Source organism: Macaca thibetana, chromosome 8, assembly GCF_024542745.1.
Source record: "Macaca thibetana thibetana isolate TM-01 chromosome 8, ASM2454274v1, whole genome shotgun sequence".
In the NCBI taxonomy this organism is placed as follows: Eukaryota; Metazoa; Chordata; class Mammalia; order Primates; family Cercopithecidae; genus Macaca; species Macaca thibetana.
The window spans coordinates 63,098,068-63,170,156 of NC_065585.1; the positions used below are offsets into that span (position 1 = coordinate 63,098,068).

Consider the following 72,089-nt stretch of genomic DNA (forward strand, 5'->3'; position numbering starts at 1 on the left):
ACCACATACGGCTTACACTCATTCTGGGGATATTTGCCGGGTTCCCAGTGTTAAGACATACCCTAAATATTGGACCCATTGGAAGGTAATCTGAGCCTTCTTTTTGGATACTTCATATCCTCTGTCAGTCAGGAAATTCAAGATTTTTACAGTATTTTGGTCAGAAGCCTCCTGGGTTGGGCTACACACAGTAAGTTCATCCACATACTGGAATATACTCCTGTTCTCCAATTGCAGATCCCTCAGATCCCTCTCCACAGATCAGGCTAAGAAATCAGGGCTAAGCCGAAAGCCCTGAGGGAACACTGTCCAAGTGCATTATTTTTTTCTGGTATTAAGATTTTCCCATTCAAAGGCAAAAAGGTATTCGGATTCTGGGGCCAGAGGAATAGAGATGAAAGCATCTTTTAGGTCTAGGAGAAACATTTTGCATCCCCTGGCACCTGAGCCAGGAGGGTATATGGATCTACCACCAATGGGTGGACAGGGATAACAGTCTCACAAACTATTCCGAAATCCTGTACTAGCAGGTATTCCCTCAAGGGCTTTAGAATGGTTAGGATGCGGCTTTTTAAGAGAGAATTGCAGGGTTTTTAGAGCCCATGGATAAGTAATATCTCAACTATGAATGTCAGGCCTTTTCTTGCTTCCAGCTTAATTGGGCATTGTTTTCAATTGGGGAAATAGCTGAGGTCTTTAAATGGGTATTTTGACTGGCACTACTGTTTTAGCTTTCCCTGGTGATATGGTTTGGCTGTGTCTCCACCCAAATCTCATCTTGAATTCCCACATGTTATAGGAGACACCCAGTGGGAGGTAATTGAATCATAGGGGCAGGTTTTTCCCGTGCTGTTTTCATGATTATGAACAAGTCTCACAAGATCTGAAAGTTTTATAAGGGGGAGTTTCCCTGCACAACTTCTCTCTTTGCCTGCTACCATCCACGTAGGATGTGACTTGCTCCTCCTTGCCTTCCACCATGATTGGAGGCCTTCCCAGCTATGTGGAACTGCAAGTTCATTAAATGTATTTCTTTTGTAAATTGTCCAGTCTCAGGTTTGTCCTTATCAGCAGTGTGAAAATGGACTAATACACCTGGTTTCCCAGCATACCATGCTAGCAGGTTAACCTGTTTATTAATGTGGTCTGGGATATTGCCTGTATTTTTGACTATTAGCAATTTTACTGGGTGATGCTTAAATTGTATTAGTACCCCTATTTTAATGATAATATCTCTTCCCAACAGATGGATGGGACAGCTTGGAACTACTAAAGATTTCTGTTGGAAGATTTGTTTCTCAAATTGACAAAGGAGGAGTAAAGAATCTCATTTGTGGCTTTCCTTCCGTTCCCATAACACTCTTGGACTGGGAGGAAAGTTTTCCTGCATAAGCAGTAAGGAAAGAGTAATTCTCCCCTGTATGGGGGAAAAACAATACTGAATTTAGGTGCCCATGACATCTAGTTACCCAGAGCTCTGCAATAGTAATTATGATATTCCCGGACCAGTGAGGAAGACTCTAGGCCCCTTCAGTCTTCATCTAATTCCTCCTTTCACACTGCTAGAGTTTTGCCTGACTGAGCCCCTTGGTGGGAGCGGGAGCAGTCAATCCTCTAGTGCCAGGGACCCCTCTTAGTCCATCAGACGTCTCTGACCTTAGATGGGTGCCAGGGACCCATTCCGATCACCACTGATGACCCACTATGAGCTTTCCCTCTTGCCCCTGGATGTAGGTCTCTACTTCTAGAATTAACTTTCAGACAAACCTTTGGATTTTTTTCCTATCCCACTTAAAACAATTCTTTAACCTTCTAAATTTGGACAAGATTAAATTGTACATAGATTCCCTTTCATGAATCCCCTCCATGAGTTACACAGACCACAAATACGCCCAAACCCTGTGACTTATCCTTAGCCAGTCGAGTAGAGGAAGGGAAGAATTTAACATAAGGAAAGAAGGCTTAAGTCATCTGAAACGTGTGTGAATTTTCCCTGGACAGGCTGCCACTGCCAGTTGGATCACTCACAGGCATCAGGGACTGTAACTGGAAAAGACGGAAAAGAGTCCTTCCACCTTCTGGGCAAGGCAGCTATCCCCATTCACTCCTGGGCCTTCAGTTAACACCAGAGAGTGGCCCCGGTTGCCTTCAATTACCAAGGGGCTACTAGGAAACACCCACTGAAAGACAAAAATAAAAGGACTCAGGTTCCTCATCTGAACCAGGTGGTGGTAGTCAGGTGCTTCCACATAGACCTTTTAGTTTCACCAGAGAGTGGCCCCAGTCAGAAACCTGCAGTTGCCTCCATGCTTAGGCACTGCCCATCAAGTGTCCCAACTTGGAAAGGAAAAGAGAGAGAGAAAGAGGAAAAAGAAAAAAACAAATCCCAAACTTTGGGCTTACCTCCTGGCTGGCTCGCCAAAATATGTTACCAGTTGAGGGTAGTTGTCCAGGTTCTTGGTGTTTTGAACAAAGAATTGGACAGAACACACAAACAAGGCAAGGAAAGCAGAGATTTATTTTAAAGGAAAGTATATTCCACAGAGGGAGAACAGGCTTAAGCAAGTGATTCAAGAGCATCAACTACAGAATTTTCTGGGGCTTAAATACCCTCTAGAGATGTCCCATTGGCCCATGCCCAATCGGATTGGTTGTGGAAGGAGACCAATGAGAGTGAAAAGTAGGCCCTCGACCAGTCTGATTGGTTGTGGGAGGGGACCTATCAGAGGTACTTTCATTTTTCAACTGCCGCCCGAAGAAAGGAGGGTTGCAACTGCCATGCAGCGACTGCCACGCAGGAAAAGGAGGGGTTGAAAATGGAGTCGCCTCTGATATCCAGTCAGCATGAATCAGCCTTAGGTCCCCTGCCTCCAGACCCTATTCTCCTACCTAACATTGTTTCTATAGAATTCTATTTTTATTTCATTCACACTGAAAGGGCAGAATCTCTCAAACCAAAACCATCATCATGTCACAAACCAGACTATTTTCCAACCTTCATTTCAAAATGACCACTATCATATTTTCCTACTCTTAGTTGGGCAGTAGAATAGGGTCTGGAGGCAGGGAACCTAAGGCCCATTCATGCTGACTTTCTAAAAGTAAATCAAAAGGAAAACTCCAACTTTCCAAGCTCAAGTAACAAAAGGACCAGAGGCAATTCCCTTTGCAACCCCCTGCCCAACCTTCTAGGCCCCTGGTATCTGGGCCTAGTCTTCATTTGCATAGGAGAATAACTTTGTAACTTTTGCCTCTGATTGGTTGCAGGCTACTCCTTAATTTACAGAGGGTGGGAACCAAGTAACCAATGGGAAATCTCTAGAGGATATTTAAACTCCAGAAAATCCTGTAACCAGGGCTCTTGAGCCACTTCCTGGAGGCCACTTCCACTCTGTAGAGTGTATGTACTGTCATTTCAATAAATCTCTGCTTTCCTTGCTTCATTCTTTCCTTGCTTTCTTTGTGCGTTTTGTCCAATTCTTTGTTCAGAACACCAAGAACCTGGACGACGTGTAGTCAAGACCCTCCATGAGTAACACTGGGACTACACCAAAGCCTCAGAAATCATGGAATGATTTTTCAACCACATTATCTGATTCTAAGGATGAAATGACCTGTAGACCGGTCTGAATCTTGGAATTTGCCTATCAAAAAGCTCGGCTTTCCCGACTTCATAGGTCTTCAGAAGCGCATGTCTAACAAGGCTAATATTCCATCATCGGATCAAATTGCTCACCAGGTAGTAAAAAGACACTACAGAATTTCAGGGGTTCTCTGCCAGTGAGGACTTTTGAATTATGTAGAATGGAGCAGCTACTAAGCAGTGTTCTATCTTCCTACTCTTCTAATCGATTGTTATCCCTTAAAGCGCTGCTAATTCTAGAAAACAATCTATAACCTGTTAGAACCAGCGCAAGCTGGTGATAACTACAAGTCCCATGATGCAAAGTATGAGCGCGGACCAATGTTGCTCGTAGTTCCTTCTGGGAATTGTAGTCTTCTAATCTCCTGTTTTGCAAACTAGGTATTGTAGCCTCCATTTCTCAGAAGTTCGGTTGGAAAAGTAAAGATAGTGCAGAGAATGTCGACTTCCTGCCACAGGTTTACGTTTATCTTCGCTATCTGAGGGCCCGGCCGGACAACTCCAGTCGCGCCTCTGGTGGGCGGGCACCCTTGGCGTGACATCACTTCCGGCAGAGCTGTCCCAAGTTCGGCCCCTCCTTCCACACGGCAGGGATCTCGGGCCCGGCAGCCGGGCAGAGACAGGCTGAGGCGGGGAGCAGCTGCTTTTGGGGCGGGGGTGTCACGTGAGGCTTCTCGCTGCTGAGGGAGGAGGTGAAAAGCTGCGGTTAAGGAGAGTCCGGTTTAACCGTCACCGGGAAGCGCGCTCGTTCGGGATCGCGGAGTGGGCTGAGGTAAGGACTGGGTCGTTACCTCAGGACAGGCGGTCGCTGTCCCGGGTTCTCGTACGGGTGACACCTGCAACCTCGATGTCTGGCGGGCGGCGAGAGGCTCCGCGGGAGAGTGGAGAGGCGCCGCAGGAAGCCCAGCCACCTTCAGGCCACCGCCGACCCCACTGTGCGTCTGGGAGGCGCTGGGCGCGCACCGGGCAGCGGAGGCGGGAGAGTCTGGGAGCCCGGGGAGCGGCGGGTCTCGCCGCCTGCAGTGTGGAAGACCCGTGGCCGGCGCGGAGCCCGGCCTTACCTTCCGAGGGTCGAACTATGCCGGGTATTTGCCTCTTTCCTCCAGCCCACGGGGTTGCTCAGAGTCGGGCCATCTCACCTGAGGTTTTCCAGAGTGAGACTGAACTGGTCGTCCTGGGAGCAACTCCGCACCAGGGCAGAGGCGAAGACGCCCCTAATGAGCGCAGCACGTGTTTTGCTTTGTTTTGTTTTGTTTTGTTTTGTTTTTAACGCTTGGGTAGCGCTCATATCTTCGGACCTCAGTGGTTGTATTGATATGCGACCTCCCCCAGCCAGGCGGCCTCAGGTAGAAGAGTGGCAAAGGCCAGGTGGATCCCTCGGACCTTGAGAAGGTTGAGATTTCAGACTTAACTTATTTTGGGGGAGGCCGTCAGGCGGAACTGAGGAGCGGTGAATCAGCAGCTAAAGTTTCATAAATCTTTGATAATGGGGAAAGGTTACCGAGTCACTTGAGTTAAAAATCTTTTTTTTTTTTTTTTTTTTGAGATGGAGTTTCGCTCTTGTAGCCCAGGCTGGAGTGCAATGGCACGGTCTCGGCTCACCGCAACCTCCACCTCCAGGGTTCAAGCCATTCTCCTGCCTCAGCCTCCCGAGTAGCTGGGGTTACAGGTGCGCGCCACCACGCCCGGCTAATTTTTGTATTTTTAGTAGAGCCGGGGTTTCACCATGTTGTCCAGGCTAGCCAAGAACTCCTGACCTCAGGTGATCCACCCGCCTCGGCCTCCCAAAGTGCTGGGATTACAGGCGTTGAGCCACCGCGCCCAGCCCAGAGTTAAAAATCTTATTTCAGCATCTTTCCAAGTCCAGACGACTCATTTCTTGCCTCTCCCACTAGCAGAGTTTCGTATGAAAAGTTGGGCAGTTATTGTGTGTAGTCTTGTCATTTTGTTGGTCTGTAGTTATTACAGTTTCTTATGAGTTTATTTAACAACGTAATAGCAAACCGTTTCTTCTTTGTGTTATGATACTATTTTGACACAAGATATACTAGTCCTTTTGATAACAGATCCTTGAGTGTAAGTTATAAAGATTTAAATACCCTCAGTTTATCGCAGAGCAGAATTAGTGATGACCTGTAGGCTGTGAAGAACGGTTACACTTTTCGCTATTTAATTTTGATGCGTATAAGTTTAATGTTTACTGGGTTTTATTTTAGTAACTTGACTAAGTGTATTTTTAATCCTGGGTTCTATAAAATTATACTATGTAGCATGTAAGCATCTGGTTCATTGTTACTACTCTGTGTAAGTTTTCGTAGTTTCACTAATTAAATTGAAAGATAATGTGAATAGATTTCCCCTCTTTCTGATTAAATCCAGAGGTAATGTAAATAGTTTTCCTCCTTCTCTTTTTCTCTCTTGTACTGAAATGTAATACTGTCAGGATGATAAGCGTGGAATAAAGCTTCAGAAGGGTCTTTACCAATCTTTCTCCTACCAATTTTACATAGATGAAATCAGGTTAAAATGAACATTACAGAAATACTTCACAAGGGAATAAAGTAGGGGAAAAGGGATAACATGTAACATGGGGTCAAGGAAAAAGAGTGTGAAGCAGTTTTGCTCTCTCTACCTTGCAAATAGGAGTCCTTAAAGACAACTGGGATTAAAAAAAGGGGTTTGAGGTATGTTTTCATTCCAAATAAAATAATAGAGTGTCATAAAATTGAAAAGAACATTGTTCTTTTGGATCCTGCTGCAGATTAAAGACTAATCTTTTAATATGTCCTTTTCATTTTTAGATAGTGAATTCCTAAGAAGAAAATAATGGATTGCATATTAGTTATTCTCTAAGTGGACTCAACAGTGTGCAAGCTTGTTGCAAAAGCCAAGAGAAGATGGCAACTCCTTATGTCCCAGTTCCTATGCCCATAGGAAACTCTGCTTCCAGTTTTACGACCAACAGAAATCAAAGAAGTTCTTCTTTTGGCAGTGTCTCAACAAGCTCAAACTCTTCTAAAGGCCAGTTAGAAGACGCAAATATGGGTAATTTTAAACAGACAAGTGTTCCTGATCAAATGGATAATACTTCACCTGTCTGTAGCAGTCCCCTCATTAGGACTAAATTTACAGGTGCAGCTTCTTCCATTGAGTATTCTACTAGACCAAGAGAAACTGAAGAGCAAAATCCGGAAACAGTGATTTGGGAAGATAGACCATCTACACCTACTATACTGGGTTATGAAGTGATGGAAGAAAGAGCTAAATTTACTGTAAGTATTGACTTCTGCTGTATACCAGTACAAAGTGAAAGATTGGCTAATCTGTGTGTTTAAACCAGTGTTAAATTAATGTAAACCTGTACTTATAATTTCTTGAATATGAAATTCTAATGGTTTTTACACCACGGAATTCTATCATATTGTTGTAAACTTTTGCTTTACCTTAATAAATTTTCACAAACCAGACACACCTATGTAACTATTAATAGCACATAAATCAAGGAAAAGGACGTTACTAGAATCTTAAATGCTCTGGGTTTTCTGCCAGTCAGGACCCATTCACCCGATACTTTTGTATAGCCTAGATTAATTTTGCCTATTTTTGTACTTTATCTAAATGGAGTTACATACTCTTTTTGCATCTGGTCTCTTTTCTTTAGCATTGCCAAATTACATGCCCAGCTTTAAAAGATATTGATGAACAGTGTTTCAGAATGGTTGTACTGATTTATACTCCTAAAAGCAGTATATAAGAGTTTAAGTTGATCCATAGCTTCCTCACATGTGATATTTTAACATTTTTATCATTTCAGCTATTCTCATGGGTATAGAGTAATTGGTTGTGGTTTTTGAATTTTCTTAATGACTAATTAAATTGGATTAAAAAAATTTTTTTGGCTGTTTGGATATTCTCTTGTGAAATATCTGTGCATGATTTTTGTTGATTTTTCTTTTGCGAAGTCTCCCTTTTGATTTGTAGTTTTCTACGCATTTTGGATATGTTTTTTTCAGATAATGTATTACGACTATCCTCCTCACTCTGCTTTGCCTTTCCAATTCCTTGATGATACCTTTGATAAACAAAAGTTCTTAATTTTAATTTGGTTTGATTTGTTAATTTTTTGAATGGCTATCACTTTTTGAAATCTTTGCCTACTCCAAGGTTACAGAGATATTGTCCTTTGTTTTCTTCTAAAATCTTTACTGTTGGGCCTTTCACATTTGTAAACCACTGGAATTGATTTTTGTCCATGGTGTGAGATGAGGGTCAAGTATTCTTTTTTTTTCCCAGATAGGATCAATTAATCAGACTTATTTAAAATACCTCTTTCTCATCTTCATTTTCAGTGTTGTCTGTGTCATAAATCATGTGACCATAAATGCATGGGTCTGCTTCTGTGTTCTGTTTTTCCATCCTTTACTAATTTCACACTGTCTTAATTAGTAAAATCTTGTAATAGGTCTTGATATCTAGCAGTGTAAGTACTCTAGCTTTTTTCTTCAGGATGGCCTTCGCTATTCTTGGCCCTTTGCATTGAGATTTTGTTAGATCTATAGATTAATCTGGGGAGAACTGACATCTTTACAATACTGAGTCTTTAAATCTATGAACCTCATCATTGACTTAAGGCTTTAATTTTTTCTAGTAATGTTTTGTTGTTTCTGGTGCAGGATTCTTACATCTTTCGGTTAGATTTGTTTCAGGTTATGGATGTTGTTTGATGTTCTTGTGAGAGACATCTATTTTTGTTTTCTATTTACTGCTATTTTATATATTTTGACCTTTTATGTTTATGTATCCAGCAACCTTGCTTAACTCACTTATTAACTCAAGAGGTTTACTTTTTTGGTAAGAGTTTGTTCTTTTAATAAAGTTTAATGTTTACTTCAGTGTTTCCTGCTGCAAATTTATGACACGATAGGATGACCTCCAAGGAAAAATTGTTGACATAGTTTATGAAGAGACGGTCTTTAAAATTATCATAAGACTGTGATATAGGAAATCTGCAGAGAACTCTCTCTCTTTTTTTTAGAAAATTTTTAGAAATTATAATAAACTGATGGCCAATTTCCTGAATTAAGGAATAGGCATTTATTGAGTTGATACTATGGTCTGAATGTGTGTTCCTTCAAAATTCAAATGTTGAAACCTAACCTTCAAGGTGATAGTATTAAGAGATGGAGCTTTTGGAAGCCAGTAGGTCATGGGAGCAGGGCCCCCATAAATAGGATTAGGACCCTTAAAAAGACGCCCCAGAGAGCTTTCTTGTCCTTTCCACATGTGAGGACATAGCTATAAGGCACCATCTATAAACCAGAAAGCAGGCCCTCTCCAGATATCAAATCTGTTACTGTCTTGATCTTGGACTTCTCAGACTCTAGAACTTTGAGAAATAAATTTCTGTTGTTTACAGGCTACCGAATTTGTCGTATTTTGTTATAACAGACCTAACAGACTAAGACAGATGATATGTGTGAAGATGCAGGTATGTGGCCAAATACAAGGTGGTGTTACATAAAGCATTTCAAGAGACTGGAGAGGAGGAAGTAAATGACAGACAGACATGAAATTAGTCATATTCATTTATTAACTCAACTTTTTTTTTAATTACCTATTATGCCTCAGGCACTGTTCTGGGTAGTAGTGGTACAGCAATTTGAATGAAAGCATGATAAGTAAGTAAATAACAAGACGCCTGATATGTCACATGGTGATAAGCACTATTGAGAGAAATAAGATAGAGAAGAAAGAAAGGGAATTTCCTCAAATCTGGGGTTGGGATTTAAATAGCACTGTCAGTCGTGGCCTCACAAAAAAGATGTTAGTACTAACAGGGAATGAGCCATGAGAATGTGTTTTCAGCACAGATGGGACAACTGCAAAGATCCTTGTGGCTGACAGCAGAGTAAGCTGTGGGAGGTGTAGGGAATGAGATGACAGGCAGGGAAGTGTGGCACACAGATCACATAGGGAAGGAGGCACTGTAAAGTCTTTGGATTTTACTCTGCATGAGATGGGAATCTTTGAAAAGGTTTTTAAAACAAGAGTCATGTGATCTGACTTAATGTTTTAGAAAGTTCCTTCTGGCTACTGAATTGAGACTGGTTTGGTCAAGATGGAGATCAGTCAAAGCAGGAAGCAGTTAGTAGGTTCTTGTAGCAATCCAAGAGAGACGTGATGGTATTGTGAACTGGGATGGTGGAGGAGGTCCTGAGAAGTAATCAGTTTCTAGATCTATTTTAAATGTAGAACCAGCAATATTTCCTAATGATTTGGAAGTGGAGTGTGGAAGAAAGAGAAGTCAAAGATGACTTCAAAAGTTTTGGCCTAAGCAATGGGAAGAATATGGCTGCCATTTAATTAAATGACAGGTTTTGAGGGGATGATCAAGATTTGTTTTTAGATATGCTAAATTTGATATGTCTGTTTGACATTGAAATGGAGACGTTACATGTGTTAATGTGTACACATATATGTATTGTGTGTGTGTATACACATAAGCTGAGTTTAAGGGAGTGGTATGAGCTGGAGATACAAGCTTGATAATGTTAGGTTTGTAAAATAATTTTTTCTAGATGTAGTCTTTTGAATTGATCTCGTAACTAAAAAAGTATTAGGACTCATTGTTGATCTGATAATATATAAAGTGTCTAGTCTTTAAAAAGGATGTTTAAAGACAAAAATTGACTAGGATGGGTAGTGAGTAGGATTGGGAAGGAAGCATGCTGTAGACCTCTTTGGTAATGTTTTGTTTCTTGCTCACTGATATGGTTTGACTGTGTCCCCACCTAAATCTCATCTTTAATTCCCACGTGTTGTGGGAGGGACCTGGTGGGAGGTAATTAGGAAGTATAGCTAACTTGCTTTTGATTTTACAAGCTGATGGGCAGAAAGGACTTACCTTGTCTCAGATGAGGGGCACGGGGCAGTCATTGGGGCAGGTCTTTCCCATACTGTTCTTATGATAGTGAATAAGTCTCATGAGATCTGATGGTTTTAAAAATGGGAGTCTCCCTGCACAAGCTGTCTTCTCTTGTCTGCCACCATGTGAGACTTGCCTTTCACCTTCCATCGTGATTATGAGGCCTCCCAGCCATGTGGAACTATAAGTCCAATAAACCTCTTTCTTTTGTAAATTGCCCAGTCTCATGTATGTCTTTATCAGCAGTGTGAAAACGGACTAATACAGTAAGTTGGTACCAGTAGAGTGGGGTGCTGCTAAAAAGATACCCGAAAATATGGAAGCGACTTTGGAACTTGGAAGAGTTTGGAGGGCTCAGAAGAAGATAGGAAAATGTGGGAAAGTTTGGAGCTTCCTAGAGACTTGTTGAATGGCTTTTCCCAAAATGCTGATAGTAATATGAACAATAAAGTCCAGGCTGAGGTAGTCTCAGTTACAGATGAGGAACTTGTTGGGAAATGGAGCAAAGGTAACTCTTGTTATGTTTTAGCAAAGAAACTGGCGACATTTTACCCCTGCCCAAGAGTTTTGTGGAACTTTGAACTTGAGAGGGATTATTTAGGGTATCTGGTGGAAGAAATTTCTAAGCAGCAAAGCATTCAAGAGGTGACTTGGGTGCTACTAAAGGCATTCAGTTTTATAAGGGAAGCAGAGCATAAAAGTTTAGAAAATGTACAGCCTGACAGTGCAATAGAAAGTAAAATCCCATTTTCTGAGGAGGAATTCAAGCTGGCTATAAATATTTGCATAAGTAATAAGGAGCCCAATGTTAACCCCCAAGACAATGGGAAAAATGTCTCCAGGGTATATGAGAGGTCTTCATGGCAGCCCCTCCCATCACAGGCCCAAAGGCCTAGGAAGAAAATGTGGTTTTGTGGACTGGGCCCAGGGTCCCTGTGCTGAGTGCAGCCTAGAAGGCTTGGTGCCCTGCATCCCAGCTGCTCCAGCCGTGGCTGAAAGGGGCCAAGATAGAGCTCAGGCCATGGCTTCAGAGGGTGCAATCCCCAAGCCTTGGCAGCTGCCACATAGTGTTGAGCCTGCAAGTACACAGAAGTCAAGAATTGAGGTTTGAGAACCTCTGCCTAGATTTCAGACGATGTATGGAAATACCTGGATGCCCAGATAGAAGTTTGCTGTAGGGGTGGGACCCTCATGAAGAACCTCTGCTAGGGCTGTGTGGAAGGAAAATGTGGGGTCAGAGCCCCCATACAGAGTCCATACTGGGGCACTGCCTAGTGGAGCTGTGAGAAGAGGGCCATCGTCCTCCAGATCCTAGAATGGTAGATCCACCAACAGCTTGCACCATGCACCTGGAAAAGCCACAGCTTATAAAAGCAGTCAGGAGGAGGGCTATACCCTGCAAAGCCACAGGGGTGGAACTGCCCAAGGCCATGGGAGCCCACTTCTTGCATCAGCATGACCTGGACATGAATGAGACATGGAGTCAAAGGAGGGTATTTTGGAGCTTTCAGATTGACTGACCCACTGAATTTCAGACTTGCATTGGGCCTGTAGCCCCTTTGTTTTGGCCAGTTTCTCCCACTCAGAATGCCTGTATTTACCCAATGCCTGTATCGCCATTGTATCTAGGAAGTAACTAGCTTGCTTTTGATTTTACGGACTCATAGACAGAAGGGACTTCTTGTCTCGTATGAGACTTTGGACTGTGGACCTTTGAGTTAATGCTGAAATGAGTTAAGAATTTGGGGGACTGTCAGGAAGGCATGATTGGTTTTGAAATGTGAGGATATGAGATTTGAGAGGGGCCAGGGGCAGAATAATATGGTTTGGCTATGTCCCCACCCAAACCACATCTTGAGTTCCCACATGTTGTGGGAGGGACCCAGTGGGAGGTAATTGAACAATGGGGGCAGGTCTTTCCCATGCTGTTCTTGTGACAGTCTCATGAGATCTGATGGTTTTAAAAATGGGAATCTCCCTTCACAAACTCTCTTCTTTCGTCTGATGTGCCTTCTTCTTTCGAAAGAGGTGTGCCTTCACTTTCTGCCATGATTATAAGGCCTCCCCAGCCACATGGAACTGTAAGTCCAGTAAACCTCTTTCTTTTGTAAATTGCCCCGTCTCAGGTATGTCTTTATCAGCAACATGAAATGGATTAATACGCTCATGGTACTAGTTACATAGGTGTGTTCATTTTGTGAAAACTTGTCAAGTTGTATGCTTATGAATTGCATACTTTTTTGTATATATTTTGTAATTCAAAAACAACTACATTAAAATAAAAACAGTAAAAGAATACATAGGAAGCTTCAAGTAAAAAGTAGAAACAACAGTTATTGGAATATAGAGAAGGGAATGATCAGTACTGTTCATAAAGTTTTCATTGAAAGCACTACTCAAACAAGCAGAAAGAGCACTTTCTGGAAGAGATAAAACACAAAAGTCTGTACTTTATCTTGCCTAGAGAAACAGGGGTATTCAGTGGCCACAGTGGAGAGTAACTTATTTAGAAGAGGGAGTTCATTTTCTAAGACAAGTAAATAAAGTCAGTATGTATTATTTGTAGATAAACCTAATTATTATATGAAATGCACTTTTATGCTGTATCAGTCATTCATACTGAAAAGTTTTAAAGTCGACTTCTCTCTTCTTTTAATGAGTGACTACTAAAAAGAATTTCTTTTGTATCCCGATTGCAACTTTTTTAGATCAGAACCTTCTGCTGACTTTAAAGAGTATCCAAATAACCTTGTTTCCCACCCTTATATGTTACAAAGATAAATTGCTTATTTTTTTTACTTCAAAGCTAAATGATTAATCCTTAACTCCTCCTTATTCTCCCCTTAAAAGCTGAAAGAGAAGTTTGTATGGGAGAAAAATCAAAGGATAAGGATAATCTGTAGTCCCTAACTAATGAGTTATCTTTAGGGCAGCACTGTCCAATAGAAGTATAATGTGAGCCATAATTGTGAATCACATCTGTAATTTTAAATTTCTTAGGAGCCACATTAAAAACAAAAGAAATAGGTGAAATTATTTTATTAATATATCTTATTCAACCAAATATGTCCAAAATATTATTTTAACATGTAGTTAGTATTAGACCATTTTAATAAATGCCATTTACATCTTTTTTCACATTAAATCTTTGAAATTCAATGTATATGTTGCACTCTTAGCACATCTTAGTTTTGACTAGTGACACATTGAATGCTGAATTGCCATGTGTGACCAAAAGTGCAGCCCTAGAGCTACACTTGGAAATTATTGGACAGCAAATGTCCAGGAAAGAAGTTACTTTTTTAAAGAGATTTTCTTATCCAGCAGATAGTTATTGAATATCTCGTATGTGCCTATATCTAGTTTAGTGCAAAATACCTTATCAAAAACTACTAGATGTTTCTCTGAGATTCTATCATAAATAACACTTTCTCATAATACGTTCTAAAATTATGCTTTTAAAAAATAGAATCCACTTTTTTCTTAAGCGCTTTTAAAAATATATTGACTTGCTTCAGGTTTTTCTATTCAGTAGCCTACATAATAGTACATAATTACAAAAATGTAAATTTTATTCAATTGGGGTTTTTTGGTATTTCAAGCTTATATTTTGCCCTTTTTCACAATAATTTCAACTTTCATTTTAGATTCAAGGATTACATGCACAGATTTATTACATAGGTATATTGCGTGATGCTGAGGTTTGAAATACTAGTGAACCCATCACCCAAGTAGTGAGCATAGTACCCAACAGTTTTTCAACTCATTCTCCTCTCATCCTCCCGACTAAGAGTCCCCAGTGTCTATTGTTGCTATCTTTATGTCCATGAGTACCCAATATTTACCTCCCACTTATAAGTGAGAACATTATTTATTTGGTTTTCTGTTCCTGCATTAATTCGCTTAGGATAATGGCCTGTACCTCCATACATGTTCCTGCAAAGGACATGATTTCATTCTTTTTTATGGCTGCATAGTATTCCATGGTGTATATGTACCATATTTTCTTTTTCAAATCCATTAGTATTCCATGGTGTGTATGTACCATATTTTCTTTATCAAATCCATCTTTGATGGACAGCTAGAATGATTCCATGTCTTTGCTATTGTGAGTAGTTCCTGCAGTGAACATGCAAGTGCATGTATCTTTTTGGTAGAACAATTTATTTTCTTTTTGGTATATACCCAGGAATGGGACTGCTTTGTCAAATGGGAGTTCTGTTTTAAGTTCTTTGAGAAATCTCCAAACTGCTTTCCACAGTGGCTGAATTAAGTTACAATTCCACCGGCAGTGTATAAGTGTCCTCTTTTCTCCATAACATCATCAACATCTGTTGTGATAATGACTGATAGCCATTCTGACTTCTGTGAAATGGTATCTCATTGTGGTTTTGATTTACATTTTTCTGATGAGTAGTATTGTTGAACATTTTTTAATGTTTCTTGGCTGTTTGTGTATCTTTTAAGAAGTGTCTGTTCATGTCTTTTGCCTACTTTTAATGAGGTTATTTGTTGAATTTTTTAAGTTATTTTTATTTTTATTTTTATTATTTTTTTTTTTTGATAGAATCTCACTCTGTCACTCACTTGAGTGCAGTAGTGTGATCTTGGCTCACTGCAACCTCTGCCTCCCAGGTTCAAGCAGTTCTCCCGTCTCAGCCTTCCGAGCAGCTGGGATTACAGGCACCCACCACATCTGACTAATTTTTGTATTTTTAGTAGAGGCAGAGTTTCACCATACCATGTTGGCCAGTCTGGTCTCAAACCCCTGACCTCAAGTGACCCACCTTCCCTGGCATCCCAAAGAACTGAGATTACAGGTGTGAGCCACTGTGCCCAGCCTTGAATTGTTTATGTTCCTTATGGATTCTGGATATTAGACCTTTCTCAGATACATAGTGTACAAATATTTTCTCCCATTCTGTAGGTTATCTCTTTACTCCATTGATAGTTTTTTTGCTGTGTAGAAACTCTTTATTTTAATTAGATCAATTTTTGTTTTTGTTGCAATTGCTTTTGAGAACTTAGTCATAAATTCTTTCCCAAGGCCAATGTCCAGAATGGTGTTTCCTAGGTTTTCTTCTGGGATTCTTACAGTTTGTGACCTTACCTTTAAATCTTTAATCCATACTGAGTTAGTTTTTATATATAGTGAAAGATAGAGCTCTGCTTTCATTTTTCTGCATAGAGCTAGCCAGTTATCCAAGCCCTATTTATTGAACAGGGGATCCTTTCCCTGTTTCTTTCTTTTGTCAACTTTATCAGAGATCAGATGGCTGTAGGTGTGCAGTTTTATTTCTGGGTTCTCTATTCTCTTCCATTGGTTTAGATGTCTGTATTTGTACCAGTACCATGCTGTTTTGGTTATTGTAGCCTTATAGTATAATTTGAAATCAGGTAATGTGATGCCGCTGGCTTTGTTCTTTTCACTTAGGATTGCTTTGGCTATTTCAGCTCTTTTTTGGTGCCATGTGGATTTTAGAGTAGTTTTTTTCTAATTCTGTGGAGAATGATGTTGGTAGTTTGATAGGAATACTGTTGAATCTGTAGACTGCTCTGGGCAGTGTGGCCATTTTAACAATATTGATTCTTCCAATTCATGAGCATGGGATGTTCTTCTGTTTCTTTGTGTTGTCTGTGATTTCTTTCAGCAATGTTTTGTAGTTCTCCTTGTAGAGATCTTTCCCCTTCATGATTAGATGTATTCCTAGGTGTTTGTGTGTGTGTGTGCGGCTACTGTAAATGGGACTGCATTCTTGATTTGGCTCTCAGCTTGAATGTTATGGGTGTATGGAAATGCTGTTCATTTTTAAACATTGATTTTATAGCCTGAAACTTTACTGAAGTCCTTTATCAGTTCCGGGAGACTTTTGGCAGAGTCTTTAGGATTTTCTAGGCATAGAATCACATAGTTTGACCTCTTTTTTCCCTATTTGGATGCCTTTTATTTATATATTTTGCCTGATTGCTGTGGCTAGGACTTCCATATTTTATTCTTGACAATAAAAACATTACACTTATTTGAAAACTTTGCTTGAAGTTATTAAGTTTAAACATTGTGTAGAACAAAAGTGGCTATTTTTCATAGCTTCTTCAAGTGTAATTCCTTTATCAATTTTAGAATATGTTGACATAAATCATGTTTTGGAAGCTGATGAGTTTATTTTTATTGTGCACAGAAAAAGCATTTTGTCTCAAATCTGTTATATTTATATACTTAAGGAAAAAATCTGGCTTTTGGTGCCTGCATTGATTATTTGTACTTTTGATGATTTAAATGATTTTTGATATTTTTTACATAATAATTGTTATAGACTGGGTTATCAAGTAAAAGTTTTTAAAATATTTGGCTTGAATTTTTAAATATCTTTACTTTTATATTTCTCTCTGTCTCTTTTTCTTCCTGTGCATAGGTGTACAAAATACTAGTAAAGAAAACCCCAGAAGAAAGCTGGGTAGTTTTCAGAAGATACACTGACTTCTCTAGGCTTAATGACAAAGTAAGTACTATAATAAATCCAAACTAACATTTCAGTTTTGAATTCTTTTCTATTTCCTATACTTCTGTTATATTTTTTCTTTCTTTTTAATTGAGTCAATCAAATCCTTTCTAGTTCATAAGAAAATTAAATTTTTAAATTAAAAATTTAAAAAATAAAAATTTTTTATAAAAAATTTTTAGTATAAAAATATGAAACTTTAAAATTGCCAACAGAAATATAAATAATTGTGAGTTTGAAAAAGACGTGTATAAGATCTTTTGAATTATTATAAAATTATATATGTCTATAAGATAATGAACAAAAACATATTTAACATATTATATTATTTTCTTATTACTGCATAATAAATTACCATAAACTTTGTTGCTTAAAATGACACCTGTTGATTATTTAGTTTTTTGGGTGGGTTCAGCTGTGTTTATTGCTTAGCATCAAGCACGGTCAAAATCAAGCTGTTAGCTGTGCTAGGCACTTACATGGAGGCTCCTTCCAAGCTTATTCAGGTTGTTGGCAGAATTTAGTTTCTTGAAGTTGTAGGGCCAAAGTTTCTGTTTCCTGGCTGATTGTCAGCCAAAAATCATTCATAGTTTATCATAGAGAGTGCCCTCCAGTCCTTGCACATAGCCCCTCCGTCTTCAAAGCCAGCAACAGTGAGCCAAGTTCTTCCTGTGCTTTGAAGCTCTCCAGCTTTCTTCTCTGCCACCAACTAGAGAAAACAGTCTAAAGGAGTCATGTGGTAAGATAAAGCTCACCCAGGTAATCTTCCTATCTTAAAGTCAATTGATTAGTAACCTTAATTACAGCTGCAAAATCCCTTTTTCTATGTAACATAATAAAATCACAGAAGTAATACCAGAGGCAAAGGTCATGGAACATCTAGAATTCTGTCTACTGTGCTTACGAAACAGAATAAGAAACCTCAGTGTATTAAGAACCCTTAAAACTAAATTAGGAAAGTGAACCCCAGAGTAAAAAATGCAACAAACAGTATGAGCAGGATAATTCACAGAAGAAATATAAATGACCAATAAACCTGGAAAACACTTAATATCACAGATACTCCAAGAAAAGGAAATTAAGACACTGTTTTTCACCTGTCAAGCTGACTGATATTTAAATGATAATACCAAGTGTTAGAAGTATGAATCTTCCTAGAGGACACCCAAAAGTTTTGCATAATTTACCATTATAATCACATTTCTAGAATTTATCCTATATAAGTAGTCATAAACATGGGAAATATTTAGCTTTAAGGACACTTACCTCATTGTTTTGTATATTGTTTCGTTTATCTATGTTTTACTTTGTTTTTAGTAGTTAAAAGTTGGAAGCAACCTAATTTCTCAAAGTGAAGAATTAAGTAAATTATTATTAGAATTTAATAGCAAAAGAAGAGCTGCCTTGTCCCCAGAGCTAGAGAAAATTTAGATGGGGCAATAGGCAGAGAGTGTGATATTTTGGAAGCCAAGTGAAAAATCATTTATCTAAAAGAAGCAAGCCATTTATTATGCTTTTGAGAGGCCAAGTAAGATGATCTTAGAACATGCAGAAATTACTCTCCAATTTTGACAGGTGTTTACTAAGAAAGTTTTACTGGTCCTGTTCTCTCCCATTTGCCACTTTTCCTTTCCTCCTTCTTTGGACTCCTTGAAACTTTAAAGTTAGTATATTTTTATAGTGTTTGGTGATGGGAAACCCATGTAACTTTGTAGTTATTTAGCTGCCAAATTTTTCTGCCACTCTAAAAACCTCAGTTTAAATGAAAAGGTAAAATATAGAATGCTAAAATATTTTATCCATTTTAAGTTTTGGTTAAGATGCTTTCTTGTAATATGCCAAAATAAAGTGTTATTTCTAATGCATACCTACCATTATGTATGTATTTTATTTACTGTTCCTGAGCTTCATATATTATACTGATGAATTTAAAATTTATAATTCTGTACTTCTGTTAATTTTTTGAAATGACTAAATAAATAGAAAGATAAAAGCAATTCATGAAGTTACCTGATAGTTAAGTGGAATACTTAGCATTTAATGAAATTATTACAATTTTTATCATGCAGACTGATTTCAAACAGTTTCATTGTAGACCTATTTAACCCTATATGACATTATTTTTCTTTTCAGACTCCACTGTTATTTAGTGTTTACTTCCTATTATCTCTTTAGTTTTCATCTTTATTGCTGAAATATTTTCTTAGGCAAGCTGAAATTTAGATAAATCTTTTTGAAAAGAGATGATAGCAGTTTAATTTAAATTTAGTAAATATCTCCTTGATCCTCCAAGATGGGCATTTAAAATTAACAAATGTTTATGTCGGTGTTATAGGTATCAGAAAGAGCTCTACCTGTCACTTGCTTTTAGTGGCAATATTTTTTAAAAGTATGTCAAACACCAAGAGGCACACAGTTTAAATTGTAGTTGTTATTGACATAATTGTAAAAAATAAAAGCTTAGGATCTTTCATTTTATAAAATCAATCATGAAGTATTTATGAAATGAGTAGATTGAGTTCAGCATTGTGCTAGGAATTTGGAGTTACTGTTATGTAGAAACTATATAGATATGACTAACTTTAAGGAATTTACATTTCACAGTTATATAGTTATGAAGTAAAAATAGCTAATTGGTGATACAAACATTATTGAACATAACTAAAATAACACTGCTTAGAAAAAGAACATTTATATAGAACATTAATATTTTCTTTTTGTTTTATTTTTATTTCCTGGGTTATGGTCTGACTTCAGCTTCTCTGGGAGTGATAAAAGCCTCTGCTGAGGAAGTCAGAGGACAAAGTCATGAGCAAATTCTGGAATGCACAGGGCTTATCAGAGTTGGGGCAACCAGGCAGGGTTTTAGGTTGGGCTGGGAGATGTATTGATTGTAGAAATATGGCCATAAGAAGTGAGTTTTTCTCTAAATTCTATTTAAAATTTAAGCTCAATATTTCTACTTCCAGGTTACAGCAGTAGGACAAAGCTGAACATTTCTGTGAGGTAAAATTACTGTTCTCAGTTGCTTCCAGGCAGCAGAGCTTAGGGAGGAGAGAGCAGGACCTTACCAACTTATTGTCAAGACATTCCAGGTTCATATAAAAAGTCCATGGCAGATTCAACCAGGCATTCAGTCCTCACATTAAAAACAAGTTCAGTGATATTCTTCCACATGTCTGTCTCTTGAGTCACGCTGCTCTCTCTTAAACTGATCTGCCCACCATATGAGCTTCATAAGTGGCATCCTGAGATTGCCTTGAAAAAATCACCGTCTTTCTGGTGATTTTTTTTCATTTGTCTCCTTTGTTGGATCTTATTTTCTCTATCCCTTATCTTCCTCTTCTTGAATTACCCAATTGTGGGACAACTCCTTTTCTGCGGATAATTTTTTAAGGGGCGAAAAAAATCTAACCATTTAAATTATAAAGCTTAAAATTAATAAAAAGACTATTTTCATTTCCCTTATGACTTTTGTCATTTTATTTTCTTTCCAGATACATTAAATAACAAAGCTCCAAGGCCATAAATATCTAGTTACATCTTGAAATCAAATTAAGGTTTTTAGTTATCTAAGTTACTCTGTAGTTTTTGCCCTATTTGTTTTATCTTCACATGTGTATAGAAATATAGACAGAATATTATAATTTTTCCATTTTTCCACTATTTTATCCAGTGCATTTTTCCTTTTTAGTTATGATATTCATTTTATATTTAAGTATAGAAATGCAAATGTACACGGATTCATTTCAGCATTCATTTATTGAACATATATTGTTGACTGCTTGTTATGTCACAGTCAGTATACTAGACATAAAAGATGCAACTATGACAAAGGCATGCGTAATAATTGTAGTGTAGTAAAAGGGTTCTCAATCTTAATTACACTTTGGATTCCCCTGGAAAGCTTTTTAAAATTACAATGCCCAGGCCTCATTTCAACTAAATAAATCCTAATCTATCAGAGATGGGAAACAATCATTAATATCTTTTAAAACTCCTTGGGTGATTCTAATGTGCAGTCAAAGTTTAGAATCACTGGTCTAATAAGAGAGCCTAAATTAAATGTGCTGTTTACATTGTGAATGATGTCATTAAAGAAATAAATTTATGATTTGACAATGTGTATCAAATTGTCTTTTCTAAAAGTTACCACAGCAGTATCTTCAGTCCCATATGCTCTTCCTGAATCTTGCCACGGTCCATCAAGAGGTAGAATACATTTCCCCTCCCCTTGAACCTGGATGGTCTTGCGACTACTCAACCCAATAGAGGTCAGTGGAAATAATGCTGTGTGACTTTTAAGCCTGGATTACAAGAAGTACACAGTTTCATTCTGGCTTGCTTTCTTGGAATGCTTCCTTTTGAAGCCAGCCTCCATGCTGCAAGAAAAGTCCAGGATACCTGGAGAGGCCAGTGTTAGGCTTATGGCTGACAACCTTGGCAAAGTTCTCAGCCAGCAGCCAGCATCATCCACTATAGATGTAAGTGAGTGAACTTCAGACAATTCCAGCACCCAGCTTTCAAGTCTTTCAGCTGAGGCCTGAATTCATTGAATGATAGAGATATATTGTTCTCACTGTACCTCATATGAATTATTGGCCTAAAAAAATCTGTGAGCTTAATATTAATAAGTGGTTATCTTATATCACTGAGATTTCAGGTAATTTGTTACACATTGTGGTAACTTGAGCAGAATGTAGAAGGGAAGACTTAACCTAGTTTACAGGGTTGGGAAAGTCTTCCCTAAGAAAGTAAAATTTAAGCCGAATGTATAAAATAGGTCATAATCAAAATATAAAAGTTAAAACTAAACTTTTAGGAAAGAAACATAGAAGAAAATCTTTACAGCCTTGGAGTAAGCAAAAAATTTTTTATGATTAAAAAAAAGCATAAACCATAAAAGAAACAATGGATGAATTAAATAACATTAAAATTAAAAAAACATCTGCTCTGTTTAGACTTAAATTGAAAAGTCAGGGCAAGTTGGGAGAAAATATTTGTAATACATATATCTGACAGAGGACTTGTATCTGAAATATATAAAGAACTCTTCTAACTTAATAAAAAGGCAACCTAATTTTTTAAAAGGTAAGGTGCTACAAAATTTAATACATAATTCACCATTGAAGATATTCAAATGCAAATGAGCAGATGAGAAGATATTCAACAACATTTGTCAGCAAAGAAATGCAAATTACAACCAGAATGAAATGGTTCTACACCCCCAATAAAATGGTTAACATTCAAAAGATGGACAATGCCAAGTTCTGGCAAGGATGTGGAAAGACTGGAACTCTTCTGTGTACACAACTGGTAGAAAACAAGAAATAAGGCATACGAAGCTTAACTGAATTTAATTCTTTTATTTTAAACTTATTTCATGAATAATTCATGTAGTCAACAGGATAGATTTTGTAGAATTGATAGTGCTTGAGTTAAACGTTGTATTTGCTCTTTATTTCTTTTTCAGTTAAAAGAGATGTTTCCTGGTTTTCGACTAGCACTTCCTCCAAAACGCTGGTTTAAAGACAATTACAATGCCGACTTTTTAGAAGATAGACAATTAGGATTACAAGCGTTTCTTCAAAATTTAGTAGCTCACAAGGACATTGCTAACTGGTATGTAACAAATTAAAATAAGAAATTATAAAAGCATCCCAATAACTGGTGTAAATTAAAGAATAAATCTATGATCATAGTTATTTAAGAACAAAAATACAGAGTTGGAGTATAATTGTCTTCTTTAACAAAGTACTACAAGGGATTTTCTTGCTTTCTTTCAATAAGGACTTTATTTGACATTTCATTTTTATCATTTGACATTTCATTTTTATCAAAGCTTATTTTAAACAGTCAGTAAAGTGAAAAATCCAGTGTACCATGTACTAAAACCACCCAAAGGTAAACTTTTAGTATTTTGTATTTTAGCAATGACTTAAACAAAACCACTTACATATTAGTAAAATTTTGGTTAATATGATAATATGTAATTGTAAGGGTAATATTCTTTATATTTCTCCAAAGTAGTGCAAAAATATTAAAATTGTGAAGTTGGCTTAATTTACATAGAAGGTAGAGTGAAAATACCAAACAGCATTAAAAAAGGAAAAGAACAGAGCTATATGGGTTTTTTGCTTCAGAGTATATTTACAAGAAAATTGCTTGGTGGTTTAGTATTAGCTGAGTATCTAATTTTGGAACTCATGTTAGCAGATAAATTAAAACTATTTCGAAAAAAAAATTAGAGAGCATTTATAATGCAGCAATAGCTTATAGATAACTTGGGCCCATAACTGTCTTGAGCAGTTTTTTACATGAGGATGGAAAACAAATTAAGAAAACCATTCTATCTAATTTTTTCTATCTCTTTTTCTCACCCTTTGCATGTATCAAGTTTTTTCCTGCATAACACACATGCGATATATATATATATACACACACACACACACACAAACACACACACATATATATATATACAGATATGTATATATATATATACACATCTTGCTTGTCAATGTGTGCCACATAAGCCTGATGGCTTCTCAAGGTCTCTGCCCATCCTCATTTTTCTCTTAATGAAGGAACTGCAAGCCAAACCCATTCTTTCTACTCCAGATTGATATATGCAATTGCCTCCTCGACATCTCCTTCAGATATCTGAAAATTACCTCAAACATAAAATACATTTGAAAGTTTAGTCTGCAGACATTTTTTCCTCCAATTTGCACAAGCAGCATCATCTACCCAGAACCTGTGAGTCATCTTTAACACATCCCTCACTACCCTTAACATTTCCCTTGCAAGTACCACTCAAGTCTGTCTACTTTTCTCCATCCCTGCCATCACTACCCTAGTCCAAGCAGGTATCCCTCACCTTAATTACTGTAGATGCTTTCTCACTGGTTTTCCTCCTCCACTGTTATTACTATAGCCCAGTAAAGCCACAGTGATCTTTGTGCTTCAGTTTGACTTAAAGTATTCTTTCTGGTCCCTGCCTACCTGCCTTCTTTCCAACCTTGGGTTTTGTTATTCCTACCCACCTCCCATTCTCTGTATATTTGCCATATTGGTCTTCTTTTAATTCTCCAAAATCAGCTTGCTCCTTGTCTCTCAGAGCCTTCAAATATGCTATTTCCTGAAAAGGCAACATTTCACACTTCTACCCCACCCAACCCTGACCTCATACCTTACCCATCCTTCAGTTTTCAACACAAACTTCACTTCCTTAGGTAACTGGCCTCCTGACTGACCACTCACCACCACTACCACCACCAAACACTAGGTCAGTTCTTTATCACAGAGTCTGTACCTTCCCTTCTCAACTGGCTCTGATGCTTTAAGACACCATTCATCACCCATAGGTAATGAATTAACTTATTTCCTGTATTCTAAGATGATACTAGCTATGTGCCAGTCTCAATAGAATTGAGACAATAATCACTTAAATCATTATCAGTAGGGGTCAGTTCTCTCTTGGAATCTCAGTTGAGAAAGGCTAATTGGTACTTCACTGTCAATGCACTTCAGCTTATAATTTTTTCTGTCAATATTTGTCTTTCTCCCACCAGATTATAAGATGTATAACAACAGGTCATGTGGCTATTTTATTCACCATCCAATCTCTAATGTTTAGCACAGAGCTAACATAGTTGGTTCTCAATAAGTACTTCTTGAATGAATGATAGAACTATTGATATTCACTGATATACTGTGTATTAGAAAAAAAAATTGAAGCCAGTGTGACAGAGTTAGCGATTATGTGGTCTAGGTGGTGAGAACATAGTGCTCCCCACTTTTCTATACATATATATATATCTTTTTACATCTCAAAAGAAAAAAGAGAAAAGATTAGTGTTAATTCAGACACACAAAGCAGGAATAAAAACCAGTAAACACCAAACTTATAGAAAAAGCCTTGGAAGAAAATATATTTGATAGCATACCATAAAAGAGGATTTTTACTACCACCAAGAAATCGACATATCCTCTCCCCTTTTCTCTTTCCCCTTGTTCAGTAAACCTTTATGTCTCTATATTTAAGATGTTGTGGTGAATTAAAATCAAATGTATTCTATAAATGAATTCTCTGTTTTTAAAATACTGATAATAGATCTTAGTTGCTAAAGTAGAGATTACTAGGGCCATTTGAGATCCTGTCATTTCTAAAGCTGCATAGCTCAGAACAGTGGTAATGGTCTTGCTCAATTCATAAAATAGGCGTTTTAGGGAAAGAAAGGTTTATTGGCCAAATAAGTTGGGGGAGGGTTTCATTTGATATTCCTAGAGGATTAAAGGTTCTAAAAAATCTTGCATGAAAGAATCTAATATGCCTTGCATTTGTTTGCCTACCTGCCTTTGTCATATATCATCAGATATTTAGGGAATGCAGGAAGATAACTTCAATTCAATTAAAAACAGGGTACTTGTGCCTTGGTACCCACTATCTTTTTTATAGGTGATAGGTAGCATTTTTTATTTCACAATGTTAGAAACTTCTTAATAACATATTGCTTAAAATGTGAGTTGGGGAAGAGGAGGAAGGGTTACTGATACAGAGCAAATCTTATGCATTTGCCCTGTATCATAGGGTATAAAAGAGGGGATATACTCAGTGGTTTTAAAAATCACTTAGAAAAATAGACTCCTGTTTGAACAAAATAATGACATTTGGGAATTGCTACTGGTATGATACAGTTTATAAAAGTAACAAGAACTCAAAGAAGCGGGGAGATCAGTGCTGTTTGCAATGATCAAGCAATACTGGGAGTGGGATTTTGAGAGCCTGGAATGCTTAAGATTATGGGTAGGAAGATGGATATGAGTCAGAAACAAATAATTAGAAAGTGTATAGAAAGTCTGAGGTTGCCAAATATTTATGAATTGATGGTTGATCCATTAAAAAACTAGCACAGTACTTGCCTACATTTTTTGAGATTTTATCTTTTCATCCCTTAGTACTGTTGCTTCTATAAAATACATACCTAATTCTAAATGTATCACAGACTAAATTATTGCAGTGATTCTGTCATCAGTATTACTGTTGTACTGCATAGCCAGATTTTAACTATCTCTGCAATCTAAATTCAAATAGTAGTTGGAGCGTAAGGTAGTTCATCAGACAAAAGCTCCAACTACTATTTGTATCCAACAATGTAGGAGAAGAGTGAAAGAAGATTCTCTCATTTTTTACAATTGAAAAGGAAGGGGGGAAATCCCTCCTAAGGGAGAAAAGGAAAAAAGACAAAATCTCAACATTTCTTTATGAAAACATAAAACTGCATGTAAGAATCACTACATAAAAACATCAGTTAGTTGCACTTACCTGCTGGGATGCCTGTTAGCATTTTGGTACAGTTGGAATGGCAACATAGAAAAAACTCAGTATCTTTAGCTGGCCAAATAATTATTTGATATTGTTTATACATTAATATTAGTTGTTTATTAATTGTTCTTTCACTTTTTATATCCTTATCACCTTACAACAAGGTTAATTTTTAACCTTCCTCTTGGCTAAGCACTTACCGTTACACAATGGGCAACTCTTAATGTTACATATTCTCCAACTCTTAACAAAGCAGAAATGGAAGAAAATACGAACTGAATGAATATTAAGGACTATTGATTTGAATATTTTAAAAGAATGTTGTTTCCAGATTTATTTAGAAAGTTCAAAGTAAGGATGCAGATAAAAATATTAACATATACATAATAAACAGATTTAGAGATTTTATCTGTTCAATAAATATTTATTTAGGACTTACTATTTAAAAGATGTTTTGACTATATAAAAATGAGTTAGATACTCATCCTATTAAAAGAAACTGAATAGAAAGAAGACATAGCCCCAGAAATCATAATGGATAGAGAATTAGACCTCTTAAAGGTGGAAAAGAGAACTTTTGACTAGGAAAAGTAGAAAAGGCTTCGCAGAGGGTGATAGTTGAACTGCACTTTAAAGAATTAGTGATAATTGGACGAGCAAGGAAAGATGAAGAAGGACTTTGCAAATGATAGGAAATATCATAATCAAAACTCAGAAGCAAGAAGGTACAGGTCTTGTACCAGTAACAACACACAAGTCAGTTTATCAAGCTGAATATAGCCTTACATTGCACAGTCTTAGTTAAAGTATAGCTATTTGTTTTACACCGTCTTGAACTACTTTTAAATTATTACATCAATCAGCACAGCAAATATTTTCCAATTCTCCATTTTTAGAAGTACTTCACATATATCTTATTTGCCATTTTTTTCTTTTTGATTTTTCAAAATTCAAAAGTTAAACTTATGTATTTGTCTTCACATTCTCATTTATCTGTAAGGGGTTCAGTACCAAAATTCAGTATTTTTATTTCTACATTTAAAAAAAAAAAAAAGTTCAGGATCGATCTGGATTAATAGCGGTTCATGACTTTAAAGAAAAGAAAATAGTATCCAAACATTAATATGACAGAACAATTGAAAGAAATGAGAATATCCTTTTAAAAAACTGCTTGGGAGATATGATAGCCATCTTTACGTGTTTGAAAGATTTGAAAGATTGTTTCTGGAAGGAAGGATTTATCATGTATATTTAAGAGTAGTGCTTCTCCAACTGTAGTGTGACTGTGAATCACCTGGGATTTGTTAATGCTGACCCTGATTCAGCAAGCTTGAACTGAAGATTTTACATTTCTAACAGGTTTCTAGCTGATGATGAGACTGACTGGTCTAATAACCTCATTTTGAATAGCAAGGCCAACATATAAAATAAGAATAATGGCAAGAAATTAGAGGAAGGCAGTATCAGCTCAGATTTTAAAAAGTTACCGTCATTTCAAGCTGTCCAATATAAAAATGTTCTGCCTTTTGAAAAAGTAGATTTCTCTTTATCTTAACTATTTGAAGAGAGTAAATAACTATCAGTGGTATCAAAGAGGGAATTATTAAATGGAATATGTTTGATTAGATGACAAGTTAGGTCTCTTCTACTTAAAATTCAATAATTCTCTACTTGAACAAGAATACTTAAAGATAACTTTTGTACATTTGCAACCTGAACTATCTTTTCACAGGAAATGTAATCATTAATGTCTCTAAGTTGTTTTTATATTTTTTTAATTTAAAAAAAGAAAATTTAAGATATTCAGGGAAGTTAATCTTAGTATTTATATAAAATGAAAGAAGAATTCAGTTATCTATACAGTAGTTCATATAATGCTATCTCATGAGAATCCACACATTACCAAGGTTGGTTGGATGGTTTTTGTTACAAAATGTTAGATTGATAGAAATTAAATTACAGATAGTTATAAAATTTGCAATAAAGTCAAATATGTTGTTCTTAAGAGCATAATTTGAAAATACAGTAAAACTCTTTAAAAAAAAAAAAAACTTCAAGAGACTCAAAGAAAGAGGTGAACTTACAATACAGATTTGCTCTGATAATTAAAAAAATGCTGAGGGATACCATAGGTGGTTTCCTTATCTACCTTTAGTAAATTTAAGTCAACACCTGATCCCAATTTTAAAATAGTTTTCCCAAACACAGTAAAAATGTATTCCAGGTAATAAAAGAAATAATGGCACACATAGACAGTCAATAAATATTCACTGGATCTAAGTAAAGTTATGTAGTCAGTGATTCTCAAGCAAGGATGAGGGTTTCCTTTCCTAGGGGAAAAAATGTATCAGAATTTCTAAGAAGAAAGGAATTGTTTTCTCAAATACTACCATCTTCCAGAGATTCTTGTGTGGCCTCTCCTTAGATAGAAAATAGAGTTTGAGGGTATTGACTACTTCCTTTTCTGACTGAGTCTTGCTGAAGCAGAGGAAATGTAATGAACCACTGAAAAGGTTTTATGTAAATTAAAGTTGTAAAGCCAGTTTCAAATTGTATTCTGCTACTGATTAAAGAAAGTAAAGCATAGACTATAACCTTGGAACTATATGGATAAAAACTTAGAGAATCCATTGGATTTCGTTTAAGTAGAACTCTAGTGAGCCATACATTGTAAAGATTTTTAGGGAAGGTGAATGAAACAGAATAACCACTCCAAAAACAGATTTCTCCAGCTGGATACATGGTCAACATTCACTGTCGATCTTGGCTAAATTTCTACTGTAAACCAAAGATATAAAAAGGGATATATGTGTACTCCTTTACCCACTTTTTCTTTCCTAGCAGCAGCAGTCCAATAGAGTAATTTGTAAACATAAAAACAACATTAAAGCATGAAGGAATTTGGATATAAAACTGTAAGAAAATAATGTCTCACATTTGTCATATACTGAAAGTATTAAACAGGACCCTTCCATATATTTCTTAGCAGTTTGCTTTCAGTCTTAAGTGCTATTTCCTCAGGGTTTCATACAAATTTGACCTCTCAATCCCAGATCAATTGATTTCCTAGGAGTCATTTGTATGTAATAGCAGGTGTCCCAGTATAAATAATGGGTGGATAGAAGTATAATATCTACATCAGAAGACCTTGTTCTACTCTGTGCTATCAGACCAACTGCAGTGTTCTACTAGAGGCCACGACTAGAGAGGGATGCAGATAAATAGAATATTTTCAGAGAGAAGTGTCCAGCAAGGAGAATCCAAATGAACCAAAGCATAAGACAAAAGAATTTAAAGGTAGAAAAGGACACATATTCACACTCAGGGAACAGATTGAAGGTACAGCTCTACCACCTGCACTTTTTGACAATAGGCAAGTAATTTCACCTCTCTGAAATTTGGTATCATTTGTGAAATGGAGATCCAATACTTATCGAATCTTACATGATTGTTGTGAAAATTAAATGCAGTTGAATACGTGAGCATATTAAATACAATAGGATATGTAAAATTCCATTTATCTCTTCATGGACACCTCCTGACATCATCAAACTGTCTGGCCTAATCTGATCCCAAAAGCCCCATTCCCTTTTCAGAATAAGTTGACATCCCCTGTGTAGTATATCAAGAAATCCTGGCTGGGCACAGTGGCTTGCGTCTGTAACCCCAGCCCTTTGGGAAGTGGAGGCGGGCGGATCGCCCAAGGTCAGGAGTTGGAGACCAGCCTGGCCAATATGGAGAAACCCTGTCTCTACTAAAAATACAAAAATTAGCTGGGCGTGGTGATGGGAGCCTGTAATCCCAGCTACTTGGAAGGCTGGTTGACACAGGAGAGTCATTTGAACCCAGGAGGCAGAGGTTGCAGTGAGCCGAGATCCCATCACCACACTCCAGACTTCAGCCTGGGCAACAGTGCGAGACTTGGTCTTAAAAAAAAAAAAAAAAAAAAAAAAAAAAAAAAACCTTTGTGAAAGGAAATTTGTAAAGATTTTATTTTGCAAATCTAAAATAAGGATCCACATTTATATTTTGATGTGTACATAGAATTGTCTCTCAGTCCAGAATTGCTTTTTAGAAAGGCAGGGAGGCATTTTTATTATACGGAAGTTTGGTTATCTACCTCCTTAACCTGTTTCTCTGATAATAGCAAAGTATAAGCATAACAATATCATTTTTTAATAATAATTTTAAAATTTGTGGTCATTTAGAGATAGGATGGTTAGAATTTTTTCTCTCGAACTATCTGGGGAAAATAAGGAAATTAATATAATAAACATGATAGCAAGGTCAGTCTTTAACTTGTTTAAGAATAAATGCTTTTCAGTCACTTTAGAAGCATCTACTCAAACAAAAACAAGTGAGGTATAAATTAGAAATTGCATTTATTCATAAAAGGATAATGACTGTTAGACTACTTGAGACTGATATTTCTTTGAAAAATCATAAAGAGGCTATTCACTATGTTGGTCTCTTGAACCATTATTATGAAGTATGTTTTATGTCCAATAGTTTGTATGTAACAATAAATTTGTGATATTTATGTTCTAAGATCTTAGAAAACACCTTAAGATCTTTGCATCTTCTATAGTTTTATATTTATATTTAGTTACTTGTATGAAAGCACATAACCAACTTGTTTAAAACACTGTATTGCTTCAAAGTAACTTTTGCTTTTTGCTGTCTTTTGCAAACTTACTTGTACTTCAGATAATTTTTTTTTCCTTTGAAAAGCCTTGCAGTGAGAGAATTTCTTTGTTTGGATGATCCACCGGGTCCATTTGATAGCCTAGAAGAAAGCAGGGTAAGTGCTGTATTATATAGCCCATGAAAAGAGGAACAAATAATACAGTACAATAACTACATTGTTTCTTGAATGGAATAGCAAACAGCAAAATGTTATAATTTCAAGCTATGGTAGTTTTGCACAGAAAGCTTTCAATGTTTGAGTCAAAGGTTTCTTTCATTGAAATATATAGACTTAGTTCAAGGAAAAAGTAAAAATTCATACATGTCATATAGTCAATAAAGCTCTAAAATTAAATCCCCTTTCATTTATTTTTACCGTTTCAAAATAAAATGATTTGGGGAACCTTTTTATATTTAATAATACTATGTGCAAACTGAGTTTTCTTCCATTTGAGTGTCAAAATAAGGAACCTACAGCTAAAATCAAATTTAAAACTTCAGGGGTAGGAGTGATTGTCTTGTTATCGGTTTAGCTCATGCCTGATGCTTCTCAAATTACATTAATTGACATGTTAAAGTGTCCTATTTCTTGAAGCAGTAGCCTAGATTCACAAAACAGATTTGGTAATAGTAGATTACCTAGGATTTTGTGCAAGTTTTTTCCCCAAATGTTTAATGGTATTTAAATGGAACAGATTTAATTGGTAGGTTTGTGATGTTTTTCACTCAAGCTGAGTCAGTTCTTTGTGTTAGATTGAATGCTATGGCCTTTTTTAAAACAGCTTTATTGGAGTAAGATTTTCATCTATAGTATTCACTAATTTGTTGTTTGCTATTCTACTGAAAAGGTACAATTTAATACTTTTTAGTAAATTTATAGAGCAGTTAACACCATCATCACTGTAACCCAATTTTAGAATATTTTCATCACCTCAAAAAGAATTCCTATAAGCCATTTTACAATCAGTCTGCAGTTCCAGCCCAAAGCAACCACTGATCTGCTTTCATTCTCTACATTTGCCCTTTCTGGATGATTTCATATAAATAAAATCATACAATGTGTGTTTGTATATGTGTATTAGTTTACCATATACATAACTTTTAGATATACAGTCTGCCTAATATATAGTATTATAATGTTTTACACCTGATTTATTTCGCTTAGCATGCTTTTTAGGGTATTCCATGTTATCCTCTATAATTACTTCATTACTAAATGATTTTTCATTGTTTGCATATACCAGATTTTGTTTATCCAGTCACCCGTTGAGGGATACTTAGATTGTTTCCAGTTTTGTGATATGAGTAATGCTATGAACAATTTCATATAATGTTCTGTATGAACATATGTTTTTATTTCTCATGGACTGAGAAATTCTACTTCCCTGAGAGTAGAGTGTTTGATCATGTAACAAGTTTAACTTTTTAAAGAAACCAATAAAGTTTTTGAAAGTTCCTGTATTACATTCTCACTTGTACTGTACGAGAGTTCCAGTTTTTGTATGTCCTCACAAACATTTGATATTATCTGTCTTTTGGATTATAGCCATTCTCTTGGATAGGTATTGATATTTCATTATAGCTTTAATTTTCATGTTTCTAATGATTTTTTGATATTCATCATCATGTCACATGCTTTTTAGCCATTCATGTTTTCTTCAATGAAATGTCTGTTCACGTCTTGCCCGTTTTTTTAAAACTTGAACTGTTTATCTTATTCAGTTATAAAATCTTTACTTTAGATATTAATCCTTTATCAGAGATACAATTTGTAGATATTTTCTTCCAGTCTGTAGGTGTCTTTTCATCCTCTTAATGGCATTCTTTGAAGTGCAAAAGTTTTTAATTTTAATGAAGTTTATTTTATCACTTTTTAAAATGGCTTATGCTTTTACTATTGTATTATAAAAACTCTTTGCCTAACCCAACATTACAAATATTTTCTCATATTTTTTTAATTTTATATTTTAGCTCTTACAGTTAGGTTTATGGTCTGTTTTGGGTTAATTTTTTTATAAGGTGTTAAGTAAGGGACTTAAGTTCCTATATGTATCTTAATTTTTTTTTAGTTCCTTTTGTTTAATTATGTTGACACTTCTGTCAGAAATCAAATGACCATGAAAAGAAGGGTTTGTTTCTAGACTCTTAGTTCTATCTATTGATCTTTTTTCCTATCCCTGTGCCAGTATGATACTGTCTTGTTTACTGCAACTGTATTATCGTTACTGTTTGCATAGCATATCTTTTCCCATTCTTTTACTTTCAGTCTGTTTGTATCTTTCAACTCGAGATCCATCCCTTCTACATAGCATGTAATTGGGTCTTGATCTTTTATTCTTTCTGACATCTGTCTTTTACATCTGCCATTTTGCAATTTGTTTTCTGTTTCTCTGTCTCCATCCTGTTCCTCTTTTTTTCTTGTGTAAAATAATTTTTAGTATGCCATTTTGATTCTTCTATAGAATTTTTTACTTTTTCTTATTTTTCAGTGACTGCTCAAGGTATTATATTTCAGTGAAATATAAACTTGGCTCCAATATATCTCCATTTCCTCCCTCTTTCTTTGTGTTGCTATTGTTATCTAGTTTACGTATATCTTATAAACCTAACAATACAGTGCAATAATTATTTCTTTATACAATCTTCTGTGCTTTAAAGAACTTAAGAAATGGGAAAATATATTTCATAGATTATTATTTAATTCACATGTTTACTATTTCTGGCCCTCTTCATTTGTTCCTGTAGGTTGATGTGATCATCTGGTATCACTTTCTTTCAGTCTCATAATCTTCCTTTAGTTTTTCTTGTAAGACAGGTCTGCTAGCAACAAATTCCCAGTCTTTGTTTATCTGGAAATGATCATTTTTGAAAGATAGTTTTACTGACAGATTTTTTTCTTCCAGCACTTTGAATGTGTCATTCCACTGCCTTCTGGCCTCTATTATTTCTGAGGAAAAAAAAATCAACCTTTAATTATATTGTTTCCATGTGCATGATGAGCCGTTTTGCCCTTGCTGCTTTCAAGATATTCTGTTTGTTTGACTTTCAGCAGTTTGATTATGATGTATTGGGATGTGGATCTCTTTCTGTTTCTCATACTTTGGCTTCATTGAGCTTTTTGGACTTGGCAGATTAATGTTTTTTATCAAACTTTGGAATTTGTTAGCCATTATTTCTTCAAATACTTTTTCACTCCCTTTTTCTCTCCCTTCTCCTTCTAGGACTCTCATTACTTGTATATTTGTACACCCTATGTTGTGCAAAATGTCTCTGAAGTGGTGTTCATTTTTCTCCAATTGCTTTTTTCTCTGATCTTCAGATTGGACAATTTCTATTGATCTTCAGATTCACAGATTTATTTTTTGGTCATATTAAATCTCCTGTTGAGCCCCTCTTGTTAGTTTTTCAGTTACTGTGCTTTTCAACTCCAGAATTCTCAATTGCTTATTTTTTAACTGTTCTTTCTGTTTATTGAGATTTTTCTATTTGTTGAGTCATTATCATTATCTTTATCATTAATTCGATTTTTTCTAGTGTATTTCCTGTATATAATGGTTGCATTAAAAATCACTGCCTGATATGCCTAACATTTGGGACCATTTAGAGATGGCTTCAACTGACTACCTTTTTTCCTGAGTATGCTTAGATTGACCTTGTTTCTTTGAGTGTTTTATACATTTTTTTTGAATACAAGATGTTTTCGGTGATATACTCTAGTAACTCTTGACTCTGATTTCTGCCTCTTAAAGTGGTTGTTATTATTTTGTCTGTCTGTTTAGTAACTTGACTGGACTAAATCTGTGAAATTTGTCTCCTCAGCAATGTATGGTCACTGTTGTCTTTTCTCAGTGTTTTTTTCCTCATTTTATTTTTAAGCCTTTCTTGTGTTTCTGCATAGCTTAATGTTCAGTCAACAGTTGGTCATAAATTTTGCTTATATACCTTGAACTAGTAAGATTTTTACACTCTGGTAATGGATCTGTATATAGTCTAAGGAGTGCATTTAAGGTTAAGGTCATTTTCAGATATGCCATAGATTTTAGTTTCTGCTGAATCCTCTCCCATCTCCTATTCTATACACGTATATGGGCTCTGTTGTCCTAGGATATGTGGTCTCAGGATCTGTGGAGAGCTTATCAAGGCCCCATAGATATATCGTTTTCCAGAACTCCCTGTTAAATCCTGGCTAGATCATTGCTTCTAGGTTTCATTCAGCCTTTTGGCTACCATTTTGTCACTTCAATTCAGAATCTGTTTAGAAAATTGACTTATATTTTAAGTGAACATTGGGCTAATGAAGCTAAGTGTTTATCACTCCTTTCCAGCTCAAGGATTCCAGGATTTTTATTCCTTTAAAGTATAGTATTCTTTCTTCTTGCAAGACAGCCTTTAGTTCATTTTTAATTTTTTTTTTTTTTTTTTTTTTTTTTTTTTGAGACGGAGTCTCGCTCTGTCACCCAGGCTGGAGTGCAGTGGCCGGATCTCAGCTCACTGCAAGCTCCGCCTCCCGGGTTCACGCCATTCTCCTGCCTCAGCCTCCCGAGTAGCTGGGACTACAGGCGCCCGCCACCTCGCCCGGCTAGTTTTTTGTATTTTTTAGTAGAGACGGGGTTTCACCGTGTTAACCAGGATGGTCTCGATCTCCCGACCTCGTGATCCGCCCGTCTCGGCCTCCCAAAGTGCTGGGATTACAGGCTTGAGCCACCGCGCCCGGCCCATTTTTAATTTTTAAATTAGCCCTTTTACAAAAATAATAACAATTTGAATATCTTTTTAGTGTTCTTAGTTCAAAATATATGCTAGTTAGTAAGTGTCAAGTATCATAATGGGCAGGGGAAGAGTGGAATCCTAACTGATTTGAGTTAGGATTTCTCATCCATGATACTGGCATTTAGAGCTGGATAACTTTTTGGTGGCCATGGCTAGGGCACAGCCTGACCTGTGCCTTGAAAATATTTAGCAGCATCCTTGGCCTCTACATATTAGACACCAATAGCATACCCACTCATGACAAGTAAAAATGTCTCCAGACGTTACCAAGTGTCTTCTGAGTTTAAAATCACTCCGGGTGTAGAACCACTGATTTAAATAAATCACCAAGGCAATATTAAGTTTATATACTCAACAGAGTACTGTGGAATGTATCTCCTAGACTCTTTCTCTAAAATAAATGCATTTTCCTACAGGTGTATTTGAAAATATGTGTTTGTTTGAACAGTGAATGAAAAAATTCTGTGCTTGCTCCTCTGCTTCAAAGTAAAATCTACAGTAACCTAATGAGATATATATCTCTTTTGTCTGCAGACTTACTTAAGCAGCCTCTCATTTTAAGAAAAATCCCAAAATGACTTATTAACCCACATTTCTTGGAGTGTAAAATTAAACTTATTCAAAGGATACTCAGTTCAGCAAATCTTTAACCTACTTTTCTCTGTTCTCTATTTAAAGTAGTCATTTCTACCCCTCATATACTTGTACTAAAAGAGGGAATTAAGGTTAGGGATATAAATTAGTCTACCTTTTTTTGGGAAAATTCAAATATATTACTTGTATGGAGATAATATAATTGGAAGAAATGAGGTCTTACTGTATTAGCATTAATGAATAGATTATAATTTTAAAAAATTATAATTTTTAATATTTTATATGAATTATAAGTACAAATAAAGCAGAATTCTTAAACCATCTATCCTCTACCTAAATTTTAATCTTCAGTTATGCTACAGGTTAAGAACTTAATTTTCTTGTTCCTAAGTGTGAGAAACCCAGAAAGGCAGATTAAAAATGCAGTGAGAATTGTAATATATAATTAAGCTGTTTTCTTAGAATCACTTGTTAGCAGATTTTCCAGTCCTAATGGAACTGTTTGATCTCTATCCCAGAAGGAAATTTATATCAATATAGCCTTCCAATGATTATTCTAAGGACAGTTTCCATTTCTATGTACATCTTTCCTAAGGTACCTCCCTCATAGGGATGGATGTTAATCTTGGAAAAAACCCAAGGACTTATATAAGGTACTTTCCTAGGAATACAATTGTTTCATTGTTAGATATTCTCCTCTTCAGCTTCACTGCATATGCTAAAGAGTGCATTGGTTATAGCAGTTTGTACTTTTACCAGCAATATATTTTCCTTTTGCTCTATATCACCACAAATACAATTTGTTTGTCAATCTTTTAATTTTTGTCAGTCTGATGGGTATAAAATAGTATCTTATTGTTATTTTAGCCTAATTTTCTTGATTACCAGCCAGCTCTGGCATCTTCCATAGTAGCTGTTTGAGACTTCTGTAAATTTCCTGCTCCACATTCTTTGTCACATTTTCTATGGCTCCTGTTGTTCCCTACACACCAGCACATAAAAATATTTCTCCTAAATTTCCTCCTCATGAGTGTAAACTTTTGCTTTTCACACTTAGGTCTTTTTTTTTTTTAAGGGAATTAAATCATTTATTGATTACACCTAATAATGGATGATACACACACTTCATTCCCATCTATAATTTTATCTGATACCATTATTCAATTTAGATATATTGCATAGGATGTGCCAACAATCATTTTTATAACCAATAATTCCACGATTTTGCTTTAATCCCTTTTAATGGTGAACTTCAGGTCACAACAGTAACCATCAGTTTAACTACAACAAGGTTTCTGAAGACAATGACTTCTCCACCCAAGCAGGTTGTGTATAAATTCCAAATAGAACCTGTCATGACTCTGAAGGAAATCTAACTTCACACTGTTGGGGAAATTTACCAGGGTGGCTTCAGAGTAGACTAACCTTACACAGCACATTTAAAAAAAAAGACATTTATTCAGCGTTACAGTCAGACTATTACATTTAGCAATCAACAGCCTGGATGCAAAAAATATATATATATATATATACTTTAAAACCCTTTGTTGGAATGCTTTACACTTTCTACAGAACAGAAACTAAAATAACCTGTTATACAATTAGTAAGAAATACAGTCGTCCAGTTTTTTGCCCATGCACATGAGTATTTGTCTAAAACATGTCTTCTTTGTAGCAGCTAGGCCCTGCCACCACTGTGCTTGGCTGAGTTCACAAATTTGTTGCAACCTGCAGCTTCCCTGTTACTTCTCTGGCTCTCCTCTCCGACTGAGCTTTGTTTCCTAATTAAAATCTTCTGCCACTGCCATAGCTACTGCTGCTCCTGGAACTGCCGTATCCACCTTGGTTTCATGGTTTGGCAAAGTATTGGCCTCCACCACCATAGGGGCCAGAGCTTCTGCCTCCAAAGCCTCCTATCTTCATGGGTCCAAAATTTGAAAACTGATTTTTATAACTGCCAAAATCATTGTAGCTTACCATCTCTATCTCTTTCTTTTACACGGCTTCCTAACTTCACAGTTGTGGCCATTCACAGTATAGTATTTCTGAATGACAATCTTATCCACAGAGTCATGGTTGTCAAAGGTTACAAAGGCAAAGCCCCTTTTCTTGCCACTGCCTCGGTCAGTCATGATTTCAGTCACTTCCATTTTTCCACACTGTTCAAAATAATCTCTTAGGTGATGTTCTTCAGTGTCTTCTTTAATGCCACCAATAAATATCCTTTTCACAGTTAAGTAGGCACCTGGTCTTTGAGAATCTTCCCTTGAGACAGCTCTCTTTGGTTCCACAACTCTTCCATCCACCTTCTGTGGCCTTGCATTCACGGCTGCATCCACCTCCCCCACAGTGGCATATGTGACAAACCCAAAGCCCTGGAGCGCCTGGTGTTTGGGTCTCTTATTACCACACAGTACGTGAGGGTTCCCCATTGCTCAAAATGGCTCCTCAGACTCTCATCGGTTGTTTCAAAGCTCAACCCTCTAATGAAGAGCTTCCTCAGCTGTTTGGGCTCTTTAGGAGACTCTGACTTAGACATGACGGCAGGGAGAAGAGAGACTTTAATGATGCTGCTTCGGCAGCATCGACGGGCAGAAAGGAGCAAGCTGACCTCAGGTCTTTTAATTGATTTAACTTTTCCTGTATGGATGACCAGTGATCCCAACCTCATGTATTTAAAAGTTCATCCCTACCTCACTGATTAGTAATGGTTCTATTCTAAATAGTTCAGTGTGAACAGGTCTGTTTATGATCACTCAGTTCTTTTTTTTTTGAGACAGAGTCTCTCACTGTCACCCAGGCTGGAGTGCAGTGGCACCATCTTGGCTCACTGCAACCTCTGCCTCCCAGATTCCAGTGATTCTCCTGCCTCAGCCTCCTGAGTAGCTGCGATTACAGGCGTGCACCACCACCCCCAGCTAATTTTTGTATTTTTAGTAGAGGGGGAGTTTCTTCATGTTGGCCAGGCTGGCCTTGAACTCCTGACCTCAGGTGATCTGCCTGCCTCAGCCTCCCAAAGTGCTGGGATTACAGGCATGAGCCACCATGCCTGGCCACTCAGTTCATTTTTAGTAGTCTCATCCCTCTGCTAGTACTATATTGTGTTAAGTACTATAATTAAATAATCCTATTAACTGGCAGAACAAGGGTGCCCTTATTCTTCCAAGTTGGTTATTCACTTTTCCGTATGAATTTTAGAACAACTTCGTGAGTTCCATGAAAAAACCCTATTGCCATTTTGTTTGGAATTTTAATTCATTTATTTATTAATTTTGAAGAGTATCTTTATAGTATTGAATCCTCTTATTAATAGATCTTTGCATATAGAAGGTTTTTTTTAAGTTCTTCAATAAAAGTTTACATTTTTTCCTTAAACTTCTAGGGAAAGTCATAGGATTTCTCATCATTTTTGTTGATGAAATAATTGGTATTTTTATTGCATTGTAAGCCATTGGTTTTATTATTGATTTTTATATATCTATTTTGTATGTCTCATTCTCTCATTAGTTTATAGATCTGTTTGGATTTTCCATATAGGTAATCATATCCCCTACAATATTAACAATGTATTTTTTCCTAATACTTAATATCTTTCATTTCATTTTTCTGTATTATTTTGCTAGATAGGTTCTTTCAACGTTAATTGAAGCCATTATGGTGGACATCCTTTTCCTCTCATCCTAACTTTAATGAAAATGATCCTGTATTTTGCTGTTGGATATGGTGTTTTCTCTTGGCTAGTGGTAGTTGTGAGTTATGTTGATTTGTTTATCATGTTTGTTGTTTTTAGATTAAAGAAGTTCTATTTCTAGTTAAGAGGTTGTAGGGGTGTGTGTGTGTGTGTGTGTATGCGTGTGTCTGTGTGAATGCTTTCACTTGCATCTGTATAGATGATCATATGGGCTTTTTTATTGGTGTAGTAAATTACATTCATAGATTTTCAGATGATAAAACATTTATGAGATTAACTCAAATTCAGCATTTTTTAAATTACTGGATTTGAATTGTAATGATTTTATTTAGAATTTTGGCGTATATAATATTTGTTTCTGTTACTACCCTTTGTTGGGTCTGGCATCAAAATTATACCAGTTTTATAAAATAAGGAATAGTCCCTCTTTTTCTGTTATCCAGAACCATTTGAATAAATGCGTATTGGTTGTTCCCTAAATGTTTGTTAGAATTCACCTGTAAAACAATCTGGATTTGATATTTTCTTTAGTTTGTCTTATAGTAGACTTTTAACAACTGATTCTGTTTCTTTAATGTCTGTAGTGTATTCAGATTATTTGGGGGCGGGAGTTTCAGTTTTGAAAATTTGTATTTTTCTGGAAATTGACCATTTTGTTTAGATTTTAAAATACATTTTTTTTCTTTTTTTTTTTTTCCTTTTTTGAGATAGAGTCTCGCTCTGTTGCCAGGCTGGAGTGCAGTGGCTCCATCTCTGCTCACTGCAAGCTCCGCCTCCCGGGTTCACGCCATTCTCCTGCCTCAGTCTCCTGAGTAGCTGGGACTACAGGCGCCAGCCACCATGCCCGGCTAATTTTATTGTATTTTTTAGTAGAGACGGGGTTTCACTGTGTTAGCCGGGATGGTCTTGATCGCCTGACCTCGTGATCCGCCCACCTCAGCCTCCCAAAGTGCTGGGGTTACAGGCATGAGCCACCGTGAGACTGTTGTTCTTAGTAGTATCACATGACTTTTAAAAATCTCTTAAGCTATCTTTAGTTATATATACACTTTCAATCTCACTATTGTTTCCACTGGTCTTTTTTCCTTGGGTTGGGTGTATTTTAATAGTCTTCTCAAAGAACCACTTTTTGCCTTTTTGATTCTCTTGATTAAATTCTTTTCCTCTCTCTTAATTCCTTTCTTATACTTGGTTTTAGTATGTTCTTTGACTTCTTGAATTGGATGCTTTCTCAGTTGTTTCTAGTATTATACAGTTCTTTTATATAACAGTCAAATTGCATCTCACAAGTCTTAATATTTTCATTATCATTCATATCTTATATTGTTCCTTCTAATATCTTGTTTGCTCCATAAATTTAGAATTCTCTTTAATTTTTCAAACATTTTTTTCATACATTATTGACTGTTTTTTAGTCTCTTTGCATTTTTTTCAGAGATTATGTTCTCTCTGACACCAGTTTTGGTTATTGTTGACAGTGTTCTGCAGTCTTTGGGATCTGCATATATGTGATAAATTTTCTAAATTTTCCATGTGTGCTTCAAAAGAATATGTATTTCTTTCTTAATTGTTAGACTCTGAGTTCAATATATGTTCATTAGATCAAACTTACTAATTTGTATTGTTAAATTTTTTTAATCTTAACTCTTTTTTTGTTTAATCCATTAATTGCCAAGAGTTATGTCAAATTTACCCCTTATGGTGTGGATTTGTTCAATTTCTTGTAATTATGCATTTAAAATATTCCTGGTGAATTATTACTCTTATTATTAGATAGAGACTCTTTGTGCCTAATAATGTTTATCATCTTGAACTGCATTCTGTCAGATATTAAGAAAACTACAACTTTTGGTAGGAGAGAAAAGGCTAACATTTGTCTGTTGCCTGATAAGTATGTTTCTACTTTTGTATTTTAAATATGTCTGTTTTAAACATCATAGTTTTTTTAATACAATCTGAAAAATCTGTTAAGTTTTGAGTTTATTTTATGTATGGTAATTACCAATATATTTGTATTTATTTCTATTATTTTGTGCTTTTTATTCTGCTTTATAAAATGCTTTTTTCCTTCTTTCTTTCCTTTCATGTTATTTAATGAGTTTTTCTCTTTGTTGTCTGCTCTTGGTTTTTAAGTTCTGTAGTCATTGTCTTTTATTTAATGGTCATATGTTCTCATATTTTGGAAACAGATTGTTTACAGCCCTCCTCAAAGTTGGCCATCATTATCATTTCACACAGTGTTTCTTTTGATTTACCTGAGTGTTTGCCACTTTCATTCCTCACCATTCCTACTTTCATCTTTCTCTTTCCTTTGGGATTCAGTTAACTTCGTCTTAAAGTATGTAATTTAATAGTTCTTTCAGTGAATGTGTATTGGTAATGTTTAGATCTTTGATGTTCAAATGTCTTTTAATTTTGTTCTCATTCCTGAAGTGTGATTTAACTGAGTGTAGAATTCTACCTTGATAGTTATTTTTCTCAGTGCTTTAAAGTGTTTTCCACTGCCTTTGACATAGACTGTTTTATGACATCTATTCTCAGTCCCCTACTGTCCTACAATTTTATAGTAAACTGGTTTGTCTTCCTGGTGTTTTAGAGATCTTCTATTTGATTTTGGTATTTGCAATTTCAGTATCCTGTATTTATGTATGTATTTGTTTTTATTTGTCTTCCTTGGGATACATTATTTTTCCCAAAATCCGTACGAGGCTTTTTAGATTAGATTCTTCAGGAGAGACTTTACCTCGCCCACCTAGAGACCAGATTGAAACAAACAGTCTTTCTTGATGTATTCCTGTGTTGTTGAGTGACTTTTATTAATGGCTTTGCTCTTTAGGTTCTTTGCTTTATTCCTGAATCTACCATTTTTTGTCACTCACTTCCCAAAATGTACCTGACTCCTCATTTCTTGCACCATCCTGTTACTGCATCCCAAGTGTCAATATTACCAAAATGCTGTTACAGTAGTATGTCTACTGAGCTAATACAGATGGAATCAACCACAATTGACTTTTTTTAAGTGTAATCATGTATGACTAGGCAAAAGTAGATTAAGGAGAATAAAAACTAAAGCAATAGTTGCTGATTATTTTTTATCCCAGTTCTACACTAAAGGGATATCACATACTCACTTCAGGCACACTAGCTTACTACTATAAATCTTAAGAAAAAGAACTTGTAGTTATGTCCCCCTGCTGGATGGGGCTAAGAAAGTTAACATACCAGTGACCTAAAAAGATGAGAGTAGAGAACAAATCATTTGGAGTTTCATACTTTATTTTGATTATCTGTGTTCTTTGACTCTTCAATAATGCCCTTGAGAAAGATACTGCATTTGTAATTAATTGTATTCTTTTTCTGCATGTGTTTAGTTTTGTTTGTTGTTTTTTTTAAGGCATTCTGTGAAACTTTAGAAGAGACTAACTACCGCTTACAGAAAGAACTACTTGAAAAACAAAAGGAGATGGAATCACTAAAGAAACTGCTCAGTGAGAAGCAACTTCATATAGACACTTTAGAGAACAGAATCAGGTGTGTTGTGATACTTGAATTTCTACTCTAACTAATTCAACCCTTAATACTTTGGGCTAAATGCCCTTTATATTTTAATATGATTTAGGAATGTTCTGATTCTGAAAGTTGTAGGCTTTTGGCATACTTCATTGGGAAAAGTATACTTTATTTAGCATAATTTAATTTTGCTAAATAAATTTTGAACATTGAAGGATGGGAAACATCAGGAAAATAAGCCGCTAACTGTTCAACAAGATAAACATTATTCATTTTAATCATTGTTAAATCATTATTAAATAAATAATCACTATTAAATGGAATACCATTATTTTATTTAAGTAATATTTTAGTTTCTAGGCATTTATGCCAACTTTTCACATATGAAAGCTCTAGTTTGCCATCTCATCAGCATATCTTGAATTGATGCTAAAGTCATTTTAAATTAATCACAGCTACTAATTTCTCTGTTGACTTCCAGAGTGAGCTGTTTATTAGCTATGTGACTACATTAAGCCTTAACAGCTAAAGACTGCGATAGCTACATGTATTCACAACATTAAACATATGCCTGTTTTGTTCATAGAAAATAACTTGTTGCTATAACATACTTTTAGAACATTGTCTGTAGAACCTGAAGAATCACTGGATGTGTCAGAAACAGAAGGTGAACAGATCCTAAAGGTGAAGTCCTCTGCACTTGAGGTTGATCAGGATGTCCTGGATGAAGAATCTAGGTACATAATATTTCGTTTATGATAGCTTAATCCTTTGAATAATTGGAGGAAAGTGATTCTGATACTCTATAGAGTATTTTTTTATGAACTCAGTGTTACTGTATCACGAATCTACTAAGCAAGCAGAGAATGATTGGAGATATTTTAGGCTCTTCCTAAAAAAGTATCTTTGACATCAGGCTGTAAGTTTTCTCATTACTTACTTTAGAGCTGTGTCTGCATTAACTGGCCTCTGACTCGGGTAATTAATTAATTTTTAAAATATTGACAGATTACCTTAATCTCCCTCAATATCACCCTTTTTCCATTCAAAAAATAGGACACTATAATAGCAAACTACCCTTCCTACCTAATAGGAATGATGAAAAGGTAATGTATTTAAAAGCACATAGAGTTTTTATTGCATACAAATCCAAGGTAATTGTTAATAGTTTAGTGGTAATGGTCGACTGTAATTCTGAGAACAATTTTATGTTGATAAAGGTAATTACCAAGTAGATTTTTATTGGTAAATGGTAGTTTGGAGAGCTGAAAGTGTTTAAAACCTATCTCCAAGGGTCTTACCTGGCAATGACAACTTAAAAATATTAAATTTCTGATTGAATGTTTAAATATTCTTTTACATTAAATACTTTCACACTAAATACGTAAATATTCTTTCTATAAGGTAGAAGATTTTTAAAGGTAATAGTGAAATGAAATAATAGCATGCATCCAATCCTGTCATTGACACGTTGCTTTTTTTTTTTTTTTTTTTTTTTTTTTTTTTTGCAGAGCTGATAATAAACCATGCTTAAGTTTTAGTGAACCTGAAAATGCTGTATCAGAGATAGAAGTAGCAGAAGTGGCATATGATGCTGAAGAAGACTAATATATCACAAGCGGTTCCCTCCATTTAGACTATTCAGCAAATTTAGAAGAGTGGCAAATACTATTTTAAAAGCAAAAAAGAACTGTAAAACATATAGAAAAGAGCAAGAATGCACATGTATGAAGTTTACATAAAGAATTTTTTTAAGTTATTAAGATAGGAAATATATTCACTGCTGCTTTTAATTTTATCCAATTATATTTAATACACTAAAAAAAAATCTTGTTGGAATTCTGTTATCAAGGCCCACATTCTTAAATACTGTGCATAAATTATTATGGTGTTTTGCCTATATATTGCTCCAAACTACTGTGTATATATGTATGTGTGTTAAATCACCAATTATATTAATCAAATGGAAATTAATTGCATGTTACTATCTGGGTGATATATTCTTCTTTATATCTCTGACATGACATATTTTCATTAATGGTATAAATCAGTGACCATCATAGTAAAGATAAAATTTAGTTGAGTTTTTAATGTTTACATGTTTACCATCTCTAAATAAAATTTGCTTATTTGAAATGTTAATGCTCTTCAGAAAAAAAAATGACTTTCTAGTACCAAAGGAAAACTACTTGAAAGAGCTGTAATCATATAGCTAACATGATAAGAAAGCCTTGATTTTAAAAGCTGATTCATTAATGTCAAAATACTTTAATAAGTGTCATGGTTATTAATATGTTGCATTTGTTTAGTTTCCACATAATCTTTATCTCTACCTACCTAGATTTAGTGAGTTTGCCTCTTTCAGAATACTACCTCCTTTTGTTAAGGCATATTCTTTTGAAAATATAGATTCTATATAAATAGGGGCTTATACAAAAAAAATAAAAAGCCATATATACTGCAGAGTTCCTAACTGGCTTGATTCCTGACATTGCATTTTTATTTCTATATATGTGAAGAGGTTATTATACTGTATTATGGCTGATTTTCTTTTTAATATATTTAGCCAAGTGATGCACTTTATGATCATTAAACTCTTTTGTGCCAAGTTTAATTGGTGGATTTCTTTAGTAAGTAGAGTTAGGAGAAAGAATTATGTAGTGCCTTTACTATTTCACTTTCTACAAAAGTCTCCTAGAGTCTATGAGTCAGCTTTATGAAAAAATGTTTGTTTATTTCAGCTTTGTGTACAGTCATTGAAAGTGCCTTGTTTCATTTTTATAGTGTGAAGTTATTTATTTTCTGTTTTCACTGTTTTGCGTATTGCTGTTAATATGCATTGTAATCATGCTGGCATTTTGCAGTCCCAGTCGGTATGCTTTCTAAAAACTGAGGGAAACTTACTGAAGAAGTAGAATAACAACCTCCATTTTTTTCTTCACTATCTAAAAGTTTATCAGTATCTTGATGTATATATTAAGGTGTGGCTGTTTAAAATTCTACTGACATATATCAACACATCCAATGGCTGTTGTTAACCTTTGGAGTAAAAAGGAGATAACTTTTTACCAAATAACCAAAAATTTTTAGTCTTTATCAAAGTGCACAGGTATGCTCTCAGAACATTTTTCACAATGTATATTAGAAATATGTTTGCTATCCTTAGAGACAGAAATGAATATAACAAGTTGATCTGCTTATTTATTAAAATTATTATTCTGGACTTGCAAAAGGCTTAAAAAGAACAATCATTTAATAAGTACAATTCTGAATCTTATAAAACAGATCTTTGCAAAATTCTAGATATTATAGTGTTGACTGTCTGTTCTAAAGTGAACCACCTACTTTTTCAATCTGGCTTTTTGGAAGATTGTATTTAAAGTTCTGCAAGGATGAAGAAAAAAATCTGTTAATTAGGTAAACCACTATTATTTATATTTATAATTTACTTTTTTTTTACTTTTGTAATGCATTTTACTCCCAGTATTATGTTCATTTAATAAATTATTTTTTCACTACAACAGTAGCAGTGTTGTTCATATGTTGAATACCGTTTTCCCCCTCCATTTTCTATATTCTCCCTATCTTTTACAATTATTGTAAATTGAATTATATTTAAGTGGTGAATTTCACAGATGTGGAATGAGTCTGATTTTCTTTCTAGGTTTACACTTTATGTTGCTGATCATTTTTTGAAAGTCTTTGTGAATAGTTGCAATGCACTTTAACATAACCTGTATTAATAATTTTAAAAATTGAATGCAACTGAAACATAACATTTTTGTGGACAATCTTTTAACTTAACCTTTTAAAAATAAGTTTACATATAGTTAATACAACCATAAGACAGCATTTTAAAATGTATCTACTACACTGAGATCAGCCATTTACAGCACATTTATTTAGAAAACCATGCTTAGATAAATTATGTGGTCTACTTCAGTCTGTGATATTAAAAGGGAATAGTGGCTTTAGATATAAAAAATAATTTGGTTTTGAAATGGATTTTATTACTTATAGAAACACATGAGTTTGGAGATTATGATAAGGCAAGTTTGTATTCCCAACTAGCAGAGAGAGGAATCTAAATTTTATCCTCTAGGAAATCTTCAGAGAGCTACATATGTGATCCCCATTTTGGCTCTTCATAGAATTACTGTTACTGCATTACACTTTGTTTCTATGCTGTTGGCTCCTAATAGCAAACACAGTCATCAAAACATATTTTCAAGACATGTGTTTTTAAGGCTAATGGCTACTATTAAATATATCACATAGTGTGCCTTTTATGAAGACCCAGAGGAGAAAGTTATCTTGTGTCTTGATCTCAGCAAAATATGTGCTTCTCCTAAACAGTTGATTTTCAGTGGGGGTAGTGTGGGGTTTTTTTTCTTTGTTTTTTTTGTTTGTTTGTTTGGTTGGTTTTTTTTTTGAGACGAAGTCACTCTGTCGCCCAGGCTGGAGTGCAGTGGCACAATCTTGGCTCACTGAAGCCTCTGCCTCCCAGGTTCAAACAATTCTCCTGTCTCAGCCTCCCAAGTCACTGGGACTACAGGTACACATCACCATGTCCAACTAATTTTTGTATTTTTAGTAGAGACAGGGTTTCACCATATTGGTCAGGCTAGTCTGAAATTCCTGACCTCAGGTGATCCACCTGCCTCAACCTCCCAAAGTGCTGGGATTACAGGTGTGAGCCACTGCAACCAGCCTAATTTGTTTTTCTCTCTTTTTTCTATTAGCGGTTTTTTATTTTATTTTTATTATACTTTAAGTTCTGGAATACACATGCAGAACATGCAGGTTTATTACATAGGTATACACGTGCCATGGTGGTTTGCTGCACCCCTCAACCCATCATCTACATTAGGTATTTCTCCTAATGCTATCCCTCCCCTAGCCTCCCACCCCCCAACAGACCCCAGTGTGTGATGTTCCCCTCCCTGTGTCCATGTGTTCTCATTGTTCCAACTCCCACTTATGAGTGAGAACATGCAGTTTTTCATTTTCTGTTCGTGTGTTTGCTGAGAATTAGTTTCCGGCTTCATGTCCCTGCAAAGAACATGAACTCACCCTTTTTTTATGGCTGCATAGTATTCCATGGTGTATATGTGCCACATTTTCTTTATCCAGTCTATCATTGATGGGCATTTGGGATTTGTTTTCATCTTAAAGAGTCTTTTGGTTGCTCTCTTTGTCTTTTGGGCAGCTCTCTTTGTTGCTCCTCTTTCTCTTTTGGGCAGCTCTAGGCCAAATTGTAGTTCACTTGTATGGTTATGCTTTTCTGTTGTAATCATGACTTTATTTTTTATCTTCTTCCATTTTTTCCCCCTATTTTAGTTCTATTAGAACATACATATTTTGGGGGCCAGGTGCAGTGTCTCATGCCTGTAATTCCAACACTTTGGGAGGCCAAGGTGGGTGAATTGCTTGAGCTCAGGAGACCAGCCTGGATAGCATGCATGGAGAAACTCCATCCCTACAAAAAACTAGTCAGATGTGGTGGCCTGTGCCTGTAGTCCCAGCTCCTGAGGTGGAAGAATCACCTGAGCACCAGAGTTGAGGCTGCAGTGAGCTGTGACTGCACCATTGCCCTCCAGCCCAGGCATCAGAGCAAAATACTATTAAAAAAAAAAAAAAGAAAACGCCTTGAAAGAAGATCACTGAATAATATGGAATGCACTTAGAAATGCTAGCTAATGGTAAGCTATAGGTGGATTTTTGACTAGAACACAGTATGAAGTCACGATCATGGTTTTCAGCCTCAAATCAAAACAGACCTCACTTGTCACTTTCTTATGTATATAATTAGAGAAAATTAGATCAGTGTCATCTCAACATAAAATAATAAGCAATGCAACCAATGTATACTCAATAATGTTTTATTATAGTAGACATGGTGAGAGTAAGTATAGACCTTAAATAATGTTTGCAGCCTAGCTAATTGTAATCAAAGACATTAGCAGTAGTCAAATAGTGATTAAGGTGTGAAATGTAAAGCCCCACATTTGGGTTATTAAGCCTATAACTCTGGAGGACTCTAGAATGAGCTGATCTGCTAGTCCACGCTTCTATAACAGTTCCTTTGAATAGCAGACTGTTCACTGGCTAACACTACAGATACTTATATTCCTCTTCTGCTTTGCCACCTCTTACATAGGAATGAGAAAAACTAAATACTCGTTTTTGCAGCTGCACTTGCAGTTAGCTTTGACCCTGTCACAGTTACGACCAATGAGATAAATGGAAGTCTGCTGGTAGCTTCTGGGAAGTCTGTTCCCATAAGGCAAGCATGCTGCTGATACAGCCTTTCCCCCTTCCTCTCATTTTGATCTCAGATGATGTTCAGAGCTCCTGTGGCAACCATCTGCAAACATGAGTGTGACGAGTCTGAGGGAAGGGTAAGAGAATCACAAAGATTCTGGCCACTTGCCAAGCAGCTGGAAGTTGTAGGTTTTTTGTCAATCGTACCAAGATAAAGACTATCTTAAAATTGTATTTTTGATTAAAGCTTCAGAAAAAAGAAAGTTTTTCAAAAAAAGTCTATTTTGTCTATGACAAATGTCTATGACATTTTGTTAGCAAAGACAATAGGAGGGAAAAAAATGGTTTTCTTGAAAGCTAAAGAGGAGAGAATATCAGACATTCAAAGTCTCTTACCTCTGGGGTTCCTTTTGGTAAACAAAATATGTATGAAACAGAAAGCAGTCTATTGTATTTTCTCTCTGTGTGTGTGTGTGTGTATGTGTGTATGTGTATTAGTCTACTCAGATGGCTATAACAAAATGCCACATTCTAGGTGGATTATACAACAGAAATCTATTTTCTCATAGTTCTAAAGATTGGGAAGTCCAAGATCAAGGTGATGGCAAGGTAAGTTTCATTCTGAACTATCTTCTCCTAGCTTGTAGGCCGCCACCATTTTACTGTGCATTCAAATAATCTATTCTTTGTGTGAGTGAAGCGTTGAACAAACATTTTTGTGTTTCTTATAATTAGATGGTTCCTATCAGATCAGGGACCCACCCTTATTACTTCATTTAACCTTAATTATTTATCTCCTTAGTGGCCCTATCTACAATACAGTCACACTGGAGGTTAGTGCTTTAACATAAAATTGGGGAGGAGACATAAACAGTCCGTAACAGTAGAGTATGTATATAGCATCGTTAAATGTTTACAAAGATGTTTCTCAGTTCCAAAGATTAGTTTATTCCTTTATTTGTTCATTCAACAAACATGTTTTGGCACAACTTAATAAAAATTATTAAGAAACACATGATCCCTTCAAGGAGTTCAGATATGGCTTTTTCTACAGGATAATCTGTGTGAAACAAGAAACATCTGTCTAGGAAAATAGTTTACATTTTGTTAGCGAAGGAGAAAAGTTGTTTCTCTTGAAAGCCAAAGGAGAGCAAAATATCTTTTAGACTAATCAAAGGTGCCTTAACTTCTGAGAGTCTTTCCAGCAAACCACATTATGACTGTGCATCACTGTGGTTAATGTGGCACAGATATTCATGGTAAATTCATAGAGGTAAGCTTGGTAAACTATAGAGATGTGAGGGCCAAAAAGGAGGACAAAGATTGTCAAAAAGCAGAATTCTAGCACATTTTAGTTACTTTCTTAAAAGATAGAAGACCATACCCAGCAGAAAGTTTGGCTCCAGTCTACTCAAGTAGTATTGTTCATATACTATTAATAAACTTATTTAAAATTTTTAAAATACAGCTGATATGCATAAATTTGGAAACAAAACAAATTCGTGGTAATCATCCATCTCTCTTGGGGGGAATAGGAATACCTAGGTGTCCTAAAAAGGATGCTACTAGTCACAAGCATTCAGGGTGCCATGAGTGTGAGCAGCACGTTTTATAGAGAAAGGGAAAACTGTGGCAGGCCTATTATGTGTGTATTTCAGGGTTGGAGAGTGTGGGGATTATTTCCCTTATACCTTAAATCGATCCATTTCTTTTCATCTCCACTGTCACAAAACTATCTCAAATGAACGATTACAATAGTCTTTTCCTTTTTCTTTTTTCTTTTTCTTTTTCTTTTTTTTTTTTTTTTTTTTTTTTTTTTTTTGAGACAGAGTCTGGCTCTGTCGCCAGGCTGGAGTGCTGTGGCATGATCTCGGCTCACTGCAACCTCCGACTCCCTGGTTCAGGCTATTCTCCTGTCTCAGCCTCTCGAGTAGCTGGGCCTACAGGCACGCGCCACCATGCTCAGTTAATTTTTGTATTTTTAGAAGAGACGGGGTTTCACCATATGTGGAATCTTGAAAAAAAGAGGAGTTGATATCCTAGAAGCAGAGACTGAGGAGGAGAGGAAGCAAGGGAAGACAGAAAACTGTTGGTCAACTGGGAGAAAGTTACAATTAGATAGAAGCAATATGTTGTGGAGTTTTATTGCAAGCGGGGTGACAATAGTTAACAATAGTTAAGAGTAAGTCAATGTATATTATAAAATAACTATAAGAGAGGCTTTTGAATGTTCTCACCACAAAGAAATGATAAATGTATGAGGTAAAAATGAATATGCTAAATACTCTGTTTTGATTATTATATAACATATATGTACCAAAACATCAAATTTTACTCCATGAATATGTATAATTGCAATGTATCAATAAAGAAATAAAGCAAACTTTAAAGAGGAAATTTAAAGAATGAAAAAAACTGATCTCACTAGCAATCAAATAAATATAATTGCAACTACAAGAAGACACTACATTGGCAAGAATGTGTTGTGAAAACAGTATTCTCACTAGAGTATGTGGAAATGAACTCTGTGCGTTGCTGATGGGAGTGCAAATTTCTTTAAGTATATTTCTGGAGCTGATTTAGCAATATGTAGCAAAACCATTAAAAACATTCATAGCCTTAACATAGCAATTACATTTCTATGAACTTAAACTAATGACATATATGTGATATGTAAAGATTTAATTCAAAGGATGTGCATTACATTTATCACAAATACTTCAACTAAAAAGTTGCAAGAATTTAGAGGATTTGTTAAATACTGTATGGCATATAAAATTGCAAACTCTTTTGTACCCAATAAAATGAAGTCTTACATATAGCCAACAGATGAAAAAAAGCTCAATATCGCTGATCATTAGAGAAATGCAAATTAAAACCACAGTGAGATGCCATCTCAACCAGTCAGAATGGCTATAATTAAAAAGTCAAAAAACAACAGATGATGGCAAAATTGCAGAGCAAAGGGAATGCTTATACACTGTTGTTGGGAGTGTAAACCAGTTCAGCCACTGTGGAAAGTAGTGTGGAGATTCCTCAAAGAAAAAACAGAAATACCATTCAACCCAGCAATCCCATTACTGGGTGTATACCCAAAGGAATACAAATCATTCTGCCATAAAGACATACCATGTGTATGTTCACTGCAGCACTATTTACAATAGCAAAGACATAGAATCAACCTAAATATTCATCAATGGCAGATTGGATAAAGAAAGTGTGGTCCATTTACACCATGGAATACTATGCAGTCATAAAAAAGAATAAGATCATATCCTTTGCAGGAATACAGATGGAACTGGAGGCCATTATCCTTAGCAAGCTAACACAGGAACAGAAAACCAAATACTGCATGTTCTCAGTTTTAACTGGGAGCTAAACAATGAAAACACATGGACCCAAAGAGAAAAACAACAGACACTGGGTCCTACTTGTGGGTGGAGGGTGAGAAGAGGGAGGATTAGAAAAAATAACGATGGGTACTAGGCTTAGTACCTGGATGACAGAATAATCTGTACAACAAACCTCCATGACACAAGTTTACTTATACATGAAACCTGCACATGTACCCCCGAACCTAAAATAAAAGTTTAAAAAATAAAAAATGAGGATTAAAGATATTCACGATACACTACTTCTGTGGTTTCAATGTGTTCCCAAAGAAGCAGTCATTGGACATTTAATCCTCACTGCAATGATGTTAGGAGGTGGGGCCTAATGGGAGGTGTTTAGGTCAAGAGGGCTTCACCCTCATTGATAGATTGATGCTGATTACAAAAGGACTTGAGGTTGAATTTAATTCCTTGCTCTCTCTTGCCATGTGATGTCTTTTGCCACGTTGTGATGCAGCAAGAAGGTTCTTACTAGATGCCAGTGCCATGCTCTTGGGCTTCCCAGCCTCTAGTACCCAGTACCATGAGCCAAATAAATTTCTTTCCATTATAAGTTACCCAGTCTGTGGTATTCTGTTGTAGCAACAGAAAACAGACTAAGACAACCACTAAATTAAAGAAGCAAGTTACAAAACTATAATTTCAGTTTTACAAGTAAAAAGATATACATGTATATATTTGTATACAGAAAGAATAAATATAATAATACCTGTGGTTATCTCCACTTGATGAAATTATGAAGTTTTATTTTCTTTTTCATAAATCTGTATTTTCTCAATTTCTACAATATGCATGTTCATAATTTGTAAATATTACTTTTAAACTAATAAAAACTAATATGTATATTGCCCCACCATCTGCTGACTTATGGCAAATTCCTCAACATGTCTGTTTCCTATAAAAGGAAGATAATGCCATCCAAGCTATAGCATTGCTGTGGCCTAAATAAAGTGTGAATATGCTAAACCCAGCCTGTCTCATGGTAGGCACTCACGAATGGGTAGAATCTGACATTCAGCCTGTCCTGACTACCATTATCTTTGGCCATTCAGAAGAGTCGTCCATCTGTATGCCTAAACTACATGGCATAAATATTTTATTAAACTGATATTGGTGAACAGATCTAATGTCATTCATTAACTAACCATTTTATTTCAGTTGTTCACCCTAATCTTAAATTTTGAAGGCTTAAACAGGGTCTACCCAGGTTACAAATGACTTTTGTTCTAACTTCATTTCCAAGTTACACATTAGTAAATAGTGCTTTCTCAAACTAAACTTAAAACACCTTTTTAATCTATGAAATACTGGAAATCTGTGTAATGTTTTCAATAGGACACAATGGCTTTGAACTAGCAATTAAACAAGAATAATGAAATAATAGTTACAGATATTTATCTAGATGCATGGGGCTTGGAAAAAGCAGTTTAATTCGAAATAAAAGGTAAGTGGAGACTTGTGTGAAGAATTTAATGGGGGATTTCAGAGTAAGCTACGTCAAACACAAAGAGTTTTTACAGTAGGGCAGAGTTGTCCACCTCAACTTAATAGTTCAACAAACAAGGCAAAAGATTTAGGCCTTGAGGATACAAGTAAGCAAAGAGATAGCTTCCCAAATCCTTCCTGGTTCCTCATGGAAGCTGACTGCAAGTTTGGTGGTTCCCACAGTGCACAGAAGCAACGCAACCACTGCGTCCTTCCCTGCCTTTTGTGTAATGAGCCTGGCGTGAAGCATATCAACCCTAAAGGGCTGACCTAGTGCCTTGTAAGGGCTTCTTTTATATCATGGTCTGCTGCACAGGGGCTTATGAAAACATCGCACAGGGTTTTAATTTTTTTTTGCGTAAGTCTATCAATCACTAGCTTTAATTTTATGCTTGTTAATCAAAATGAGGGCTGTGCTTTTACTTAAAATAGAATAAAAATATTCCTGTGGTGGCTGAAGAGGAGTTAGAAGACAGAGGAAGAAGTGAGAGTTTGCCTCCAATTGAATTAATAAAAGTATGCATGGTAAAATAAGACAAAAGTTACAATATCACATGTACTCAAGCAGCTGCGAGAAAAGAAAGATGACCAGGAGAATATGGCAGATAAAATTGCGCCAGACAAAAGCAAGAGAGCACTCATTCAGTCCGGAAGGTTTATAATCCGGTATGTGCCAGCCCTCTATCCTTCAACTTGGTGTGTCAGGGATTTATTTAGTAGGATCTTAGAGAAATTGCTTTTGTAGTATGTTAACAACTTTACGTTCTAAATAAGACCTTTATTGTATGTACTAAAAAATATAAATAAAATAAAAGGCAGTTGCCTTTTCTTTTTCAGCTAGATGATAATTACTCATTAAGGGTTGATGTTGCTTACATGGATATATTTACAATACCTTGTTCAACACCTTTTAAAAAAATCTTTTGAGGCCGGGCTTGGTGGCTCACGCCTGTAATCCCAGTACTTTGGGAGGCCGAGGAGGGAAGATCACTTGAGGTTGGGAGTTCGAGACCAGCCTGGCCAACTTGGTGAAATTCTGTCTCTACTAAAAATACAAATATATATATATATACACACACACACATATATATATATGTATATATATTAGTCTGGCATGATGGCGCAGGCCTGTAATCCCAGCTACTCAAGAAGCTGAGGCAAGAGAATCACTTGAACCCAGGAGGCGGAAGTTGCAGTGAGCCGAGATTGCTCCACTGCACTCCAGACTGGGTGACAGAGCAAGATTCCATCCCCCCACAAAAAAAGAAAAATCTGTTGAGTTTACTTTACTTTTTTAAGCGTTTTATGTCTGTAAACTGTTTTCTGATTTTCCCCAGTTCTTATAGCCCACAACCTTCCAAGCTCACCTGCCTCTTAGTCTAGTTCTAGCTCAGAGTATACTTTAAAATTCCACAGATTTCAAGTCTGGACTCTGTTTTCTAACAAGTGGGGCAAATTCCTTTGCATTTCTGAGCCTCTGTCCTCACTTAAAGGGAGGCAATACTAGTGCCCACCAGTCTGGTTTATTGGAAGAAGAACAGGTAAAGAGAATGTAAAGTATTCAACAGAGCACTTGGCATCTGCTGTGGCTCAGGAAACAGCACTGCAGCCGCAGGTCAGTGTGGACGCTGTGCATGTGCTAAGTAAGGCAGTGTGTGTTTTCCATGCCCACATAAAAATGTTTGCCAGTCAGAGATTTATGCCTCATCCAGTGCCCGCTAAGCTGCTATGAAAAGATAACAATTCAGTCACAGTCTGGAAACAAGAAAAAGCTACCTGCAATGCTGAATTATCCACAGTCCTACAGTAGCTTGTAGACCTACTTGGTGATGATGGTCTCTGTGTTTGAATAAATAACTTCACAGAAATACATTTTCATTGCACCCATGTTGACAATACATTGGAGCTCATCATTTCAATCTCATCTCCTGTCATGCTTTTTCTGATTCACTGGCCATACTAGTCTTTTTCAGTTCAATGGGTGTTCCAAACATTTTCCCACCTCAAACCCCTCAAACACAACATTTGCTGTACGTTTTCTTTCTGTAGAAGAAGAAAGCCAAAAAACTAGGGAAATCTCAACCTCCTGGTTCCGAAGGCTTTCCAGTAAATCTTGTTTTATTAAGCGATGCTTAATAATTATTTTATTTAACTGAAAGTTAAAATGAAACTTCCTATGTAAATGCATCAAACAAGTAAGAATGGTATTTAAGGACATGAAGAAATAGTAAAATTAAGGAAGTTGATCTATTTAAGGTCAGGTAACAAATTCCCTCAAGCTTTTTCTTGGAAACACTTTTCTTTTGGCTCAGTCTCACCTTTCAAACATGTCAGAAAAATAATATTGATTTTGTGTATTGTCAAGGCATAAAAAGCTGATATGGAAGGCACTTTCTAAATTTTTCAAGATACAAAATGGTCACTGTGACTAAGCATACAGTGTGCCTTTCTGCATTAGTTGTTCCTCACCCAATTACATCAGGAGTTTTAAACTTTAAAATGTTTAAAAGTAAATATTATTTGAGTATACTTGATTCCACTTTTTTGGTCACTAGCTTCTGTTGAAGTGGAAGGGTACACTCTAAGAAAGTTAATTGAATTTAAGGATATTGAAATAAGAATTCCCTTCAATTCAATCAATATACCTGTACATGTTGAGATTACTGTTCATGTGCATGGAGTTTCTAGAAAAATGATGGCAACAAAAACACAATGTCTGCTGACCTTGGGTTCTGTCTGCAAAGACCTCAGAAACATTTTAGGCATTGCTTTCAATTACTCAACACTCTATAATCTGTATACATTCAGACATTCAATCAGCAAACATTACTGACCATCTACTGCACGGTAGGGCATGGGCTTGACATTTGCTATGATGAACAAGGCCCTTTGTTAACCTGCTACTTCTCCAGTCTCCTCTGCCAACCAATCCTCACCCAACGCCCCAGCTCGGGACATGCTGTATCCCAGTGCTGCATGCTCTGTTCACTCCATAATAACCAGGAAGTTAGCCCTGTAGCACCCGTAACCTCCTCCTGTGGTGGACCACTTACTACCTTGGGCTGAACTCATTTATCTTGAGTCCATTACCACTGAAGGCTGACTCTGAGCAACACTTCACTGCTTATTGCATCACAGTGCTGGCGTGTACACCACAGAGGCTCAATAGATATTTGTTACACAAGCAGATTGTGGCCAGTATCCAATATTTCAAAATAGGGTATATGGAAGTCTTAGATCCCAGTCAATTAATACTTTATAATCTGCTCTCAAGTAACATGGATCTAGGGGCTCTCATAACTAGAAATGGTTTAGAAAGTAGATGTCAACACTGACCCTCAGGGCAAAAATTCCTTTCATAGCAAACCTGCCATTTCCACAGAAGTAACTGTGATTTGGAAAGTTCTCCTGAAGTGGCTGTAGGGTGACAGTTTGCCGACACCATCTACCTTGCCAGATTCAAACCCTAGAACAGTCATGCCTGAGGAGCCTGCCAAGTCTTCTGCTCCAAACCTCTCATTTTACAGATGAAATCACAAACCAGCAAGGTGACATGAACACAGTGAGTGGAAAACAAAGCTCTCTGGCTCCCAGCCTCATGATACTTTATTTCATACAAATGTCTCCTGTATTTGGTTATATCTGTGAACATTTCATGGGTGATGGATCAGGACAATTATCTGTGAATTATACTCCCACCACAGCCAGTGGAAGGAGAGTTCTCAGTCTTGTCCCTGATTCCAGGTTCCAGTTCTACCTCTTGGGCCTGGGATGATGAAGGAGATTGGTGAGTCACATTTTAATACCATCAACCAAGGGTCAACAACTTCCACCCAGCCTGAGGAAGCTGCAGGCATCATACCCACCTCCCTACAGTGAAACTGCTGCCCATTCCAATGCCATTCACGCACGCACTGGCCCAAAAGCTTTTGAATGAAGAGTCATCCTGATCTCACTAAAACAAACGCTACCTCATTAGGTGCTATGACTACACCATGGACCCTGAGCCAGGATGGAATAAGGCCAGGAGTCAGAGGGTGAGTCAGCAGAATAAAATGGCTACTTAGGAAACTCCACCAGACATAGGAAAAAGGTGGGGCAAGACGATATCCAGCACCCTCCCCTGACATCACAGGCACTCTTTTTTTTTTTTGAGACGGAGTCTCGCTCTGTCGCCCAGGCTGGAGTGCAGTGGCCGGATCTCAGCTCACTTCAAGCTCGGCCTCCCAGGTTTACGCCATTCTCCTGCCTCAGCCTCCCGAGTAGCTGGGACTACAGACGCCCGCTACCTCGCCAGGCTAGTTTTTTGTATTTTTAGTAGAGACGGGGTTTCACCGTGTTAGCCAGGATGGTCTTGATCTCCTGACCTCGTGATCCGCCCGTCTCGGCCTCCCAAAGTGCTGGGATTACAGGCTTGAGCCACTGCGCCCGGCCTCACAGCCACTCTTAAAAAGGTCTCTCTCTTCACAACTCCCCACTTCTGTCCCCAGACTCAACGTTCACTTCCAGGACAGGTTCCTGAAGAAGGATTGAGGCCCCTGCTCTTCAGGTTTAGCAGCAGAGAGTGAGCCAGTGCTCTTCACCCTCTCTGTGCCAGGTCTTGGGAGAGGGTTAACGAGCCAATGTAGTGGTTGCCCCATGAGCACGTCATAGCCTCAGCTGAAGAACAAAGACCCAACAGGCACAAATGCAGGAGGCACACCATGGGTGGATCATGACTTATCTCAGTGAAGGAATCTTCATCTAAGAATTGTTTTCCTCCTGCAGACAAACCAGAAGATGAACCTTCCACCCTCTTATCAATCTGCAGAGATTCCTTCCAAATTCAGACAGGACATTCAACATTTAGAACAGAGACATAGTAATCAAAGGTTATGATAGTTTAAGGTGGATATAACACATTCTAGGGAAGGTTCATTCCTCCTTGTCACAGGGGCTACAAGTGAGACATTGACTAAGCACAGTGAGAAGATGGTTGAGTGAGAACTTGTAGAATATTAGTCTTAAACTCTCTTTCGATGTAACTTTCTTTAGTGCAGGTTTCTCTTGTGGCACCAATATTACTTCATTACACTTATCTGTTTATATAATTCCCTTTTTTCAACTGTATTAAAGGATAAGACCTTATCTTTTTACCATTGTATGACCACGACCTAATTAATATACCTGAGAGACAGTAGGAGTTTAATAAATAAATCTTCTATAATCACATTTAGCTAGATTTTCAGAAGGTACTATACAGATTGGTTAGAAGCTTTCATGTTAACAAGAAATAAGTCTTACATCTTATCTCCATGTTTATATAAAATCAAAATACTAAACAGAATCTTACTCTCATAAACTGACTACAACTCATGAAAATAAACTACAATTGTCTGTTTAAACTTCACTGCTTGGAACAGAAAACTAAGTAACTGTGTTCTCAATTCCAAATGGGAGCTAAACATTGAGTACACAAGGACAAAAAAAAAAAAGGAGTGGAGGATCAACAGACACCAGGGCTTACTTTAAGGTGGAGGGCAGAAGAAGGGTGAGGATCAAGAAACTACCAGTCAGTACTATGCTTATTACCTGGGTGATGAAATACTCTGTACACCAAATCCTTGAGACATACAACTCACCTATAAAATAAGCCTCCACATGTACCCTCTGAACGTAAAAGTCAGAAGGAAGGAAGGAAGGAAGGAAAGAAGGAAGGAAGGAAGGAAGGAAAGAAGGAAGGAAGGAAGGAAGGAAGGAAGGAAGGAAGGAAGGAAGGAGAGAGAGTGAGAAAGCAAGCAGGAAGGAAGGAAGAAAGGAGAAAGAGAAAGCAAGAAGGAAGGAAGGAAGAAGGAAGGAAGAAAAAAGAAAAAAGAAAGAAAGAAATAAAGAAAGAAAGAAAGAAAGAAAGAAAGAAAGAAAGAAAGAAAGAAAGAAAGAAAGAAAGAAAGAAAGAAAGAAAGGAAGGAAGGAAGGAAGGAAGGAAGGAAGGAAGAGAAAGAGAGAGAAAGAGAAAGAGAGAGAGAAAGAAGAAAGAAAGAAAGATTGAAGACCAGTATGTGTTGTTCTCTGCATGGACCTCGTCTTTAAATATATTTAAATTGTGAGAATAATTGTTTTTGTCTTCACAGTCAATTCCTCCACATTTGACTGAGCGTTAAATCACAAATGAATTCAGTTTTTCCTGGCTATCCTATTCTTGCTTCAAATTTTTGTGATTTGTACTCAAGTCGTATCATGTATTTTACTTATAGGATCTTGTAATTTTCCTGTTTATTTGTTCACACTTCATCGTTGGCATAAAAGATTTGACCCTATCGGTTTTCTTTCTATGACTCGATTTTAATGCTTATATGCTTTAAGAAGTAAGTTCTAAAATTTAAAAAAAAAGAAAAAAAAAAAACCGTTCCTGCTTATGGTAGACAGAATAATGTCTCCTCCCCCCCATAGATGTTCACATCCTTATCCCCAGAACCTGTAAATATGTGGCCTTACTTGCCAAAAGGAACTTGGACAATTTGATAAAAGTTAAGGTCTTTGAGATTGAGAGATTATTCTGGATTAACTGGGTGGGCCTCATTAAACTGTATAGGTCTTTAAAAGCAGAGAACATTTCCTGGCTATGGTTGTGGAGCGATATGACCATGGAAGGAGGATTAAGAGAGCTGCTGGCTTTGAATATGGGAGGAAGCAGCCATGAGCCAAGGAATGCGGATGTCCTCTACAAGCTGGAAAAGGCCAGGAAACAGATCCTGCCCTAGGAAACAGATCCTCCCCTAGGGAATGCATGCTACCTCACCTTGATTTTAGCCAAGGGAACCCGGATCTACAGAGATGTCAGATAATGTATTGGTGTCGTTTTAAGCCACTATGTCTGCGGTAATTGGTTATAGCAACAACAGAAAAACCATACATAACCCAAACCCTAGCAACTCACAAGCTAGAAGGAAGCTCTCTGAACTTGCATTTCCTCATCTATAAAAGTAGAGATAATACACGCTAAAAGACTCCTGTGAAGATGAAATGCAATGAAAAATGCAGAAAGCTTAATTCAGTGCCTGCAACCTCCGAAGTGAGGGGAGCTGTTCTCTGAATTAACTGGGATGTGAGCCCCACAGCCACTTACAGTCCCGTAGTTGGCCTCCCCTCTGTTCTCCTGGGGTGAAAAGCGTTCTTTCTGAGGATGCTGGTTAGAGAAGTCACCTCTATTCGCATGCGCAGGGCTGGGCAAGATCCTTGGGTCTCATAAACTGTTTGAGAAGCAATAGTAGACTTCCCAGGCGACCAAGGCATCTCCCATGTTCTATAGTCCCAAGGCACCAGCACTGAGGAGGAGCGGGCCACCCCCAGGTGTCACCGCAGCCCTGTTATTGGCCCCTGCAGCTTTGCCTTCCTGGTCTGAGATGATACACTCTAGAGGGAGACGACCAGTAACAGGATTCCAAAGACCATATACTCTCAGACTCAGTTAAACCATATGGCCTGCCTTGTTGCCTCGTTTAGAATAGTTATTTTCCATTCTAAAGTTTCGATGAATAAATCCAATTTTGCACAACGGAGATGCCTGCAGCCGGTTTTAGCTGGCGCTTGGTCCTCGCATTGACGATGAGTTTAGAGCGCCGCCTAGTGGGAACAATGAGAGGCAGCAGTGACAACATTTTGTAGAGGAAAAAACTATGAAGGGAGACGTCGGGAACGTTATAAATAGAAAGTCCCAAGGTCCTGGTGATGGGCTGCTGTTTTATGCGCTTGCTTGACCTAAATGAGCCATATCCCAAGGTGACTAGCTCATCTAAAAAGGCGTCCTAGCTGCATCAGGATATTCATCTTATCTAGGTCTCAAACATCCTAAATAGTAGTGTATTTCATTTACTGTAGAATATTTTGGTAAATTTTCCCCCTTTATTTTCATAAGGCAGAAACATGAAATTGACCTTTTCCTTAGAAATTTTCATATTCGAAATATTAAAGGTTATTACTGAGAATGTTGAATTTTAATAAACTTTAAGTTTATTCATTTCTATTGTTTTATCTGTTTTTCACTAGGAATCCAGCTACACACCATTGAGATATGTTTGTTTCAAACAGATTTTAATAATTCTATAGCAGAACTATTCCCTATATTACCCTTTTCTATTCTCTCACATTCTGTTTAATTTCTGAAAATTTTCCTTATTCTTTAGCTCAATTTTTTTTACTTCAACTAGTTTTCTGAAAGGGTTATATTTAATAACTTTTTGTCACCTTATTTTGGAAAAATAAAATCTCTCTTATTTACTCCGTACCTTTCTTTAGAGGAAGAGTATATTGAAAGAAGTGGTTTTGCTCAAAGAATTTTAAATATAGAAAGCTGCTACTTGACTAGCTGAAAACTGGACATTTTTCTATAATGTCAAAACACATCATAGAAACTGAGAAACTTGCTGGATTTTATACTACTTATCCAACTTCTCTTCCTTGGTTGCAATTTCCACTAACTGGATGTTAGCCATCCCCCTCCACTCTATCCTCTTCTCTACACAGAAGTAATTTGCTGACTCCAAACCCTGTCTGTTCTACAGATTATCCCCTGAGTGCCAGCCCTACAGTAATAAACTGGCATTAAACATCTCCACTTCAATGTTGAAAACCAAACGGATCCTCTTCCTCCCACGTACATCTGCTCCTCCTCCTAAAATCCTTTATCTCATAGAAAATGGTACCACCATCTGCTGCACCACCCAAACCGGAATTGGGGGATAACTATAATTCCTCCCTCCGCGTTGACCTCCCCCAAATCCTATTGCCACTCTCAGTTCACTCTTTCATCATCTTCTGCCATGATGATTTCTACATCATGTTTCTCAGTGGTTCTCCCTGTTGTCCCTTTCCAGTAAATTCTGTTTTTCGGTGATAGATTGAGCTCTGTACGATGCAAATTGATCACCACCTAAAAATCCATCGTTGACTCCCCAGTGCTTTCAACCTCAATTCAAACTTCTACATGAGGATATCAAGACCTTTATCGTCTGGCTCCTAGAACCTCCCAGCTTCATCTCTTCCCACTCGCCATTGTTCACCCAAGCTTCCAGCCATCCTAGACATCAACATTCCTTTCCACACCTACTTGCCTTAGCTACTGCTCACCACTTCCTCAGGCTAGTTCCTTCAGTCCTCAGCTTAGGCAACAGGTCATCCAGGAGGTCAGCTTAAGGCATGCAGGCAACATTAGAACACAGATTACATTGCATTCCATTGTCTTTATGTGTCTGCCTCTTCCCCTACTAGATTTCTTGAGGGCAGAAACTGTTGATGTTCATTTCTGAAAACCTAATGCCCTACAGAGAGATTGTTATAGTTGTTGGAGAAGTTGAGAAAATATGATAATGGAGAACACTTATTACCCTCTGCTAAGCACTACAAAGATGTTACATGTATGGCTATATTTAATCTTCATACCGACCCTATGAAGATATTTTTAACGTTTGTTTTATAAATGAAGAAAATGAGGGCCAACAAAGTCAACAAAGGGTCAACAAAGTTAAATTATCTGAGGTCACCATGGTGGAAGCTGTACTGTACCTTCCAAATCCTCCTTCAAGAAAAGACCAGACAGGCATGGTAGCTCACGCCCATTATCCCAGCAGTGTGGGAGTCCGAGTCGGATGGATCACCTGAAGTCAGTAGTTTGAGGCAGCCTGGCCAACATGGTGAAACCCCATCTCTACTACAAATACCAAAATTAACTGGGAGTTTGGTGGGCACCTGTAATCCTAGCTACTCGGGAGGCTGAGGCAGAAAAATTGCTTAACCCTGGGAGGCGGAGGTTGCAGTGACCTGAGATCACGCCATAACACTCCAGCCTGGGCGACAAGAGCAAGACCTCATCTCACAAAAAAAGAAAAGGAAAGGAAAAGAAAAGAAAAGAAAAGAAAAGAAAAGAAAAGAAAAGAGAGAGAGAAAGAAAGAAAGAGAGAGAGAGAGAGGGAGGGAGGGAGGGAAGGGAAGGAAAGAAAAAAGGCCTTACTGCCTCATCTGTGTGAACTGTTGTCCATGGTACTCTTTACCCAAGGCTATGCCCTCTAGGCAAGTTCAATGACTGACCCCTAGGAGAGATTACCTCAACTGGGTTGTCAATTCAGAGCATCTCATGAAGTCAGCTCAGAGGCCTCCTTTGAGATGCAACTTTTCCTCTATCCAGTCTCAGTTTCTTCTCTTTCTTTAAAAGATACCAATGCTAAAAGCACTCTTTCAGCTACTCCCAAGTAGCTAGGATTACTAGCTTTTATTTTAAGTTCAAGGGTACATGTGCAGGTTTGTTACATGGGTAAACTTGTGTCATAGGGGTTTGTCATACAGATTATATCATCACCCAGGTATTAAGCCTAGTATCCATTAGTTATTTTTCCTAATCCTCTCCCTCCTCCAACCCTCCACCCTTCAATAGGCCCCATTGTGTGTTGTTCCCCTCTTTGTGCCCATGTGTTCTCATCATTTAGCTCACACTTATAAATGAGAACATGCAGTATTTAGTTTTCTGTTCTTGTGTTAGTTTGCTAAGGATAATGGCCTCCAGCTTCATCCATGTGCCTGCAAAGGATATAATCTCACTCATTTTTTTGTCTGCATAGTTTTCCATGGTATATATACCACATTTTCTTTATCATGTCTATCATTGATGGGCATTTAGGTTGATTCTATGTCTTTGCTATTGTGAATAGTGTTGCAATGAACACACATGTGTATGGATATTTATAACAGAATGATTTTTATTCCTCTGGGTATATACCCAATAATGGGATTTCTGGGTCAAATGGTATTTCTGTCTTTAGGTCTTTGAGGAATTGCCACACTCTCTTCCACAATGGTTGACCTCATTTACACTCCCACCAACAGTGAATAAGCGTTCTTTTTTCTCCACAACCTCACCAGCATCTGCTATTTTTGACTTTTTAATAATAGTCATTCTGACTAGTGTAAGATAGTATCTCATTGTGGTTTTGATTTGCATTTCTCTAATGATCAGTGATGTCACACTGTTTTTTCATATGATTATTGGCCACATATATGTCTTCTTTTGAAAAGTGTCTGTTCATGTCCTTTTCCCACTTTTTTATGTAGTTTTTTTTTTTGTTTCTTGTACATTTAAGTTCTTTATAGGTGCTGGATATTAGACCTTTGTCAGATGCATAGTTTGTGAAAATTTTCTCCCATCTTGTAGGCTGTCTGTTTACTCTGTTTACAATATCATTGCTAAAATTTTGGGTTTCTGAAAGTGTTGTTAAATAAAACAAAGCTTAGAGAATGTTTGTGTCCTGTTTGAAGTAATTAAACTTAGATTTATTGACTTCATCTTAAAACCACGCACTTTAGAATATAATTTTCCTGCCTCTTCATGGCCAACAGATTAGATTGTGAGGTTCTTGAGGACAAGTACCATAAACAAATGGCACCAACCAACTAAACAAAAAAACAGATGAAACAGTGACTTGACAAATATTTGTTGAGTGTGCTCAGTATTTGAGTGTGCTCAAATATTTGTCTGTGCTAAGTACCTATGTTTTACTAGCTGTGTGAGTGTCACAGGATTCCCTGGGGAGCAGAGTCTGAGATGGAGAGAAGAGTACATAAGGCTTGTTAAGGAGTGCTTTTGCAATTGCAACAACAGCAAAAATTGACAAATGGGACCTAAATAAACATAAGAGCTTCTGCACAGCAAAAGAAACTATCAACATTCTGCATAGCAAAAGAAACTATCAACAGAGTAAACAGACAGCCTATAGAATAGGAGAAAATATTTGCAAACTACACACCTGACAAAGGTCTAATATCCAGCATCTATAAGGAACTTACACAAATTTAAAAGATAAAAACAAACAACCCCACTAAAACTGATCAGAGGACATGAACAGACACTTTTAAAAAGAAGACATGTGTGTGACCAACAAACATATGGAAAAAAAAGCCCAATATCAATAATAATTAGAGAAATGCCAATCAAAACAACGGTAAGATACTATATCACACCAGTCAGAATGGCTATTACTAAAAAGTAAAAAAAAAAAAAAAAAAAAAAATGCTGGTGTGGTTTTGGAGAAAAGGGAGCACTTATACACTGTTGGTGGGAGCGTAAATTAATTCAACCATTGTGGAAAGTAGTAAAGACCTAAAAGAACTAAAAGCAGAACTACCATTTGACCCAGCAATCCCATTACTAGGTATATACTCAGAAGAATATAAATCATTCTACCATATAGACACATGCAAGCAAATGTTCAATGCAGCACTATTCACAATAGCAAAGACATGGAATCAACTTAAATGCCCATCAATGACAGACTGGATAAAGAAAATGTGGCACATATACACCATGCTATACTATGAAGCCATAAAAAAGAATGAGATCATGTCTTTTGTGTAAACATGGATGGAGTTGGAGGCTATTATCCTTAGCAAACCAATGTAAGAACAGAAAACCAAATACTGCGTCCTCTCACTTATAAGTGAGAGCTAAGTGATAAGAACTTATGGGCACATAGAGGGGAACCACAGACACTGGGGTCTACTTAAGGATAGAGGGCAGAAGGAGGGAAAGCATCAGAAAAGATAACTATCGGATACTGAGTGTAATATGTGGGTGATGAAATAATCTGTACAACAAACCCCCATGATACGAGTTTACCTGTGTAACAAACCTCACATGTACCCCAGAAGGTAAATAAAAATTATATAAACGTATGTACATACATACATACAAACATACATAAATATTTCTGATCTTGAACTCTCAACTTTGATTAAGAACTAAGCTACAGAAGGGCTGACTTTCCAAATAGGTGCCACAGGGAATATTCTTTACCAGTGTTTGAACTGTTATTGGCATAATTTTTTAGTTTGACGTTGGCTTTCTGTCTTTGCAAAATTGAGGAATGTTCTTTGAAAAAGTCTGTCAGAAAAATTAACTAGTTAATTAAAATGTCAAGAGCCTGTCAGTCTGGCTCAGTGTCCTAGAAGCTTATTGCACAGTGTTAAACCTATATAATTTTTCATTGTCCAAATTAAAATAAACTTCTAGGAGAAATGTTAGTAGAGAGACCAGAATCTAAGCTGACACTACGAGGTACTCACTCTTTTCATATTCCACCTCTCTGCCATGCTGACCCTTCTGGCTTTCTGTTGCCCTCTGCAACCAAAGAAAGGCAAGAAAACGTCTTTCCATAGGTTCCATGGAGCTACTACTCTGGAACTATTATTTCCTTAAGAATTTTATGTTTGTGTCATTTTGTGAGGAAAGCACTCGTACCAACAAAAATGTAGGGAAGAGGTTAAGAATGTAGATAGTGGACTCAAGGAGACTTGAATTCAAACTCTTAATCTTAATGTATCAATTGCATGGCCTCAGGAAGTTGTTTAATGTCTTTGAGCCACTTTCACTCGTTCTTTTAATGACTACTTATGTTAATCAATTAATAACTATTATATTAACACCTACTTCGTTATTTTTAAATAAACTGAATAAAATATTGAATGAGACCCCTTGCACTCAGTTGGCATATAAATAACACATGACAGATGATGATAGTTGCTACTTAAAGTGCTTCTGTTGCACTGAGAATAGACAAGTGCAGGGAGAAAACATTTATTAAGCATTAACTTGATATTGGATACTGCACTATCTTTACATACATATTTCCATTTAATTCTCATAACAATCTAATGAGATTGACAACAATATTCCTACTATGTCATGGAAGGATTGAAGTCTCAGCAAGATTAAGGAACCTTCCCAGAGTCACACAACTAGATTGTGATCTAAGAGTAGGATCCGTGTCTTGTGTAAATTCACAACACCTGTCATCAAGTAGTATTTGTTGATGGATACATGAACAGCTGAAAGCATAAATCAAATATAAGCTTTATTTCCCATGTAGTGCAGACTTTGTATGTCACATTCAAGGCAACAAGAGTCTCTCTGAAATGTTAAGGAATCGTTTAGATTCTCATTGGGAACTGATAAAAGGTGCAGAGAGTGTTACCACTTTATACAGATTTTGTATTATTCAATATATTTTAGTTCCAGGTATTTAAGAAAATCTTTGTCTAATTATTAGCTGATCACTAATGGAACAGAGACTTCTGGGGAATATAGAACAAAGAATACAGATATCATAAAATTAGTTCAGAAAATTTGCTGAATGAACAACCACAAAAGAAGCAACAAAAACACGCACTAAGAAATAGGTTATAAAATTCAAATACATAATATTCAAAATATCCTCTTTTCAACAAAAAGTATGAGCCACACCAAGAAATAAGAAAGCATATGGTCCATACATATGAAAAATGCAATCAATAGAAAATGCTCCTGAGGAAGACCAGATGTTGGACATATTAGACAAAGATTTTAATTAATTGATTTCAAATATATTCAGAGCTAAAACAATTTCTAAAGAACTAAAGGAAAGTGTGAGAAAAACTTCTTACCTAGCAGAAAATTCCAATGAAGAGAAAGAAATTCTTTGAAAAGCACTAAATAGAAATTCCAAAGTTGAAAAATATAATAAGTGAAATGAAAAATTTGCAGAGGGATTCAATGGGAAATTTGAGCCAGCAGAGAAAGAATAGGTGAATTTGAAGACAGGACAATTAAGATTTTCCAGTGTAAGGAGCATAAAGAAGGAAAATGAAGAAAAAGTGGACAGAGCCTAAGAGCCCCATGTGACACCATCAAGCTTACCAATGTATACATAATGAGAACCCCAAAAAGAGGGGAAAAAGGAACAGAAAGAAGAAATAATGTTCACATACCTTCCAAATTAAAGACATGAAAATAAATATCTCACATGTTCAACAAACTGTAAATAAGATGAACTCAAAGAGACTCAGATACATTGTAATCAAACAGTGAAAAGCCAATGACAAAGAGAATCTTGAAAGCAGCAAGAGAAAAAAGACTCATCATGTACAAGAGATACTTAAAGATGAACAGATTACTCATCAGAAACTCATCAACCAAAACAGCAAAACTGTTCTTCAAAAAAATGAAGGAGAAATTAAGGCATTCCCAGATAAACAAAAGCTGAGGGAGTTTATTGCTGGCAGACTTTCCCTACAGGAAATGTTAAAGGGAGTTCTTCACCCTGAAATAAATGGACACTAGACAGTAATTTGAATCCATACAAAGTAATAAAGAACACTGGCAAAGGTAACTACATAAATAACTATAAAAGACAGTATTAATGCATTTTTTGTTTATAATTCCTTTTAAAATTTTATTAAAAAACAAGTGCATAATGCAGTAATTATAAATCTTAGTTGATGGGCACATAATGTATAAATCTGTAATTTATACAGCATAAAAGAGGGAAAGAATGGAGTTCTATAGTAATAAAGTTTTTGTATACTATTGAAATTATTTTTATTAATCTAAACTAGTGTTTTACAAATTAAGGTGTTAATTGTAATCTTCAAGGGAACCACTAAGAAAATAACCCAAAAATATGTAGTAAGGAAAAAAATTAAATAATACTTTTTCCTGTGGAATATATTTTCTGTGCCCGAGCCATATTTTCTTGGGTTTCTTTCTGTGTCTCATATTTTTTTGCTGAAAGCAATATTAGGAATAATATATATTTGAATATTATAACCCATTCCATAGTGTTTGTTGTTGCTTCTTGTTGTAGTTGTTTATTTAATTACTTTTCTAAACTAATTTTGTAAGTCTTTACTCTTCACTGTATGGACCCCTTGAAGTCTCTGTTCCATTAGTGGTCAGCTAAATTAAATAAAAATTAAAATGTAATTTCAGAATATATTTAACACAAAAGAAGGAACAAATGGAGGAATTAATGAACAAAACAGACATATCACTCTAGTCCATTTCTGCTGCTATAACAAAAAAACTCAGACTGGATAATTTATAAACAATAGAAATTCATTTCTCACAATTCTGAGGGCTGGGAAGTCCAAGATCGTGGCATCAGCAGATTCAGTGTCTGGGGAGGGCATCTGCTCACAGTGTCCTCACATGGCAGAAGAACAAAAGAGGAAACTGGGACAAATGCTGTGTCCTCACACGGCAGAAGAGTTGAAGAGCCAGGCAGCTCTTTGAAGCCTCTTCTATAGGGATATTAATCTCATTCACAAGGGCAGAGCCCTCACAACTTAATCACTTTCCAAAATACCATACATCTTAATCATACCACAATGGGGATTAAATTTCAACATGAATTTTGGAGGAACTCAAACATTCAAACCACAGTAAGCATACAGAAAACAAAAAGGAAAATAGCAGATATAGTACTTTCATTAAATATCAGTGCATTAAACTCCCTAATTAAAAGGTAGAAATTGGCCAGACAAGGTGGCTTACATCGCAATCCCAGCACTTTGGATGGCTAAGGCCGGTGGATCACCTGAGGTCAGCAGTTCGAGATCAGCCTGGCCAACATGGTGAAACTCCATTTCTACTAAAAATACAAAAATTAGCCAGGCATGGTGGCAGGCGCCTGTAATCCCAGCTACTCAGGAGGCTGAGGCAGGATAATCACTTGAACCCGGGAGGCAGAGGTTGCAGTGAGCCAAGGTTGTGCCACTGCACTCCAGCCTGGGCAAAAAGAGTGAAACTGCATCTCACAAAAAAAAAAAAAAAAAAAAAAAAAAAAAAAAGAGAGAGAAAAAAAGAAAAGAAAGAAATGAAAAAGAAATTGATGAATAGATTAAAAAACTATGATACGTTACAAGATGTGTACAAGATACTTAAGATTAAAGCACAGATATATGTTAAGAGTAAAAATATGAAAAAAGTTTCCATGCAAACTGTAACCAATAGAGAACTAGAGAAGCTCTACTAATATCAGACAAAATAGATTTTAAGACAAAGATACTGCTATTGAAGAGATGGCGGGAAAACTAGAAGATACCTCTAAGTTCTAAGTTCTAATTGACTGGAGCTTGAGACAGAGGTCATGGCTATAAACATACATGATGACAGGGACCATGTTTTATTAAACTTTAATCCTCATACTTAGCTTGGATCTCAGGGTATAATAGATATTTAATAAATATTGATTGAGTGAACGAAATTATGTATGAACTCTAAATCATTCCCATAGAAGTGATAGTTGAAGCTATAATTTAAAATAAGATCTACAGAGACTATAGAAGGGAGAGACCACAAATAACTAAATCATAGAAAATGTGGGAAAGATTTGTATTTATGAGGCAAATGAAAGAAGAGCAAGTGTTGGAGTAAGGAAGTACAAGAAAACAATTGAAGACAAAGAGCAGCAGACTATCAAAAGAGCACAGGACACACACATATTGTATCAATATATACAGAGTATA

The 72,089-nt window shown here is 36.4% G+C and overlaps 1 protein-coding gene and 1 long non-coding RNA gene across 3 annotated transcripts; one reads left to right on the forward strand and one right to left on the reverse strand.

Moving 5' to 3' along the window:
- The first annotated feature begins 4,181 nt into the window (after positions 1-4,181).
- Positions 4,182-47,167, forward strand: SNX16 (sorting nexin 16). Of its 2 annotated transcripts, XM_050802120.1 has the most exons (9): positions 4,182-4,415; positions 6,445-6,688; positions 6,776-6,915; positions 16,982-17,068; positions 22,542-22,690; positions 31,125-31,194; positions 43,529-43,665; positions 44,262-44,381; positions 45,156-47,167. In XM_050802120.1, the coding sequence occupies exons 2-9, from the start codon at positions 6,541-6,543 to the stop codon at positions 45,250-45,252; spliced, it is 948 nt and encodes a 315-aa protein (XP_050658077.1). In that variant the 5' UTR covers positions 4,182-4,415; positions 6,445-6,540; the 3' UTR covers positions 45,253-47,167. The 2 variants fall into 2 exon arrangements, with proteins under 2 accessions (XP_050658077.1, XP_050658076.1); XM_050802119.1 differs by having other exon boundaries at positions 4,184-4,415; positions 6,445-6,915.
- Positions 31,076-58,277, reverse strand: LOC126961601 (uncharacterized). Its single transcript, XR_007728346.1, has 3 exons — positions 57,620-58,277; positions 44,256-44,377; positions 31,076-31,179 (listed from the first exon to the last, which is right to left on the reverse strand). It is a non-coding gene; the product is annotated as an uncharacterized LOC126961601 (long non-coding RNA).
- Positions 58,278-72,089: the final 13,812 nt, after the last annotated feature.

What these genes read in the sequence shown, in the direction of transcription:
- SNX16 (XM_050802119.1), top strand. Translation starts at nt 6,541, where the DNA reads ATGGCAACTCCTTATGTCCCAGTTCCTATGCCCATAGGAAACTCTGCT. An exon ending in CACAAGGACATTGCTAACTG is followed by an intron (nt 22,691 to 31,124) that starts GTATGTAACAAA and finishes TCCTTTGAAAAG; the next exon opens with CCTTGCAGTGAGAGAATTTC. An exon ending in GTCCTGGATGAAGAATCTAG is followed by an intron (nt 44,382 to 45,155) that starts GTACATAATATT and finishes TTTTTTTTGCAG; the next exon opens with AGCTGATAATAAACCATGCT.